This window comes from Corapipo altera, unplaced genomic scaffold, assembly GCF_003945725.1.
Source record: "Corapipo altera isolate COAL_440 unplaced genomic scaffold, ASM394572v1 2c, whole genome shotgun sequence".
In the NCBI taxonomy this organism is placed as follows: Eukaryota; Metazoa; Chordata; class Aves; order Passeriformes; family Pipridae; genus Corapipo; species Corapipo altera.
Window position 1 is genome coordinate 5,766,035 of NW_020884923.1, and position 72,089 is coordinate 5,838,123.

The 72,089-nt window shown below is 39.0% G+C and overlaps 1 protein-coding gene across 1 annotated transcript; it reads right to left on the bottom strand.

The window, feature by feature from the left end:
- Positions 1–16,270: 16,270 nt before the first annotated feature.
- ADSS (adenylosuccinate synthase) lies at positions 16,271–52,391 on the bottom strand. The gene is made up of 13 exons (XM_027657284.1): positions 51,972–52,391; positions 36,500–36,602; positions 34,165–34,233; positions 33,361–33,411; positions 31,097–31,163; positions 28,868–28,975; positions 28,485–28,566; positions 26,631–26,757; positions 23,657–23,811; positions 23,120–23,244; positions 22,374–22,471; positions 17,588–17,737; positions 16,271–16,826 (listed from the first exon to the last, which is right to left on the bottom strand). The coding sequence occupies exons 1-13, from the start codon at positions 52,131–52,133 to the stop codon at positions 16,774–16,776; spliced, it is 1,350 nt and encodes a 449-aa protein (XP_027513085.1). The 5' UTR covers positions 52,134–52,391; the 3' UTR covers positions 16,271–16,773.
- Positions 52,392–72,089: the final 19,698 nt, after the last annotated feature.

Consider the following 72,089-nt stretch of genomic DNA (forward strand, 5'->3'; position numbering starts at 1 on the left):
CATTTGCAGACAGTTCAATAAAAGAAAGGCCAGTGAGCTTTCTCTGCTGGGACAGTCCCTAATCCCATGGCTCCTGATGTAAATCGCAGGCCATCTGTGCATTAAGATGGCCCTCTCTCTTTTCCTGGGTTACAGAAATGAGATACAATAATTGGATCCTTTGAGCTGAAAGGACATAGGGCTAGTGCTTACTCCTTAATGCAATTATATGAGGCGACGGGCAGAGGTTTCAGCAGCATTTTAAAACCGCCAGATAATCAATACGAGGCCAAGTAGGATTGGTGGGGTTTCCAGCTAAACAGATAAGGTGTCACATCACGTTTGACCTATTTCCCAGCATAAGCATCACTTCTGCCCCAGTTGTCTTTTAAAAGATATCAGTGGATACTGCTACCTCTGCAGAACAAGAGGTAAACATCACAGTCATCCAACAAGGTGTTAAATGGGCTCCATCAAAGGTTAAATTAGCAACTCCCAGTGCAATTCTTTTGTAATATTTCTTTAACATTGAAAACAAAAATGAATGGCCCAATGGTTCAGGGCAGGCTTGTGGCTTTCACATACTCATAGGTACACCCAGCCAGCATCAAGTGTATTTAGGTCCTTGTCAGGCAGCCTCATCCCTGAGGTAGAATGGGGCAGCATCTCCCATTCCCACCTTCCTGCAGTCAGTCCCAAATGCCATCACATGCCACAAGACTCATGCCAGTATCCTGCGAGTGTTGTATTGGAGGTATTAGGCCACTAGGTTAACAAAGGGGTAGGCACTGAAGAACTGGTCTGGGTGTATCTGGGGAGAAGGCAAAAGCAGCCATAAGGACATTTTTCAGGCTGCCCCAGTACCTGAATGGCCGGCACTCTATGACTGCCCCCAGATTTTTTATGTTTCAGTGTACAGAAATACACGGATGATAGATGGTTCTTGTTCCCAGTGAGGGCACAGATGAAATCTGTGTGAAATCCAAGTGCATGCAAAAGCAGGACCATCCCTGACAAGGCACAATGTGCTTTTCACCACTGCAACTCCATGCACAAATAATTTCCTCCTCAGCAAGTTGATCTTACACTGTGCTTCCAAGATCCCTTGCTGCAGGGCAAAGTTAAGGCCTCAACCAAGATATTTAGAAATGAAGGCAGCAATTTGTATCCCTCCTTTAACATGCAGAGCCAGTACCTTGCATGCTAGGTAACATGAATGACTGAAACATGAATGACATGGTTTAGATCCTCATCTGTCATTTAGTGGACTCTGCTCCCTGTGCTACTGGCCAGGAACAAGGACATTTTGGATATATGCTGTTTCAGGTCTATACCAGATTCATAGCTAGCAGGGCTGGAAGTGCCTCAAGAGGACTGAAGAGTGGTGAAGATGGCAGGAGAGAGCTCCACCTGCTTTTGAGTTTGTGCACCTCTCCATCATCTTCTCCCATGCTGACTGGGCACTGCCATTCAGTAGCTCTCATTTCAGCTCAGTACATCTCTGATGTCCCCTAAACTCCTCGAGTGTGGGGGCTTGGGTTGAGTCTTGTGCTCAGGACATGCATCCCCTTGTTGATTTCAAAGTACACAAATGAGTTTCAGTCCCTGGATGGAGATGCTCATGGGAAAATCAGATTCAGTTTGAAATTAATTACAAATAGGTACTGCTGGGCAGATGAATGTCTGAAGCTTGGATCCCTGCAACCACATGTCCTGCTCCCAGATTACCTCATGTCTAATGTGCTCTCTTTAGCAATTTTTCCATTTTGTGCTGCAGAAGGCAGAGATCTGCGGCTTCAGTGCTTGCAAATCCCCTTTTCCTCATGGCACCTGGTTAACACTGCTCCTGAGCTCCCGCAGGTCTGGGTTTGTATTTTCTTCTCAGGTGCTTGTTTAGACAAAGGAACTGAACTGCAGGGGCTGAACATCTTTGAGAACATCACCTTCACCAAGCTGGACAGAAAGTTTGGGAGTCATCTGGAGGGAGCTAACAGAATGATTGCCTAGGCCTTGTTTCTACATGAAACAAGATTAAAGAAAAGCCCAACAGACCCAAATTTATAGAACCCTCTTTCAGCCTTACTAGCGTCCTTTGCCTGTAATCCCCAATACAACCAGTTGGTGTTCTCACCCTTCCTCTTTCCTCCTCACAAAAGTGTGCCAGACACCAAGACCTCACTCTCTGACCTCTGTCTCTTGGCACTGAAATAGTCTCAATATTTAGACTTCCTTCCCAGCCATCGTGTGTCCCCAAGGGGGACCATAGTCTTATTTTACAGTTATAGAATAATTTGATCTGGTTTTCAAGTTGCTTCCACCCAGCAAGGGTGCTTTCCCCTTGCTGCCACGAACAGAAAGCCAGACAAGTTTCTCTGAGGTGAGAGCTGACTTCTTGCACCCTTTGTTTGCTCCTGCTTCTGCCTCACTGATCCCCCTCCAACATGGAGGTACTATCCTAGCATCTTTCCTTTCTGTGATAAGAGCAGCATATGTCTGGATCATGTATCTGGATCAAAAATCCAAGTTGTATCTTTATGAATCGCCAAGAAAAGAATACTCCTTGATCCAACCCATGTGTTGCTTCTCCCCCCTGGTGCCAGAGCATATGATTTGAACAAGGCACCCAGCTTACCTCTTCTGGGGAGAGCTCTGCACAAAGTTACACTTGTGCACGAGAGCTTAGAGCCATGCAGTGCTGCTCCTCTTCCTCTCTTTAAATGTTAGATCCAGGCTGTCACCCTCCTTCACTTTTTTTGCTATTGCAGGTCAGCCCATCTTGCAGTGGTGGGGGCTTGTCCCTGGCGTTAGGGGAGGGGGAGGCAGCAGCATCTCCAGGTGTGCCTGGATGACAGTTGGTGCAGAGACCGGGACCATTCTGCCTCTGGGTGAGCCTCTAAGAGCAGTTTTCCCAGAGCCACTGTTTGTGTTAAACCACTTACTCTGTTATCTTCCAGAGGGAAATTATTTTATTTTTTCCACAGATGAAGAACATTAATGCCATTAAAATAATAAGAGATTTAGAGCATCCCTTTGTTTATACAGTGACATGCCACAGTGACAGGCACAATGTAAATAGCTAAACACTGAGATAACCAAACACTTAGACTGATGTAAAAACCCCAGCATTTTTCCCATTCCAAATTCTTTAGAGTAATCTGATTTGACTTCCAGCACAATGCATACTTTAATGATGCCTGAATAATGACTAGGCAAGGAATTAACTCCCACAGTGGGTTAATGCACTCACTTTCACCCAGAAGACCTAGGCTCAAATCCCAAATAAATCAAATAGATTTGGTGATCTCATTCCAATTCCTCATGGTCCTTTGTTCACACTGCAATTTGATAGAGCCGGCGGCCCCTGCCTGCCTCCTGCAGAGAGGGGCCAGCCTTTGGGGAACAGAGATGGTGTGGGCTGGGGGTGGGGGGAGCATAGCAAAAATCAGCATGTCCCTCTAATCCAGGGATCTCAGCTGCTGAAACAACGGGGGTAGGGGTGGGGAGGGCTTTCACAGATCAACAGCGTTGCCACACCACCTCCTGGGTGTTGGACATTCACTGCTGTCAAACACCTTGATGTCAAAAAAAAAGCGTTTTTACTGCATGACAGATGCTTGAATATAAACTGCCTAAGTGTGACCAACCGCAGGTTTGTCTCTCCAGGTTTATGCGCGGGAGAGCAAACATAATTCACTTGGCCTCTGGCAGGGTCGAGGGAGGTCTTCAGTAGGTGACTGTGCTGACAGCATTTATGTGTCCTATGAAGGTGGTAGTGCCAGCAGGCTGGGATGAAACCATGCACCTATCAAACAGGGAATATGGAGAAAAAAATCTTTTTTCTGCTGTCTGATGTTTTCTGCATTACTTTTGTGATCATTGCTAGGGTCACTTGGATGACAATGGGAACCTTTGAGTGGCATTTCCAAATCCTGTTACAGAAAGCTAGACTCCTGGCACCCATATTGGAGCCTGCAGATTATACTAGTGAAAGCTGAAGTTCTCCACAGCTATGAAAATTACATCGCTCCTGCCTTGGTGCTCCACTTTGGTTAAGAAAATTGAAAGGTTTCTTTGTCTTCTTTGATTGTTTTTTATTTAATTTCTTCTGCTAAGACTGTACTGAAATCACAACCAGTAACACTACAGACAAATGCCAAGGAAATAACTGAGTCAGAATATTCTATTATTTTACCTTTCCAAATGTGGGGTGCAAAACAAGAAGGTCGATGAAACAAAGTGCACGTATCCATGCAAATGTAACTGGTATTAAAAACACCATGCAGGTAGTGCTTCATCCCAAAGAAGACAGAAAGAGAAACATTAAAAGTTTTCCATGAAGACTGAGTCATCATGTAAATCTACAAGGACTAAGTGCTTTTTAAAATGTTAATATGGACAAGTTTTAAGGAGTTTAACTGTGTTTTTCTTTTCCTCAAAGTGCCATTGACTGCAACCCAGAGGCCCACAAAGTGATGTGAAGATAGCTTGTGACAGCTGAGTAGCAATGGTTGGTGAAATTCTGGTCACACCAGCATCCATGAGAGCACATGCCATCATTTAAATAGTGACAGGATGTCATCCCATCTTTTCAAATTCCTCATGCTCATATTAATAATGAAGTCTTTGTGATGATGCACATTACTGAAATACTCAGAAAATAGTTTAGGTTTAAGTTAGGAACCCAGAGGAATGTTGCTGGTACCAAGCAGGATATCCTTCCTGTGCTGACTTGACAGAAAGAAGCTTTATTTCACATGTGAAACATATGGGACAAATCAATGCAGCTGAATTATGGAGCCCACATGATGTCTACCAACTTCAGCAGGCACAGTCCTCAGCCTTTGTAGCATCAATCCTATTTATTAGCAGTGGCAGAGGGGGCTCACGGCTCTTTCCAAGCTGCAGCTCAGCAATTAGTGCCTTCTGGGCTTAGCTCAGTATTTGTGAGCTGTACCTGAGGCACAGATGCTGCTGAGGTGTGTAAGCTGAAGCACGGAGCGATAACATGGCCCCTGAGCATGATCTCTGGAAGGAGTTACTGCTGGGGAGCAGAGCTGGAAGGCAGTCCCAGCCCTCTTCCTACCCACTGAGCACCAATGCCTCTTGCCTTAGAAGAGCTGGGAAATTCACGCTGTCTCTCAAGGTATGGAAAACCACACCCACCCTGTCACAGCTCCCTACCCTAAACCAGCACAGCCAGTCACCAAGTCCTGGTTACAGGCAGGAAGCAGGAGCAGGAAACCACTGAGGTGGGCTGGAATGGTGGTGAAACCCAAGTACCCAAGTGAATCCACAAACACCCTGACCTTCTTGGTACTCACTAAGGAAAACTTAGCAACACTGCAAGTCCACAGCAGCTCCCAGGAAATGACTCCTGTAATCCAGGGAAGGCTGCAGCAGCAGAGGGAGCAGACGTTTTGAAAATATCACATAGACCTGCAGCAGCCAGACAGGGAGAGTGCAGCCAGAGAAAGGACAGAGGGGGGACAGACAGGCAGCGTGTGCTACCTCCACCCCTTCCCTCGCTTTGCTCCTGCCAGCCAAGAGTGATGAAGTCATGAAAGTGGATGGTGAAAGACCAAGCAAAATTAATCTCAGTACATTCAGCACACACAACAGGGGCTTGTGCTCTCACATAGGCCGGGAGTCAGGAGCGAGGCGCTCTTGAAAACGTTTCTCTTGTGAGGAGGGCTTTGCAGCGCTGGGCAACGCTGAGCCCTGCAGCTCGAGGTAAACCCCCTGGGCGGTAGGTTTGTGGCAGGGTCTGCTAAAGCTCTCTGCTTCCCCAAGGGATTTCCAGAGGCCACCATGGGCAGGTAGGCCGGCAGCCACTGAGCCTTTCCCTTCGCCCCGTGCCTCCTGGGACAGGCATCGCGGACCCGGGAGCCACACACGCCGCACTGTTTGTGCTCGCGCTGTTTACACACACGAATTTAAAGCATCTCCCCCGGTTTCTCCGCAAATTGCTGCATTCAGATGAAGTGGCAGCTGCTGTAATTAAGACACAGTTAATTACATATCCCCTTAATTGCAATGATAGGATTTTGCCAATTTGGTAAATAAGAATCGTTAGGTTTCTTCCGGCAAGTGCAGCCTCAGCACGGCTCAGATGCGGCTCCCTTTGTCTCCCGGCAAGTGGCGAGCTGACCGGCACTGGGCCGGGACGGCAGCTCTCAGGTGCCAGAGGTGCTCACTTTCGGCTGCCCAGCAAATTTCAGTTCTCGAGCTGCCTCTGTCTAAAAAGCCTTTGCAGAGGGCAGCATCTGAAGAGAAACGTTTAGCCTGAGTTTCAATGCAAGTGTAGTGTTGGGAAACTTAGAGGGCAGGGGGGTAAGTTGAAAGGAGAGGAAAACGTTCTCAGTCCTTTCCTTTTATTTAAGAAATGAGTTGATAATTGAAATGAGTTGGATTCCTTACAATAAGGAATGAAATCTCTAACCCCCCTGCTACTGGGCACAGACCACGGCTGTCGCAACCTTTTAAATTCCAGCTCTGCCCTCTAGAATGACTATAAACAAAACTTTGCAGGTTTCTTTATTTACTGTATCTATTTTTCTCCCTTACTCACTGTGCTGAATTTGGAAATTGCTCTTCTAAATAGCCAACCAGGCAAAGCCCATGACCAGCTCAAGCCAGTGCGCTCTGTCCCATCAGTTTCTAGCTCTCGTCTCCTATGCAGCCCCACCACTGGCAGGCTGCTCTTCCAGGGACAAGTCTCCACCCGCACCAAGATTACCAGGTTGACACAATTTTGCCTGAAGGGAGAAAAGAGAAAGACAGAAGAGTTGCAAAATGCCAGGGCTGAATCTGACCATCACTGCTTGTTTCTGAATGAGAGTGAACTGGGCTCCCACAGGGATGGCCAAAGCCTGGAGTGAGCAGAGTGGTCAATGTGAAGAAAATCCGTCTTTCCATTCTGCTCTGGAAGCAGCTTGATACTAATGAGATTATGTCCTTTTTGGAATTTCTTTTTGGTGCTTCAGTAGACAGAGCTGTCGTCCGTATTAATGAATGAATTGCAGTTGACTGAACAAGTATGTTCAGAGTACTCTCACACAAAAAAAAGTGGCACAAAAATCATCTATTTACAGCCAATTTTCTAAGATCACTCTAAACTTAATAATTAGTAAGTAACTTAATAAGTTATGATTAGCTAGGAATTAGTGAAAATACTGGGGTTTTTTGCCTCCAACTTCTTTATCCAACAGGCAGACTCAAGCTTTCTTCTCATGGGAAGCAGAAGTACCACCTCCAGGTGAGCAAGGCAAACTGGTTTGGCACAAGACTCAGCAACCACAAACTGAAGATCAGGTTATTTTCTTGACAGCATTAGCAAGCTGTTGGTATCAGCTCAAAGTGTGACATATTCAGACTTGTAGGATGTTTGCAGAAACAAAGAAAGGAATGTGGTCTAGATAAAACTGCTTTGGGGTAGGTGCAGACTTGATCAGGGGGAAAAAAAAAAATCACACCCTGGAAAACGGTTCATCATCAAACCAGCAAAATGTTTTCAGTGAACGGGCTCTGCTTTCATATAATTTAAAATTTTCATTGGTGAAGTCAGCAATGGGATAAAGAGTGTCCTCAGTAAATGTGCAGGTGATGCAAAACTGAGAGCAACTGAAACTACAACAGGAAACACACTGAGAGTTAAAAATTACTTTAACATTGGAGAAAGGGTCTGAGAAAGATAGGCTGCAATGCAGTAAGGCTGGGGACAAGTTTCTACACCTAAACAAAAAAATATCAATAAAGCAAATGGAAAATGGACCAAAATATGAATCAGCAAAGCTGTGACATTAAAAAGCTGGGAAACATCATACTAGAATCCATAATTAAGTTTCCTGAAGCAAGATACATGATGTCATCCATCCCTTTCACACAGCACAGCAAACATCAGTGAAAAAACTGTGACCATTTTCAGGTCCCAACTCCTCAGTCACAGAGAAAAATAAACCAAAGAGACAGCCTTGGAGATCTCTAAAAATTATATCCAAGCAGAGCTTCAGAGAACTGGTCAGCCTGGGGAAAAAACGGGGACACAGCAAATACCCAAAACATTGCTGCAGAAAAAGAGGGAATGATCTGTCCTCCCTATCCATAGCAAACAGACCACACCAAACAGCAAGCTTGAACTGCAGCAGGAGGGATCTTAGTGGCTGGTAGCAGAAACTTTCTAAGAGTGAAACACCAGAGCAGATCACCACAGAGGCTGTGAAGCCTCAGGTTAGGCAAGTGCCTGTCTGTATCACTGAAGGCAGAGACCATCCGCTCATACCCTCCTGGCTCCAGGAGTCTGTGTTTCAGAAGCAAAGATCTTCCTTCTTCCCTGCCCCACCTCGTTTTTCCTGGTCTCCCTATTTCAGTGCTGAGATGTAGGTCATAGCTCATGTGACAGAAGGGTGCATAAAAAAAAATCTACTCAAATTACGCCTACATTTCTAATTCCAGAAAGGTTAAAGAAAGCTTTACCTTCTGTCTACAGCAAGTAAGATGTACTGGAGAGTATGTCCAATAAGACATCAGAAAAAGATTTACCCTTTAAGACCAACCCTGGATTCCCTTCTGTGCCAGATCATATTTTTTGTTTCTTCTCCCTTTGACTTTCTTCTTTAAAATTCACCAGTTAGGAGATGTTCCTACACGCAGACCTAGGAGTAACTTGAAGAGAATGCAACCTGAGGATTAGCAGACATTACGGTCTAATTTACCAAAGTGCAGCAGCACTCCGGTTGGTGGCTCGGGTGTGCAGGGGCACAAGGTTCCAAGTGATTTGTTGATAGATTAATTTTTCCCCTCTCCTGTCCAGCTCTTAAGTCTCCCAAGACACCACTCCATTTTATTGTGTATAGTCAACTGCAACATTGCTAGTAAATTGGCTCAAACAGCACTCCAAAACGCACTCACACAAGGCTGACACTGGTGGGACTGCTCCCCTTGCCCCTTCCCAAGCCAATAAGGAAAGTAGGAACTATCGCAAGAAAAAGGCATAGAGAGGCAGAGGGACTTGCTCACACCATCTTAGCAAGGGAAAGGGAGCTCAGGCAGACAGCCCCTGTGACTGTGCCTGCAAGCCTTGCCTTTCCTGATCTTCATTCCATAATTTATCGAAGTCTGTAACCTCACTGCATGAACCATGAAAGGTAAGCTAACATTGCAGCCTCGGTCGTTGTCCAGTCTGTAAGCAGGAATACCACACAGTTAAACTTTACTGGTATGAGCTTTCTTGGTTTTCAAAAGCAGTATGGATTTCACATTGGAAAAATAATTTTTTTTCAGTGTGTTAAGTTACACAGGGTTCAAAAGCAAGATTAGGCTATTTTTAAATGGATTATTACTATTTAGCACAAGCAAGTAGATTACAGATGGTCCTGCAATTTTAACTGTATGGCTGGAGCATTTGGACATGCTGCTTCCCCTTGCCTCCCCAGGCTCCCTGCAGGTCCCTACATGAACCATTTATCCTCTGCCTTAGGCCTCTCTCCTATGGGGCTGTCTGTTAAATCCAAAGCCACATTCACTCAGAGCATGATGAGGTTTTTTAATACAGCATGTTTCAAAAGCTTCTGAAACTTGTAACTAAAGTTTTATGTGCAAAGTTAAAAGATGTAACCTAAACATTCCAATGGCAAATTTCAAAACTATTTCAGGGTGTATGTCCAGGGTGAAGGATAAATTCTGACATGAGGGCCCTTGAAGTGTACTCCAGGAGACAGACAAGCTACTCAGGGTTTGGGAGAAACCTTGTCAATTCTGTGGTAGACATGGTTGCTACTGGCACTCTCTCAGGTAGCTGGGTTGGCAACCTGAATACAGAATTCCTGCTGGAGAAAGGAAGATGCAACATCCCCCACTTCCCAAAGACGAGGGATGAAGAAAGCTTCCTGCTGAAGCCATGCCAGGGTAAAACTGGAGAAGAAGAATCACCCCCGGGGACGAGTTGGGGAGAGGAGAGGAATCTCTGTTGGTGCTGCTGACTATGATGAGGACAACAGTTGTGCAGAACTGGCTGACAGGGATATGGAAATGTTGGTAAATATAACAGTGATTCTCAACAGCTCATATTGTGTGTGAGTGTTGGAGTTGTCACTTTTGTATGTTGTATAGCTACATTTTCCAAGATTGACTGAAATTATCTAAAGCATGAAAATACATTCTTTTGTAGACTGAATTAGATAAGGAGGTTTTACATCGTGCTCTACAACTAAGTGGAAGATGTGATGGTCTTAGTTTTAGGGAAAAAAAAAAATCTAACTGTGGATGTATTCAAGGAGTTTCTAAGATGGCTGTGTCATGACACTATTCAAAATAATAGTCTGACTAAGATCTCTGGTGAGAACCAATTTTAACACCAAACTCCTGGAGCTGCAATATTAATTCACACTCCAGTGAAGTAGTTGCCATGGAGTGGCCAAAACATAAATCACCAACTTTGATGGGCAACAAAGCACAGAAAACATCTACTTTGTTTTCCAAATACTGGTGAGTCAGTATTTTATACACAGCAGCCAAATTTCATTCTTCAGGAGGTAGAATAAATTATTACTTAATTGTGACAAACAAGCAGACCATATCAGAGCACGAATATAATGAATCAGTCTGCAAAGAAATTCTGCCTTTAGTCACAGAGCAGCAAGCTGTTGTTCTGACATAAAATACTCTTTAAAAAGTTAACTGGCTCCTGCATTTGTTTCTACTCTATGACCTGCCACTGATATTGTGCAACTCATTCTAGAAACTCCCATAGCTCTGCAAAATTTAACATTTTGTAGAATCTTTACTATTACATGCAGACATTGTTTCTTTTCTTCCTGAGGGATCCCTAATAGGCATGCTATCCCACAGGGATTTTGCTACCAAAATGGAGATTAATACATTCAAGCCACGTAAGCAAGTTCTTTCAGGTCTATCAGCAGCTCCTTAAGAAAAAAACCCAACCAACCAACCAAAAACCTCCAAACATTTAACATCATTGTCTGTAGGAATTTGGCATGTCATACTCTGCAAAGAAACTAAGGGAGTTTACAGATCCTGCACCGATCTTGCCACCAGCCTCTTGAACCACAGAGCACACAGCATGTGCACAGGTCAGGCTATCAGTCAGTTGTATAAAAAAAATCTGCTCAAGACTTTCAGCATTTCAGAAGGGTACTGGCTTTTTTTTTTTTTTTGGGGGGGGGTGGGCACGGGGGAGAACAATTGCCCAGCTCTTAGTTCTTAAATTAAGAAAATAGTGCCTTCATCTGCACAAACTCATATTTCTTCAAGAGAGGCAAGATTTTGTGTTGTTATCAATGCCATCCCCTTATTCATTTGTAAGCTCTGTACTGGGACAAAAATATTTTTTTTCCATAACTGCCACACAAAATAAATTACTTTTCCACAGCTTGGGTGGGATTCCTGCTCTCTGGCCTCCTCCTTATACCTTCACTAACTTCTTTTTGTTTGATTCATCAGCTCAGCTGTTCCTCCTGGAAAGGATGTCCAATTTCTATCCCGCACAACTAGGATGGGTCCACAAGGCACCTGCATCCAGAGGAGCTCCAGGGTAAGTTTGTGCATCAAAGTAAACCCACTAGACCTGTGGAATAAGCCTTCCCCTTTTATGCCTATTGTAGGCAATGCTGCAACAACTTCTAATGACTTTTTTATGACTTTGGTCTACAAGAGGAACAAGAGAATCCAGGCAGTGTAAACCAAAACTACACCCAAAAGTTTTAAGCCATAAAAGAGTGCTGCATGACTTTATCATGTATATAAGAACTAGAATGGAAATCATTGTAAAAAAAATCTGGACTTCTTCCCATCATGAAAATTTGTTGTATTGCATATTAACTTCAAAAATGTTTAATTAAAAAAAAATAGTAGAATGTCACTGGCTATTTCTGTTGGGAAGTCAAGGCTTTGGAAATTCTAGTGATATTAAACTAATACAGTTAGTTGCTTGACTGCAAGAGGCACAACCCTTATCAAGCTAATTACAAGTCAGAGCCAATTGAACAATACTGAATTATTAAGGTCTTACTGTACATTCTCAGGCTGTTAATATCTATTAGATTACAGCTGCATTATACTGAGCGCTCATTTCAGCAGGAGATTAGAAAGTACATTTATAATGCTGGCTACTCTTTGGGTGGATCATGGTATTTACATACCATATGTCAGCATGAGATTACAGAATGATTTATGCTTTTTGCCCAGATCTTTCACTAAACTGCAACTGGTTCCAGTAAACTACAAAGCTGAAATCCCATTCCAACCTGACTCTGACAATTCAGCTCTCAGGGAAAGATCACTAGTGACTGGTACAATCAAACTTCATAAAAAGCCACATTTGATTTACCCTGTCTAAACTCAATTAAGTGATCCATGCTGGTTTTCTTGTCGAAAGGGACACACAAGATGAACTAGGGAGGTCTGCCTCACTGTAAGTGAACTAGTCCTAACTTGCATGCACAAAAAAAGTTAACAGTCATCTCACTTTTTGAAAAAAAGAGCTGCCCCCAAAGCCATACCAACTATCAACACTCAGGTACCCCAGTTCCCTCTGTAACAATGCAGAGGGCATCCAATGAACAAGGAAAATTATTTGTACTTTGCAGTTGTTATCTAAAAATAGTTACTCAAACACACTGTAGATAAGGCTAGTAGCGTGCATCAAAAGAACTAAAGACTAAGTACCTGGATGTATGCACAAATTGATAAATCACTTAAAAAATCTAACCTAGTGAAAGAAAGTATATTACTTCGATAAATTGATTTAGTGGTTCTAAAGTGACAGTGAAGATCATCAGGATTTAACTCACCTTTATCTGTTTAAAGTTGAATGGAACATATTTGAATGTGTATCTATTGCAAGGTATTTTAAAGATGATACGTCAGATAAGTTGTAACACTCAGCCCAACAAAAAATGGTGTAAAACTTTAAGTCTCTTCAAATTATGCATCACCTGTGTGTACATATGCATGCACAGCAGTCTGTACTTTACCTTCAGTAGGTAAAGCTGTCACGCACCAAAAACAAGTGTGCTTGATTACCGTAACACCAGGTTTACTAAGTTTCACTGTTTCAGAGACCAGGAACAGTATGGGCAGGAGAAAACTCACCAGACTGAGTTGTCACTTTCATTCCCAGTTACTTTGGCTTTTACTTTTTCTAAACCAGTCAAACCCTCAATTATGGTTCATTAAGGGAGCTGGCCATGACATCAAAAGCAAACTATCATCTTCTATTAGGATGTAGGCTTCCAGGATGACGATAGACAAAAGCAGCTGTCATGCAGGACATCAACATTATCTATCTCCCACTTTATCTGAAGGTTTTGTCCATTAGCTGCATGCCAAAACCCAATTACACGTGGAACACAAATGGAAAGGCTAAGCAGCAGAAGTATCCCTCGCTTTCCTTCCTATCTAGTTCGTAAAGGAGGCTCACCAAACTGTAGGGACTTAAGGGCTATTAATGCTGCAGTAAAGCACAAGCCGGGGAGAATCAACCTTGTAAATATTTCAGTGGCAGCAAGAACAGAATGAGATCAAAATACCCTGTCTGTCATCAGCCTTGTTGGGTCTAACAGGTATCCATTCCTCCTGAAAACATCCCATTAGCGGGAGGGGATGCTTGGAGGAGAATCAATTTCAACTACTATCCTATGCTGCCATCCTCTCCCCTTACATGCCAACAACAGAAGAGACTTCAGAGATGGAGCATACAGGATGGACCTAAGAAATACATGCTTGTTCAAGCATGAATGTTTTTCTTTTTATTACAGCTCACTACTAGCCTGTGACAGACAACTGAAAGCCTTTTGTCACTAAGTGTGGCATTCCTTTTGGACCAAAGGGTTCTTGACTAATGAAGGGAGGGTGGGGAGGAAAGAAAGCAAAACACTGGATTTTATCTAGAGGAAAAAACTGCATGTGTCTTCAAAGCTATTTAACTTTGCCCCTGCTGAACAGGCTGCAGGTGGCAGAGTATTAAGCTACTGGTCTCTTCTTCCTTCTTGCTTCCACAGTTGAACATGAAGCTTGAAACAATCTCTGAAACTTTTAATATTTGTTTCCACAACAGTCAAGTTGGTGATAACACATCACAGCCTTTCCCACTATGTGCAAATGAAATAAAAGGTAGAAAAGGCCCCATTGGGGGAGGGGGAAATTCTTTAACAGAAGGAAAGTGTTTGTGCACCAGGTCCAAGAATTTACTCCAGGAAAACTTGGGCAAAACTAGCATGCAGGGACAACATGATAGCTTTACAGATGCCAAGCTTAACCACCTGAAACTGGAAAAGAAAAATTCTTCGCTCCAGGTCATAAGAGTAAATATACATCAACAGATCCTGGACCACACATATCCTAGGAGGACGTTTTCAACTTTCCAGGCCTGCACCTGAGTGGAAGAACCACAGAAAAATCTCAGCTGAAATTAAAAGAAAGCAAAAGAACATAAATCACTATTGCATCCAAGACAATTCTGTTTTGTTTCTTTCAAAATACTGCACAAATACTTTGTATCATTGTACGCTGTAGCTGTATTGCTTAGAAATACTGCTGCATCTGGGAATATGAATTCCTCCACTGAAAAACAACAGTAGTGTGTACAGTGGAGTAACAACAATGGAAGAACTGAAACATGCCCTGAACTTGAAGGTCTCTGCTTTGAAGAAATGAAACAAAGCTACATAGCTGTGTTTTATTTATTACTTACTGCAGAAGGAAATGCATGCCCTCATTTATCTATTTCTTCACTTCTTGAACCAGCTAGACCCCTAGTCCTTGGACAGTAGTTTCACTGATAGCAGAAATCCCTTTGGTGCCTCCTACAGCTACAGGAAAACAAGAATACTCAGTAATTATTACCTAGTGTTCACATTCCAAGGTCGATTCTCTCTATTGCCTAGAAAATAGCAATATTTTTTTTCTTCTAAATACACTGGAATTTATGTTTCACACAGTTATATCCCTCCTTCTCTCCATCAGGAGATTAGAAAGATATTTTCAGTTCAAGATGTCCTTCAGCTAGAAAGGGATGCTATGGTTCCTTCCTGGACTGTGAGGCTGACAGCAAAACTAGACTCTCGTGCCCTCCGAGAAAAAACAAGCGTCAAGTTATTTGATTTTAACACAAAGGACAATCATCTTTACATGCAATGCTGATGCACAGGGGTGGTATCCTACTCCTTCTACACATTACTCAAGTAAAATATACACCCTGCTAACTGCTCTGTCACATGCAAGCAACTCAGTAGAAAATGTTCCTTAAATATCAGTAGTTTTATCCTTCAACCCTCCTGTCTTTCCTCTTACGATAAGCAATTTTATTTTGGGTCAATTTAGAATATAAACATTGTGCTGAACACCTCAACAGCAGATCCAGTCCAACAAATCTATTCCATTTCAGACAGTATATGGTTACTCCACACAAACCAAAAGGCCTTGTATCTTTTATTTTGTATTAGAAATTTCTTATATTCATCTGCATGGCTGAAAACTACTAAACTAAATCTAAAATAGTGCCCCACCCTGATACAAATGTGGTTTTAGGAAACAAAGTAAGTTTTATTTTAAAGTGAAAAGAAGCATACGAATACCGTAGTATAATGTGTAAAAACAGTCATTGTCAAGAAATCTGGAAAGGGAATATGCAGCTATTGGGTTGTTGCAAAAAGTAATCAGATTCTCTGGGATATGTAATAATGGTTATAAATTTAAATAGTTCTAGAACATTTTCTCATTACTCAACAATAAAAAGCCAAAATATGTCAGATATCTTGAGGTGAACACTTGTTATTTACTCTACATCTAAAGCAAATACATGGAATACTTTAAATGTTATTTCTAAAGCATCTTCAACTTATAATCACAAAGTGTCTGCACTTTGGCAATTCTCCAGACAAACATCTTCTATTGACTCTAAAGAAAGGAATTTAAAAGGCCACCAAAATGTTAGACTTCTCACCAAATATAAATATAACCTCATTTAATTAGGGAAACAGTTTAAGATCTGTGCCTTGGAAGCAGAGAAGCACAGTTAATAAAATGCCAGAAAAAAAAAGTAACATTATAAAACATTTAACTGAAAATCAGAATAGTTCTTTAATAATTGCAAATGAACTTTTTACAATATCAATTTTCTAACTTTCTGGGCACACTTCCTGGTAAACACTTGAGTATCCTCTGTGAGTTACAAAGAGTAAGTTTTCTGTGTTATACAGATAAAAAAACCTGGACATTCTTAACAACTTGGCATCACATCTTTTAAAAAACAGATCACACAATAATTTAGACAGCATTTATAGCATTATAAAATCGGACTCCCCCTCTTTAATTACTCACAAGAGCAGTCATTTAGAATACAACAGCCTTAGGAATACAAATAATGAGGATGTAAAACTATCTGTGCAAAACTGCATTATTTTTACTGTCTAAAATTTCAGGGAAGTAACACCGCCAAAAGCAGAGAGAGGATAACAAAGACAAACAGTCATGAAAGCAATGCTACCTTAGATTTTCAAACAGGAATTACATTATGAAGTATTTGGTAAAGAAAAAAAAATCTGATGGCACCTTGAACAACAACGACAAGTGTCCTGGAAATTGCAGTTGAACAAGAATTGATAAACGTTCATGTTAAAGTCTCTTTCAGGAGTAGCAATTGATTTGGGGGTATCAACTCTAGCATTTCTTTCCATGCAAAAATCTATCTTTCCAACATCTTTGCTTTGCGGGCTACTAATGCATTTAAGAATGAGCAGTCTTTTGAGGAGTGTGCTTTCTTCCATGCATCTGAAATCTTTAAAACAGCTGGATCATTGATTCCCTGGATTTCCCTACTCCAATCCATTTAACTGCAGGAGAGAAAAGCAAACTTTTATTGTAAGTAATACAAAGCAAGAGCGGATTGTATCTTAAGATGCGCACTTATCTTCTTAAGCACTTAAGATCTTAAGTACCACAGTCTGAATAAAAACACAGCATATACTATTTGCACATTAAGAAATTATAACCATGTCTGTTGTTCTCAAAGTAAGAACACACTGGTAACTTAGAAAAGCAGGTACAGTCTTGAAGCTGCCATAATAAATGAATTGCTTTTCCAGATGAAAAGACAAATAGAAACTGTTAAAAAAGTAAAGATTTGCATCATCTCCTAATTCCCAGCTTTGGTTGGAACCACAGGATCATCTTTATTAAGAAGCACTAGAGAAATTTATTAGTTTAAGAACTCTTATCACACAAAATTAATCACGTTAATTAATAACCAGTAGTCCCACTGACTTCATAAAGTAGCAAAACTAAACTCCTTTGATAACCAATCTGAAAGACACTTAAGCAAGTTATAAAACAACCAAAAAAATCTCAGTTGAACAAGAACTATAGTATAAGCCAAAGAAAGAAGCATATTAAAGCTTCTGAAAATTTTCAGTTCAACAACAAAATAGATGGATAAAAAGAAGTAAAACCATCATCACAGGTGTCACCAGGTACATCACAATTATGACAGCTACAAACTAGTTTTCAGTATTTTGCATGTTCATTAATACAAATACCAGACAGGTTTCATGGAGCAGGAATAAACCAAACCAGCAAGAAAATCTGTTTTACTTACCAGGAACACCCAACTCCATTTCTATAAAGCGAACATAATTTTGTGCATTTACAGGCAGCTCGTCAAACGCCCTTGCATTTGATATGTCCGTATCCCATCCTGGGAGTGTCTCATACTGAACCTCTACTTTATTTAAGACCTCCTGGTTGGCTGAGGAGCAAAGAGAAACAAAAATGTTATATTATACATTCTCTATTATGAAACACATAACTGTAAAGCTTTTTATTCTTTTCTTACACAAAGAGGTTTGCTCATAAGATAATACAGGCATTGAAGGTGTCTTTTTTTGTTAATATAAGCATAGGGGAAAAATCCAATAACTATCAGGACTTAGACTTCAGGAATTCCAGTGCTCAGTCACATGCATTTATTTTGCTTAAACCACAATCTTTTCAGTTCAGAAAACAACTTTTTGGGGAAAATAATTCCCAAAAATGTTGATTTTTTTTCTGAACAAATACCAAGATCCAGCTCCACCTTCATGAGGGAATTGTGAATGCAAAATTAAGCACCAGCTTGTAAGGCAGTTAAAACACATTTTAAAATGGCATAGGAGTGTACTTTTACTAAACATAGTCATAGGATGTAGTTTATACTTAACAGAATTCTGATGCCCACAGACCCTTTGCCCCAAAACTCTACAATGGATTTGTCAACCAGTGTGGAGTCCCACAGGATGTATAAACGTAACTGTTCCAGTTGCTTCTCAGAATAGAAGCAATAAGTACATTCCATTTTGTCCTTCATTTGCTACAATGTTGCCCGTTAACTCTGAACCCTGTGATGATTTCAAGTACTGAAAAAGATGCTAAGCATATTGTTCTGGAATTCAATCACTCCAGTAATTATCTGAACATTAGTCTTGGAATGACACAGGACAGCAAAAAAAAAAAAAGCCTTAAGCCTGAAAATGGTCAAAATACATTTGATTAAAAAAATGGGAGGTGGCACGCATTCATTCTTGCCTTTCTAAAAAAGACAGGGGCCTGCCAGAGGCACTGTAATTAATATTACATGGGCTCCCTGTCTTACATCAAGTTGCTCTTGCAAAGACATCTAGTCAGCCTAGGAGAGGGTTTTAGGTGCAAGAGGCACAGTAGAGGTACAAATACGAAGCCATAATTAATCCCCTCCAGTATGTGCATAGCCAACAAACTCAGACTCAGCATATTGAACAATTTGTCCTGGTGCAGACAGTAGTTCAACAACAGCAAGGTTGTAAGGACAGCCTTTATGAACCACACATTTTGAGTAAGATAGAAAGAAACTCTGCTCTACTGTCCTCAAAACAGCGAAGAACTGCGCCATTTTTGGACTGAGGTGTTCACAGGTTAAAGGCAAACGATCCTGACTCAATACTTGTGGTAATCCAAACAGACAGGCACAATAAGTATGTTGGGTTGGGGAGGCCAGGAGTAAGCACTTTCTTAACTGCCAGCAGTAACAACTGAGGTGTCTGCTGTCCAGGGGATCTGTAAAACAGAATAGATATACTCAAAGTGCAAAACCACAAACTAATCTCCAGGCAGTGCAGATGGTCGCTGACCTCTCTTTCTGAAAAGGGAAAGTGACTGAACACCTCATCTGGGATGTCCACAGGCATTTTTACTTTGAAGCCTCTCTGATGAGGTTAGAGGGAGAAAGCTGAAAGCAACTGGAATTGAATGGTCTCATTTTGACTACCATCTTCCATTAGTCTGTATTAGCTCAATTCCTTACTTCCCCATAAGAGAGAAGAAAAAGAAGGGATACATTTCTTGATGTTTCAAATGATTCTTTAATTTTGTTCCAGCAGGTGTGATAAAAGATGTGTGGTAAATATAAGTCATAAACTGAGCTCAATGTAGTAACAGTAACAGATGTAGTCACCATCTAGATTTCTCAGCTCTTCACTAAGGGGATTTGTCTTTTAGGGTTTCTAGAATATTCCTTAACAGCTTAATTAGATAACAGACAGACCAAATATATAATGATATAATTTGGAGAGTGATGTGATGTTACTTCCAACTCAGAAATAATAGCTTGAGTTTGGGACCTGGCACCACTGTAAAAGAAAGATCCTCCAGCAATTTCCAGAAACTGAACATGAAAACAGTCATATAGATCAAACAAAGGTGCATCTAGAATAGTGTCCCAGCTCTTTGATCTACAGCAGAAGCCCAGGGAAAAAGCACAAGGAAAAAAAAAGCAAGCAAGAAGCTTCTCCAAAATAATCTCCCAATTTCCTAAGGATCTGTGTTTTCAAAGTTTCCTGAGCTAGAGGTTGTGTGTCTCTCTGCTGAGATCAACTGATGTCTGAACTTGGATAGGAGGCCTTACGAAAACTAGACCACAGCTTTCACATTCCTTTTAAACTGATTAGCTCAGAGCTACCAGAGAGTTGTCTTCCATGAACTCCTATGACTGGCCAGCTCCACAGCAAAAGACTACAACCTCAATAATACCAACCCAGGTCAGCTTTAAATTTATAAGAAGACATTTAAAGTTCTTTTTCAAGAAGCCATTATGAAACGCCCACAGAAAGTTAAGCTAAAAAAAAACCCTGAGTGAGACTCGTATGATTCTCTGATCCAGGTGGAAAGAGGAACAATATATGAAATATGGCATGCTTTTCCTGAGATGGTGGGTACTGTGTGTGCTTCTAATTTAGAGACAGTCATTTCACAAGAAGGGTAAATCACGAACATCTCCAAGAGAGTGGGAGGGTAGGAAGGGGAGAGAGAAAGAAATAGTATGCCAGTGAGAGATTCCCAGACTAGATCTCTTCTAAATTAAATTCAAATGTCAGTGGCAAGTTTGAAAAAAAAAAAAAAAAAAAAAGAAGAAAAAAAAAGAAAAAAAAAGCACACAGCATGCAGAGATGCAGACATCAGAAACAGTCTAATGGTCTGCAAATCAAAGTGGGAAGAAAAGTTACCTTTTGTTTTTTTGTGCCGGGGCAGGGGTAACCTGCAGCATATGTGCTGAAAATGCTGCCAAATGTTGAGGAGTATAGCAAAGAGAGGTGTGGAACACAGAGGCAGTGTGAGAGACAGCATCTTCCAGCTTACCAGAAGTTCAGCTCAAACTCCTTCCTAACACTTTAACGAAGACAGCATGTCAACAGCTTCTACTAAATTTCTACCAGAATTCTTAATTGTTCATACAGTAAAGAAAAACACAGTTAGGCAGATGAGCCACATTATGCTGCTAAGACCAAAAGGTCAGCTACCTGGGTACATACAAAGGGGACAAAGTCTGCCTCCTCAGGAGGTGTATGTAACCAGATTCTGGTTCTGAGACACGCAATGAATAAAAAAAAAAGCACTGGACAACATGGCCACATGCTTATGTCATCTTTAATGATGGACTGCCAGAGAAGGTCCCCCTGGCTTGAGAACAAGACAGACCAAATAGCCTCAGGTTAGATGACAGGGCTACAGGAAAAGCATCTACTGAGTAGTTCTCAATTCAAATATGCAATCTCCATTATGTTCAAAGGCCATTTAAAGCATATACAAATGTCCTTAATGTTTTGATATGGGTATCAATTGGGATTATCTGAGTCTTAAAAAGGGAAAAGCATTCCCTGGTTTAGTGCAAGATGAGTACTAATTTCCTGAATAAAAGTGCATGACATGTCTTTCAGCATGCATTCAGACTAACTGGCACTTTTGTTTGAAGATACTGAAAGGCAAATCAGAGGATTCCCACAAGCACATGGAGAAACAAAAGATTTTTTTTTTTTAATTCCTTATGAATTCCTCTACCAGGTATGTGCTATTTTCAAGGACTACTGGCAGATCATCACTTACTCCTTTATAAGTAATTACGTCTTTGTACTTCATAAATCCTGCTGTGAGTTGTATCCAATTACTACAGTTGATCTCGCCCACAAAAAGTTCTCTGTTGATGACATCATATGGAAAACTGTAACCTGTAACCAGCCTCTACCCAAGTTACCAATCAGAATGAAAATGGGCATCTACGCACACATTAGAAAAATAAAAAAGCCCTGTCTTTCGTACTGTCTAATGTTCTTCCTTTTTTCTGGAGTATCTCTACTACTGCAAACTGAACAAGATGCATTATCTATAAAAACACTGGCTTGTGGTAGTTGAATATTTTAACATGCAGGTACACTGATGAAGTAAAAAAGACCACTAAAATGACCACTGTCCCCCCTCAGGAGCTACAGTTTCTATCATGCATTAGAAAATAGACTTGCTTTCACCTAAACTAATTGTTCATTTCCTCCTCCACCCCCTTTTCTCTCTTTTCCACTTCATAGGTGTAAAGGGTTTTTGGCTGCTCTGTGAACCATTTAAGGAAGTGAACTGTTATGAAAGTAACACACAGAGAGAAAAACGTGGCTTTTCAACAACACCATGTCTCTCATGTGGTTCACAACATGCTTAAATGAGACCTGGCCTGCTAAAAATGGGGAACAATACAGTAGTGGGAACAAGATAACTGGGTTTAAGAGTATGAATCAAGCTTCTAATTTAGCTTGAAGGTGATTTGGGTTGTATAAAAGAAAAGGGATAAAGTAGTAACAACATTTCTGTTTTAGAAGCTTTATATAGCACTTTGCATCTTTCTAGCAGACAAACGACAGTATTTGGTACAGGTGTCTTCAGGGTGCAGGTACAGGTGTGGTAATAGATGTCCCTGCTGCATCTGGGAAGACACTAATGGCTAGATACTGAAGTAACACACTACTGTCCTAAGTTTTACAAGTAAAATGCATTTAAAGTATCAGATTATATTTCACCAAAATCTAAAATTGTTAAACAAGAAATCTTACCAGGAAAATGAGGTATGATTTCACCATCTAGTTTGTATGCAACGCCAACTTTGATTTCTGGAAATACATCCAAGATATCCAATTTGGTAAGTGCCAATCTACAAAGAAACACTACTCCGGTTAAACAAGTTCAACAACTCATGAATCTTATCACATTGTAAACAACAACAACAAAAAAATCAAATATACCACTGATTTCTGCAAATTGCAATTAATCTCATGTGGCACTAATCTACTATCTGGTCTGACTTCAAAAAAATCTCCAAAAAACAACAACCACCCAAACAAAACAATAAAACAAAAAGCCTTAAACATCCTTTTTGTTGCATCCTTAGATCTAGTACTACAAGAAAATGGCAAAAATCAAAAAACAGGTATTCTCTAGTTGAAGTGATTGGTCTATAGCTTAAAGTGTTATAATTCTAATGATAATATATAATTTATATTTTTAATGAGCATGTTGCCAAGATACTTTATGACCATCCATTTGAGACTCTTTCATTTCATGATGCCTGTTGCTGTCTGTTCCTGTCCTCTGCCAAATATTCCTGTCCTACAGCGAAGGCAGCAAAATAATCAAACATTGGCTCTGCAAATACCTGGCTGCATCTTATTTTAAATTAACAATCAACAAATCAATACTAACAGTCTGAATGTTACTAATTAGCATATGTACAATTTACAGTAATCTGCAGCATTTCATGATTTTATGTCAGTTTGCCAGCAAAGCTGTCAAAAATACTCACGCAGTAAATCCATTAATCATGTAGGCGTATCGGAGTGACACCAGGTCCAGCCAGCCACATCTTCTCTTTCTACCAGTGGTAACACCAAACTCTTTACCTCTCAGTTGCAGCAATTCTCCAATTTCCTAACAAAGAGTAAGACTATCACATAAGTGGGTTGGTTTTTTTGCTTTGCAACACATCACGCAGGTGATTACTTAACAACATTTTATAAAATATGGTAAATTACCTTAAGAAATTTTCACAGTGCTGTCTGTTGGGATGAAAACAGAAATACAGAACGCTCTTTCTACTTCAAGAGAATGCCTTTTACGCAAACTTCTCAAAATTTGTTCCTGCTCTAGCCTTCTATTCCATAGAAAGGTTTAAGAAACTTACAGCCATATTTGGCAGCCCTGTAAGCTCAGTATAGAATCAGAAGATTGAGACATCCAACCACAGTCATCTACTTGCATTTAACCATTAACTCTGATTTAACATAAGAGAGACAAGTTATTTGATCCAGTCACAGGTCACATCTAGGGCTATAATACTCACATTATCTTGTTCTGTGGGAAAGGCACCAATTCCAACTCTTGTTGTATATGCTTTCACAACTCCATACACTTCCCCAACATTCTGTGGTGGCATGCCCAGACCAGTACACACACCTCCAACTGTGCAGTTTGATGAAGTCACAAAAGGATATGTACCTATTAAAAAATAAACTCAATGATTTTAGAAACTTATTAAAACTTGGTTTTAAGGTGTTGGGTTTTTTTTAAAGATCTAAACCGGTGATAAATAGTACTTGCATTGCACTTACCTAGGTTTTACAACACTAAAAACTAGAACACACAATAAATGTATTTTGCAGTCAAGAACACATTCAGCGAGCTCTTAGATTTGTATGTAAAGTGTCCACCTCTACTGAAAAAGGTAGAAATCTTACCACTTACTTCAACTGGTACAGAGGGGAAGGTTGACTACATAACAATTCTGAATGATCATACAAATAAAAAACTGGAGTGAGACACCAGAAAACCATGCCTTGCTATCTTATATAAGATATAGTCACCAACAGAACAATGCAAAAATTTAAGTGGAGACTTAAGAAAATAGTATTAAAAGGTTAGAGAATACAAGTTTGCCATTTTTAATATTGGGCAAAAAAATAAAATACAATCTCTACATACTGGTCAGCACACTATAAGGATAAGAAATTGCAATAAAACCCAGCGTTCTGGCAAGAACAACTTTGCTTCCATAATCAAATGAAAAAAAGTCATTTAAAACAGAAGACTCCTGGAAGGTAGTTTAGTTAATTAGTGGTAAAAGTTTGTTTCTAGTTAAATAGTTATCCCTCATTTAAAATGCAACCTGGACTGCAAAGATAAGAGTTAAACATCTCGAAATCCTTAGGTTTATACCTTTTCTTTTTTTTTTTTTTTTTAATCACAGAAAATGAAACAGAGCATGACAGTCCTTAGCTGAATTGTGAACAAACACTTCAGTCTCATAATAACGGCACATAATCAAGAAACTTCTACCTCAAGCATCAGACTTCTTTTTTGTCTTTTGATACGAGTCAGAGATGGGTAAGAGGGGAACAACCAAGATAAAAGGAACTGAAAGCAACAGAGTTCTTTCAGCACTACAGACAACTTTAAAAAGTCAAAATCCTTCAGAGGCTGTTCAGTGACATTTTGCAGATTAGCTTCAGGTATCTCTAGCTTCTTTTGCTTAACTCAAGATAGCTCAAGAGGAAAACCCAGGCTTACAGGTGATATGTAACAGCAGTTTGCAAGCATTAGTCTTTATCTTTCTTAGAACACAAAGTAGTTGAGGTTTTGTTTACTGACAGGTAAATATAGCAAGCAGAGGTCAAAAACAGAGTCAATGAGACAATTCTTACTCACTTTTATCTCCCAGCCTAATATATTTACATTGGTTTATCCTCATTCAGTGTTTAAAACAGGAGACCACATAGCCCCAGACTTGCACCCCCACCCCCAGAAAAATGCATACGTGAGCTTCATTACAGGCTCCAAAAAAGTGTGATGGACTGCAAGGCTGGGGATTTACCAGCTTCACTGACAACAGACACACATTCATAAAACTCACTTCAGGATTAAGACTTTTATGCAACCAGGCACAGAAAAAGCCTCATTCAGAATGCTTAATGATCAAATTTGGCATTGTCAAACCTTTTGACTATGGCTCATCTACCGTAAACCCAAGTGTCCAATCTACTGATGGTGTCTACCTAAGGAGAGCAGATATTCTGTTGTGGGTCTCATGGCACAGGTACAGAAAAAAAAATAAATCCAAGTGACCCAAGCAACTCTGTATATATCACAGACACACCTGACGAGTTTCAGATTATTTGCATCTCCTATTTATATGAAATCCAAAATCCTCACCACTTACAAAAAACAACCACCTAGAGTTTTCTGTAAATACCTCAGTTTTGCATCAAAGATTTCCCTGTGACAAGTATATTTGAAGAATTCTCTCCTCTTTGTTTTTTTTACTTGTTAAAAAAGGACGTGTCCTTCTAATATGCAGATAATCATCGGAAAACTTGGTGCGCTTACACTTAGAGTGACTAGTCTAAGACATATCTTTTCCTCTTAAAGGAAGAGGCTTTCAAATTCAGTATGTTTGAAAATATCCAGTGTCAGAACTCCTGTCAGTTGAAAGCAGAGTGCACGTCAGGTTTATATTTGTTTGACAGCACTCCTTACAGGCTTCAATTTCAGGCTTTAGCATCTTTCTAACAATAAAAACGTTACAGTTACAAGGCTAGTGAGATTGAAGAAAAATGTGACAAAATGCAGGAGCCAACCATAGAGGCTATGAGATATATATACATATATATACACACACAGGTATAATAAATTACCTGTTCTTACAATATAATGACAACCAAACAAAATCATGTCATAAAAAATAAGAAGCTGCTTCTATCTAGAAGTTTCTAATTTTATTAGCAAAATCACAGTTTTAAGAAAAACTGCACCATTTTTAATATCAAATTGATTGGGATAACCTTTTCACTCTTGCCTCATTAGCAATTATCGGCACCTTTCCTGACATTGTGAAACAGTGGAAAACTAAGTGTTATATAAAGACTTTAAAAAAAAGGCAAGCTGATTTTCCAAAAGTCAAGAAGTATTGTGCGTATACACTTTGCCTCTTAAAGTTCTCCATGGCTATTCTCAAGTGTTCTCCATAGATGTATACAATTGTGAGTTATTACAGACACTGAAGTAATAGGTACACTCTAAGAAAAGCCACCTGATCTTTACTGTTATCCAAATAATTACTTTTGGGAGAGTCTAAAGCTTTTTGAAATATTTTAAATAACACACCCACTCATCCATCCCTTATTATTTGCTAGTCATTGTTCTTCCAAAATACAAAACACTTCTGCCATAAAAGCAGCTAAGCGTGGGAGAGTTTATATTTAGTGTTTTTCTTTCACAACATAAGTGTACAGCAACATGTGTCTCAGAAAGGTCATACCTACCAAAATCTATGTCCAGCAGTGCTGCATTTGCACCTTCTACTAAGATCTTCTTTGGTGGTCCATGTAAAGCCTCATACATGAAATAAACACCATCCCTTACCATTGGTTTTACTTTTTCCATGTAGCCCTGAATAATACAAAAGACTATTGTATAGTATAATTTCATTATGATAAAGACAGCTAGAGTAGAATTGCTATTGTTCCCTCATAACAATGTTCATACTCCTTCTGAAAAGGAAAAGCAAACAAAGAAATCTAAATATGACACAATATGTGAACAAGGGAAGGAAGAACATGAGACTCAGATTTACACAATGGACATGTACTCTCTTCATAGGAGGAAAGAAAGAAAAAAGGTGTGGGAAGGGGAGCAGAGAAATAAAATCCAAAGTTCTGGAATATTTTAGAAATATTCAAGCATGACTATAATCACTATACTTTACTGTGTTTGGTATTTCATTTCCGAGTGTTCAGAATTCTCCCCAAAACCCAGGGAATTTCACTTCTGGTCCTCTGAAGCCAACAAATGCACACAATTGTAAATTGTAATTCATAAGTAAAAGAAAAAAGTTACATATTGGAATTAAGGGTCAAATGCTTGAATGCCACTGAGCAGCTGGAGGCAAGAAGCCAGTAATTTTCAGATTATCACTCGGTACACAGTCTTTTTCCCCATTAGAACATGTGGAAGTTCTCATTCTAACAATTTACTTCACATGAAATATAACACTTTGTCTTTCAGAACTGAATGAAGCGTATTAGCATAACACAAGTAATTTTCCTCAAGCTACAAATACATGTTGTGTTTCCACCCTAACAATGAGTTTTAGATATTCTGTAATCCTAATTTGTATTAAGTAAACTATAAAGCATTATGAAGTACTCAACTAACAGGTTTCTAGGTCTACACACTGATAAAAATACTACAACTCAACATGTGCAACAGGCACAAGTAAGAAAAACAGAAGTGCTAAGAACTCCCATATATTCTATTCTAGATCTGTAGAAATGAGTTTAGTGCCAACTAAGGGTACAAGAAGGATGATTTCTTCAGCCTGATTTTCTGAAAAAATTAAACGTGTAATAACTCCCTGTTCCACACATACCTCAATGGTTTTAAACAGTGTGTCACATTTGGTTGAAGTTTTCTAAAGGTAAAAAAAAAATCTCATATAGTTAAGTTTCTATAAAAATTAACAAAAAGGCTGAGTGTAAGGGTAAGACACTTCACAGTTTTTTCAAATAAGAACTTGGATGAGTGCAAAAAGAAGTTAACACTAGTGAGAAATCTCTCAACTGCCCCAATTGCAGGGAAAACACCAAATCAGAAACTGTAATTAACCACAAGACTAGTTTGCTGATAATCATGCTTCATTAGTTTTGCTGCTATCAACTTACATTTTTTATACTGCTAGACATAGGTTGTTTTTCTTTTCTTAAGGTTTGTTACTTAGAATAACAATTTACTTCAGTTCTTAAGTTTCTGACACAAGCAATTAATATTCTGCTTTACAATGAAACATACTTTACCCAACTACAGTCCTGGGTTTTTTTAATCCTAGACAGTATGTTTGAGCCAGGGGAATTAAGTAAAAAAATCGTTCTCCATATGCAAGCCTTTTTCTTAAAATTTACAATATTTCTCTTGAAACCGAGTATTGAAATGTTGCATAAAGTGGTGTAAAAAGTGTCCTTAAGGATAGCAGACTCTTCAAAATGGATACATAACGATTTTCCATGATATGTATTCTGTTTTAACTCCTCACACAAGCGCAAGCAGCAGTCACCAAGGGATTTAAGTATCAGTAGCTGCACACAGTGATCACATAATTCAAGAGACAGAAGCAGGCTTACCTTGAGCTTTTCCAATTCCCCTTCAATATCTATCTTTAAGGTAGGATATATTGCTTTGTACTGATTGGCTAACACTTTGAACCTGGAAGGCAAGAATGCTGCGTTACGGTTTTTGTTTGTTTGTTTTCCGCCTTAACCCTCCACAACCTTAGGTTTTACTGGTTACATATCTGCAATAATTTGGTAATTTAACAATTTAAAATAATAAATTATGCCAATAATTGACTATATTATTTAATAAAATTATAAAGTTATTTTTATATTTAAAAATCATTTTAATTTTAAAATAAAATTAGGAGGAACCAGATGTAATTGCTTACACAGGGTACTACCCAGAAACTGAAAACTAGGCTTACAACTTTGTATTAAAATACAGAAGTTACCTCTCAGAAAATTCATCAAAATCAGAAACAAGATCACACATCCTGAGTCCACTTCGAGCTGCCTTTGAAGAATATACTGGACCAATTCCTTTTTTGGTAGTTCCCAAACTTGCAAAAGATAATAACAGGAGTTATTCTTGATATAAACTAAGGTTTTTCCTGAAAGGCAATACATCCTTAGCATTAAATAAAATGCTGTTAATTGTGAGCATTTAACCTTGTTTTAAGCATTTAAAACAAGATACTTCCAGTATGCGATCTAGTTTCAGACTATCACTGTTTATACACACAAATATGTTAATCTTACACATACTTCTGGTTTTAAACCAATATCTTTTCATACTTAAGTGAATTCTTAAATATTTATTTGTACAGGATTCCCAACTTTTATACTTAAAGAACCAAATGCAAAGAAAACATCCTTCAGTACTAAAAACTGAAACTAATTTAACACCTTCTAAAACATTGTCCTGAAGACCTGAAGAAGTTTGCCATAAAGCAACAGCAAAACCAGTATGGATTTCAAGTCTGTATATAAGAAATATTTCATTTAATTATAAATACATGAGTTGGAGCCAGGAAAACAGAAAGCACTGCCAAGCATCCAAGAGTGGCAATGATACTCTAAATGCTGTATATGTTAAGGGTTTAGGAATGGACTTTCCACTGCAGCTGATTCCGAAAACCTGAATTCCTTCTCCTCCTTACCTGCCCACTCTGCCTGAAAACCCTTTTTCAGCTTAAGTCAGTGATATCATAATATATAACTTGCTTGCACTGACTTTACTGTGAGAGAAGTACAACTAGTTCAGAAAGTGTATTCTGCCAGTCTTGTAATCAAATCCACATTAAGACATAACAGCAGGCTATTTCAATTCCTCACCCCCAACAAACAGGAGACAATCTTTTGATAATCCATGATAGCCTGTTCTTAGCCAGGCTGCAGTACTACTCTCCCCACTACAGTCACATAGACAGCCTTAATATTTAGGAGGAAATAGAGAGTAGTTTTAACAAGTTTGAAAACTGTATGATTGTTGCAGAAGAACTTCACAGAAAGAAGAAATTTTTAAAAGTGACTTGAGATTTTTAGCTTTGAATGCAGCTTTTTTTTCCTGGGTTTCTTTAAAGAAAAACCTAATTAGGCTTTCCCTGACAATTAGTAACACTAACCAACAAAGTAGTGCCTTCTCTCAAGTAGCTCATTGACTGACAGTATTTTTAATTGCAAATATTGTCATACAGCAATTTTGGCTTTCACTCCATCAATATTCAAGAACAGCTGATACACACATACTGACTCATTAAAAAAAGTATATTCTTCCATATACGTATATATGTGTGTGTGTGTTCTTCCTGTTTGCTTTTTAATTCCTAAAATAACAGGTAAGGAGACAGCTGGTACAGCAAAGTCAAGTGTGAAAATGACCCAGTGTAAAAATAACTGACAATTATCACTCCATAGCAGCCCAGGTGAAGTAAGATACACTGAAACCAGACACTCTCTTAAAGGTTATCGTCGTAGAGGATACCTTTTACAGGTAAGGATGTTGGAACTACTTTTCATCCACACAATATATATCTCTTTTTGCAAGTTTGTCTAAGTTCACAGGTATCTGAGAAGTTTATAGTGCTACCGTTACCTTCCAGCTGTAGACAGGTCACTGTTAATTCTGCCAGTTTTTTCCCCAACCCCAAGAGCTTGGGAGCTACTTAGAAAGCACAATTTAAAAACATAGCAGATAGTTTCTGAAAGCTTCAAAAGCTTCAGAAAATCAGTAGCAGCCTGTAGTAGACAATGTGAACATTTACATGCACTTCTAACAATAAAGCATTATGAGATACTAAATTAGTTATACAAGAGACCTTTCAGTTATTTGGAGATGACAGAAGTGTCCTTGAATCTTCATAACAAGAAATATATTTTTACAGAAACTAATACGCCCAGTAAACAAAACATTTGGAAGTGGGAACTCTTTTTATAAAGCAAATTAAGAATTAGGAACTTTTTCGTAAGACAAAATACCAAGATAAAACTCTTTAATTAAGAATTTAATCTTTCACTAGCCCCTGGAAGAGAAAAGTGTAAGAAATGTTCCCTGCATTTTCCACACTGAAGAGTTATATGGATAATTAATATTTTTTTAACTAAAACAATAACGGATATTCAATGCATTAAGTCATGTTTGCACTAAGTCATCCCACATTTGACAAAATAAAACTACCTACTTCTTTCCTGCTTGTTCCTGCCTCTGTTGTTCTTGGATGCCATCAGCAGCTTGGTGGAAATCAAACACTAAGAAAATAAGTAAGTTGAAAATTTGTGTGAAACAAATTACTACATCATTAATGATTTCTTCAAATCAACTCCACCCTATTTTTTTATCAATGTGGAAAAATAATATACACAATGAAGAGAGGCAAATAAAATGAGAAGAGTTTTTTTCTCCTCTTTTACAAGTTATATTTTTTCACATGGAAGAGTTCTAAGGTTTTTCAGATACTTTCTTTAAAGTGTTTATTTTGTAGAATACTTGCAGACTGAGTAGACACATCCCATAGAATAAATAAGCCATTTCTGCTTTGTAGTAGCCCAAAAAATTATACGGATTAAAAAAAAGCATGCAGTAGAAAAAAATCCTGGAAACAAACTGTAGTAAAAAAAGGTCATACTGGTGAAATTTAGGTGGGAGTTTAAAGTGAACATTCTCACTTACTCTAAAGACTTCTTAAACCATTTTACTTTTATGTTTTAGACAACATCAATTAAAACACATTTGGAAATAACAAAAGCTCCCACCAACATCTGTTATGATAACAGAGGTCATCTTCATAAGGCCCGATTTTTTTTAATGCATTACATTGTTATTAATTACAAAGATTATGAAAAGTATCTCTTGCATCAAGTCTTTGTCTACCATAAAAGCCAAAAAACCCACAACCAAAATCCCAAATCTTACAAGACTCATGTCAAATACAAACATCTGTGCACAGTATACAAACAAACAGAAGCCAGCTTAGTTTTCTTAAGTGCTATCCTCCTGAAAGTTAAAAACTAATGTACACATTACACAGGAAAGACTGAAAACTTACAAGAAACAGATTCATTTAATAAGTACTCTAGTCTCTCTGCAAGAGTGGTTTTCCTGTTTGCCTTATTAATTTGTTTTTGTGTTTATTTCCACACATTCCTGTATTGTAAAGGATTATGTTATGTCCAGCAGCTTGAACCTATCTTTGGTTGATCCTTTGTTATAAACTAAATATTCACAGATCAACAACAGCCCTTTTAGAGAAGACATTTTTATCATGACAACAGATCTTCAGATTGCCATCAAAACTTTCCAAACAGAGGCATTCTGAAAGTTCATTTCTGTTAAGAGGCTGAATGATTATGAGTGACAGTCAGTTACTAATCCTTTTTACTCACAATCTGTGTAGTGATAAAAACTTTCCAGTATTGCCATTGTAATATAATCACCACAGAAAAAAGTTTTTCTAATAATCAAGCAAGTTCCAAGTAATTCACCTACAGTGATTCTACCATCAGAAAAGATATCGGTAACTTAGATACAGTTACTAACTATTCCAAACTCATTAGTTACTCCAAAGTAAAAACATTTACTGTGAAATAACATGTTCACTCACTAAGCAACACAAAAAAAACCCCAAAGAAAGCAAAACCTTTTTTCGGTGTTATAAGCTTTTATCTCGTACAGTCCTCAACAGTTTGCATCTTCAGAAAACGACTACCAGAGCAGCAATAATGTTATAATATCCAAAGAACTAATTTAAAGGATGAATCTACATAATAAAGATGTGTTAGGAGTGGTACAGGAAGAGTCTCTGAAGCTCTGCATTAGTGGATTGGACTCTAAACACTATTTTACTCCAGGCTCTGAACCGCATTGCTGTCTGGAGCATAGCCTGGAATCAGTGCTTGACTGATGAGCTCCTTGTGAGGAAGGCAGTCAGTCATTCTCTCCGTCCCTACAGAGTCCTTACCATAAAATCTCCTTTCAGAAGCATGTGGCAATTTCCTTGGTAGGGAGATCACTAGTTTGAAGTCAAACCTGGTCACGTGGTTTCCCAACAAAAAAGTTGCTGTAAGCAACACTTTATTTGCACCCGAAGGGTAAATGAATCCTTCAGTCAATTCACTTCTGAATGCTTTTTGACTGCTCTGTGCTTCTAATCTTTGACTTACAAAGTGAACCTGCTTTCCTGACTAGGTGATGCTTATGGAATAGGATTAAAGAGTCACTAGAATATAAAACTGGGAGGGTCCTGAGTGAGGAACAGTTTTTTCTAGGACCTTCAATAAACCAAAGCAGCCCACAGAGACTTAATCCAAAGAAAAGTACAGACCTACGTAAAGAGATGGCTAAAAATGGTCACACTTTTACTGCCACAGAAAGTTCAGAGAAACCAGAGATTAATTAAAAAAAAAAAAAAAAAATCAACAGAAAACCAAACCCCAAATAGGAACTTACCAATATGAGCCCTGTCTGAAATTATTAGTCTTTTCTCCCAGCCTTCTAGCCCTTAAAAGACAAAATTAAATAGTTCAAATTATGTTTTGTATAGCATTTTTGTCTTCTGATGCATAAAGTATAAATGCTTTTCATGTTTACTCTTCAGTCAATCTATTTAAAGACTGAGCAATCACATTGCAGAGTGAAAAAAAAAGTAATTTCAGTAATTAAAACTTGGCATCAACCTGTAAAGCTGAGAAAAATCAGGCTTATTCTGAAGAAGAATTCAAGCTATTCTACTAATTCCTCAATTCTAGCAAACAACTAATAGCTTTTTTGATTTTGAATAATCTAGAGCATTGCTTTACCTCACTTACAGTAGACTGCTGCCAAGCGTAGCAATAGACATAACACAAAGTATCCAAAAACTGAGTTCTGAATCAAGAAGTGATTACTACAGCACTTGTTTACATTAAAAAGGTCAAAGTGTACACCAATATTGTAAGAGGTAAAACAACTATGAACAGATTAACACACTTAAAGAAGTTGTTTCACTTCTTAAATTCACTTTTTTAAGCAAAGAAAAATGTCTGTAGATAATTTATATTTAGAATATATTCTGAAACTGTACAGAGATTTCTTTTATCTGTCTTCCCATGAGGGCCATGAAACTTCTAGCAAGACTCCTGTCAGTATGCAGCAGCTAAAGGGAGTTATGGAAAAATACATTGTATATCACCTCAACAGAGGCATCCTCCATCTAAATTTTTTGAAGAATGCCCCACAAACTATTTTAAAGGTAGTATCTTAAAATTTTCTCACCTTTTCCTTTCTTTAAGTTTTTTTCAGCTTCTTCAAAGAGTCCTGGCAAATGAATTACAACGCCATTTCCTGAAGAAAACCATTACATTACATTAATTTAATGCACTGTTGAGGATGGGAGAAAATATTTCAAACAGCTCAAAAACACTTCATGTTTTGTGTGCAGAGTATTTTACTTAAGTTTTTAAACTTTCAAGATAACACAATTTTTTTTCTTAGGAATTTGTCTAGAAGACAGATTTACTCCTTTCTACAGGCACTGAATCTTTTTAATAAACTCAACTAAACTTTCAGTTTAAAGGAGAACAGTAACAAAATCGTGGGACAGTCTGAAATGCAACTTCCTCTTCCTCTTATCTAAAATTAACTTCCTGCTTTATACTTCACTGTAATAACTCTATTGTTTTTTAAAAGCTTAGCACATTTCTATGATCACTATAAACACTAGCATCCCCTCAGGCTGTGTTCCTTCTGCAACAGAGATGAGATATTTTGTATATAGATTTGGGGTTGTTAACAGACTAGCAAAAATAACAGAGGAAAAAGATCTGTCGAAAGCAAGCTCATCTTCCTATAGCCATCACATTGCTCAGAAAAAGACTACTAGCTCATGCAATGAACCAGCATCACTGAGAGCCTAAGGAGGAGCATTCCCATATGGCAAAACTGAACCATCCTAAGATCATGGCAAACTCAGTAGATCGAAAGCTACCAGTATAACATCTAGGTAAAAAAGGGACCTGCCTTTCAAAACTATTTGCATATCACCTAATTTCACAAAGATAAAAGCATTCTAAGCATCAAAATACAAAGTATTTTAAGACTTCTTCACTATAACCTTCATGGTGTAGTCCTAATCAATGGGTATTTTATTATAATACTCTGATTATTTTGCCCTTGCCATTTTTTGAATCCATAAGCTCTTTCACTGGAATCCTAAGTTGGTTTTTTTTCCCCAAAAAGAGACATCCTTTTTTACTGTTTTCAAGTAATAATCTCCTTAAGAAACATAACACAGTAACATATCAAAAAAGAACAGAAGTACTATCTGCCTCAGCCCTCAAAACTAGAAACAGTTAACATCCCAAACTCCCCTTCATCAGCAGGAATCTATTTCCATGCCCATTGACTCAGTTTCTATAGAAGTATTAGGAAGGGCAAGTTGATCCAAAACTGTGCCATTAGCAAGTCACAATATAACAGTTGAAAAGAGGCAATTAACCACCAAATCCCATCAAGTACAGAGTTAGTGATGACAGAGTATACAGCCACTACACCTGGACTGTCTATGAATTGAGTAACTTGTGACAGAGACTCTGGAGCTACTGTTTAGCAAATTGTCAATACTGTCAATGACCACTTGCTCTTGGCACATGTACCAAGCTGAGAGGCAAGATTACAGTCTCAAAGCAACGAGGTGTAGGAAGAAGGGACAGGAAGAGCATGGCAGCAGAGTCCTATTTGGACAAGTACACTGTGTAAGGGACAGGAGTTCTGGATATCAAAAAAGCAAGATGAAAGTGTTGTGAGGTCATAGCCTTTAGTGACCCAGAGATCCACCTTCTTAGTGAAACACCACTCAAGCACACATACAATTATAATGCTGTGTACACATTTTATATTTATCTTCATTTTTAGAAGGAATTGTATGGGCCATGTAGCATTATTAAGGTTGGTCATACAAGCAATCCAAAGGGAAAAAAAAAAACAAACCACGTGTAGGATTGGAAACAGGATTCCAAGCCAAGGAGGGGGGTAAGTAGTTTTGTGGGGACAACAGACTGAACAGACTAAATCCCCTTTCATGAAGAAAAGAGATCATAGATGCTCACATCACCTAGTACTGTCACTGCCCTGAAGTTCTAATGTACTCTCCTGAGAGGACTTCTTGGTAAGAACTCTACGCTGACGAAGTCTTTTGGAGTCAACATTCACTTCACAATTCAATGGATAAAAGAGGAAAGATCTATGTTTCAAAAAGTACCAGTAGGTCCTTAGCAGGCCTAAAGATTTAAACAGAGAAGAGGTACTGGGAGAATAAAATAAGTAATTGGTAGAGAAAATAAGAGGAAGTGGGAGAATGAAGATATCCTGGGCAACTAGCTGTTTGTATCGATAGATAAGAACAAAGATGAACTATCTAAGACAATAAAGGAAGCTTCCGTAATCCAAACTTCACAAATGCGTTAGGGCAGCATTAGGATGATAGCAGAACAGTTCAAGCCTGTGAAAAACTGAAGAAAAAGAATCCTTATCCTCAACGTCCTCAGATACATTATTTTAATGTCAGAAGACTGTAACGACAGTACTCTATCTTTAAGGTATGTCCACTTACCAATGAATGCAGTGACTCTTGGATTGATGATCCCACTTGGCAGAAGGTGAAAGTCATACTCCACAGCATCCACAACAACAGTATGCCCTGCATTATTGCCTCCCTGAGTGGGAGGGAGAGAGGGGAGAAAAAAAAGTGTTAATAGTTTCTGACACTAAAGGCAAATGAACATAGTATAAAGATGGAATAAACTTGTTCCAGCTTCAATTCCACATTTTCATTTCTGTTACTGAGATCTTTCAGAGATTTCCTTTTCCCAGGAAGTCAGCCAAACTTCTTCTGTCAAACCGGACAATTTCAACATCAGTATTATCTGCCATATAGACTTGGCACAGTGTTTTGGTTCATCAAAGGTACGAAAGCTTGGAATAAGATTAAAATGTTTCTAAAAATTATTGGACAGAAGCATGAATATTCTGGAACATGCAGTCATTTCTGAAAGCCATCATCAGTTTCATTAGCTTTCTGTTACAGTTACGGAAAGTGTTGAAAGTGGAACTGCAACCTTAGCAAAGTCAAAAAAAACAAATCCCCAACTAAACTCTATGAAACCATCCAGTCATTGGGAAAGATAAGTCTAGTTGTTTGGCAACATGCGGGCTTGTTGTTCTGAATTTTGGCTTCAGTCTTTTGAGTGCTTTTATATGAACAGTAACCAGCAAAGTTAACTGGTTCATTCTACGCCTACTGTGTGATGAGAGAGGTTCTGTAACAGTACAAGTAATTGTTACCTTCAGTGTTTTGTTTATGGAGAGAATCTAGAAGCAACTATGACTTTGTGGTTTTGTAAGTTACCAGAAACCATTTACATCAAACTAACACTTAACATTTCTAGGTCTTTTCATTACCACAGAGAAAGTATTAAGAGATTTGTTAAAGTGTGAAATATGTCTAAAATACCAAAAGAAGCTTGTGACTAAGTCTTAAAGAGGGTCAAGAAAGGCTTATGAAACTAAAAAGATTACAAAACAGTTACCAAATATCCCCAGATCTTGTTTATTGTAGTTTTGAAAATAAGCTTATACTCTCTTGTGACGCTGTCATTTGTGCAAGTTAAGGTTACATACAAAATGGTTCTGTCTGTCATAACCACAGGAACATCCTTTACAGGCACCTTGCACCGGAAATAAACAAACTGCTTCAAAGAAGGGAAACCTGAAAGGAAAGACTTTTAAACTAAGCTGCTTTTCAGCACAAGACAAACTGAAGAAAAGCATTATATAATAAGAAGACAAATTATATGAAGTATTAATCCATGGAACTATAAATCTGAAATATTCCAGAATATTGTCTCTCATAAGATCTTTTCTAAGCAATGAACTCAACAGCTACTCACTACTTCTACAATGTTTACAAAGCACAAATCCAATACATAAAGCTGTATCTGACAATACAAATAGATAATAGTTGTAGATATCAAACATTTGTGCCAGTACATAAACACACATGCCATAGGTTTTTTCCATGTAGTGAACATTACCTGGAAGCAGCTGTAAAGATTTTTGGATGCAGATTTTCAATGCAAGTGATCTGACTCAAGCAGAGAATGACAAATTTTTGATTCACATGTGAAACATACTGAATGCAAACAAAAACCAGGCCTTTCAAGTTTATTCTTTTAAGAAAATAATAAATGTTCAGGAGTAATCCTCCTCCTCTTGCTTCCATTTTTTCTACTCAGTGGTAGCTCTAAGAGAGATTATTTCACAATCTACCACTCTACAAATGTATCTTTCATTTTAAAGGATTTTAGCTAGCTACATTAGCAGGTAGACCATTTACAACTATTTTTGAAATGCAGTGCTGATACTCCTCAGCTACTACAAGTTACTCCAAAACTAGATATTATTCTGAGAACTATAAGTCATATAGTAGTTTTTCTAAGTAAAAAGAGACATTGGTTTTCTACTCAGTGTTTGAGAATCTAAGCAAAACCTTTCCTGGTGAAGAACAGTTATGCACTAAAGTAGCATTTATAGTTAAGTACATCTGCTGAATGTGGTAGTTAACTTCTTCCACATCAGATTCCTTCAAATTATTCCTTTCTATTAGATCCACTGTTACTATCAGTCTAGTTAATATCAGTTTAACATGAACACCGAAGCACTTTAGACAAAAATTCAGTAGATAGGTCTAAGTACAACACTGAACTACTGAGGTACTAGTAATTTACAAATGGGAAGACAAGTCCAAAGTCTCCCACTGCAGCATAAATAAACTGGACTAACCCATAAGCAATACTAAGATTAGTAAATTCATTTGAAATTCTCTACAAGCTGAATGAGTTAATGTTTTGTTTCTCAATCTAAAAAAAAAAATGGCTCTCTAGTGTCATGAATGTCAAATAAAGAAAAAATGGTCATTGTAGAGATTAGATCATGATCAACAATAAATTCTTAGTATCAAAGTTTGCCAAGCTACTGGTGCCATTCAGACGTGGTAACTTAAAGTTCAGCAGTCACATGTGCTTGAATAAGGTGTACAGCATGCAGCCTCTGACTCTGCTAATCACGAGAACATAGCTCCTGACTTTCGGTGGTGTCAAGATTTCTTCTTTGCACTGCTGAGTGATGTAAACGTGTGTTGGTTCCATGCTCACTAAAAAATACCCCACTGTTAACAGAATAAAAATGGCATTTTACCTTTTAAACCTTGAGCTACTCACACAACAGCATTCATGATTCATCTAGAAGTAAGGTAGTTGTATTTACTTCTGCATGTTTACTGTCAGCATTCTACTTTAAGAGATTTTGCTAGAGACTAATGTAGCGAATGTGTGATGAATCACCTTCTGAACACACTCTTAGGCCATAACTAATACCTTAAGGTTTCCAAAAGCTTATTTTCAGACTAGACTCAAATTTGAATCTCAGAATTTAGTTGTTTATATTATTATGATGCCAACAACAGGAAAAGATTCAATCCCAAAAGTGCTATTGATAGCAGCTGTCTGGTAGAATATTAAGTCAGTCCACGCCCTGCTTTGGATGCCATTCTGTCAAAATGTGCCATTTTGAAAAATATTTTTAATTTTAAATGCTACTTTAGGAGACCACTAAAATAACAGCATGTCATGAACTCAATTTTCAAAATTCTTCTGCTGATTTACAAGTAAGCTCTACCCTAACCACAGAAGTGCAAGCATATGAATTGTAATAAAATAATGGTTCACACCGCACACTTTACAGTGAACTTGCAGTGAAATGTGCACATGTTGTGTGCTCAGACATTGCTCAACATGGGTTTGGTAAACAATTCTAATAACAGAAACTTGAACTCAGAGTTCTACTGGTGGTCAGGTGAAGGGGAGGGTTGTTGTTAGGTTATGAGGTTTGACTTTGTTTTGGGTTGTTTTTTCACTCCTCCAGAAAACTGATGTTAATGCAGGCTACTATCGCCTCTGAGGATAACTCCAGTTGTAAACTGATGAAGTTGCTCCCAGTTTCTTTGCTTTCCATCTGGATTCCTCACTTCTTCTCCCTCAAACTAAACCAAATGGAACCAGTTAGGTCATTCAAACTAACTTTGATTCAACTGTTTAAACATTATTAATGGAGAACTAACTGTGGAATTTATTTTCACTATTAGTTAAACAAAGTTCATGCTCAAATGATCTTCAATACCTTGCATAAAGCTTTTGCCAGAGGGAAATTAAGACATACAAGTAGTTTCTTGAGGCTGGCAATACTCCTTAGTTAACTAAATAAAATGATCAGTTTACCACATCTCAGTAACTTTATAGGTACCAAAGCAACAGAAGTTCTCTCCCATAAATGGGAGAGAAAAAACTGAAACACCTGTGTGCAAACACAGAGAGGAAAAGTGTGCAGCAAGACCAAAAGATGCTGTTGCTCAGTCTGGAATATACAACATACATGTAGCAGTGGCTCCTTCTGCCTTTTGCCCTGCACAACGACTTCCTTCAGCTGAGCCAACACCCGTGCCATGGCCAAGATACTCACTCATGAAAGCAAGGCAACTCTGCATTCAGCTTCAAATAGATGGACTGCACAAAAGGATAGAGGGCAAATGATGACACTCTAAACATTAATCACTGAAATTCTGATTTCCAACCAACAACTGTGCATATTATTCTCTTAAATACAGAATTACCAAAGAGAAGATAAATCGTTGTGTTCATTTCTAATTATAACCCCGTGCACATCATTCAAGTTCAGTTACACACAGCAGAATCCCCACACACTGCAAGCTTCTCATTTCAATCGGCACAATCTAGAATATCCCAACATTTTGTTATTTTAAATCATTTCATTCTGGAATCCATGCCAGAAGGTATTTGCTAGTTACCTGAACATTTTCTTAGCACAGCATCATCCCAGAACATACCGAGGACACAAAATCAAAGAAACACAAGAGAAAAGCAGATGCTTATTGCCCCAGAGGCTGTATCATCTAATATTCAAATTCTGTGAACTGACAGTATATTGTTGGAAAGTATTAGAAAAAATATTAGAAAAAAAATCAGTTTTTAATATTGCACCAGCGTCTAGGAACTTAATGAAGTTAATGTGCATAATGCTTAACTTTTGCTTATTTAACAATGAAATATCTCTCTAGATTAGGTTATTACTAGGCTATTTAGGTAAAAATATAAACAGACTTCTCCCTTCAAGTTCTAACACAGCTCACTTAGAAGAGAGCGACTTTAAAAAAAAAAAAAAGCCAAACCATTTCTCTTTAGGTTTTCCTTACATTAGAAAATAGCCTCCAGACTTGAGCTCATTTCATCACAGAAAAATTAGTAGGTAGGAAAAGAACAGAGAACAGAACACAAAACCAATTCTCCATCTAGCAACAAAGCAGCAACCCAAAACAAAGACCACTAAAAGCCAGTAACAACACACTATACTCCTATCTAGATGCTAACACAGCCACTACTTGTGAAGTCCCAAGTATACTTTGCTTCAATACAGCACCATTTATTTGTGCGTCTCTATCAAGGTACAGAACTGCAGTTTAAGCACACTTTGAGGTTTCCAAAATTGGATTTTCTGCTTCAGCAACCTTCTTATCACTAAAAAGTTAAAAGCATTGTTTGTGTGACCCTTCTCCTTTTCTTCTGTTATTTTTTTTCCTTGTATTTCTCAGCACAGTATTTGGAACAGTTCTTTCCTTTCCCAAAGGATTTTTTGGTGACCAAAGAATCTGCACTTTCAGCAGCCTACAGATGTACCAAATTACAATGTTAAATTGTATCTCTAATTCAATTTCTACAACTGTTCAACCGCCAGGAGCATGAACCTTTTAACAGAAAGTAATATACATACAAGCTGTCCTTCCTTAACTTTTGACTTTACCTTGGAGTCAATACCTAGGACCACTGCTGTTGCTCAAGACTTTGAAACACACCAAAGATAGGGTAGCTGGTCTCATCGCTGGACCCAGTCTCCAGTTTTTCAAGATTCCCAACTGCAGCCTACACTGCTGCCAGCAGTGCTGAAGGAAGAACTGCCACCAGGTGACACTGAACACTTGTGCTGGTAACACGGAAAACATGAGCTTGCTCAAAGTGAAAGGAAAACCAAACACCTATTTTTTTCCCCACAACAATATCAGTTCAAATAATTCATGAAATTAGGAAGTTGGGCATCTTAGAAATAGCTGCTCTAATCATAGTCTTCATGCAAAAAGAAACAAACCAAAACAGAATAGGAAAAAACACCTCAGCCATGAAAGCTTCCTAGTACTATTTAAAGAGTTGCTGGTTTGGTTTGGGGGGGGGCTGTTTGTTTGTTTTTTAAAGTTTCTGCACATATCCAGCTGAGAAGGGTGCCAGTTGGATTGGAAAGAAAATATTTCTTTCCATTTATCTGAGGACACAGCGTGAAAGTCACCATGAATAACAAGCGTGAAACTATGCCATGTGTCCCAACATGACAGGAAGATGTTGGAGCAAGTCCAGAGTAGGGCCATGAAGATGATCAGTTTTGCCAAATCTCTCCTGTGAACACAGGTTGAGAGAGCAGTGCTTGTTCAGCTTGGAGAAGAGAATGCTTTGGGGTGACCTTACTGAAGCTTCCCACTACCTGCAGAAGACCTACAAGAGAGCTGGAGAGGGACTTCTGACAAGACCACGTAGCAATAGGACAAGAGGGAATGGCTTTACACTGAAAGGGGGTAGGTTTAGATTAGGTATTAGGAAGAAACTCGTTACCGTGAGGGTGGTGAGGAACTGGAACAGGTTGCCCAGAGAACTGGTGGATGCCCCATCCCTGGAAGTGTCTAAGAACAGGCTGGGGCTCTGAGTAACCTAGTCTAGTGGAAGCTGTCCCTGACAATGGCAGGTGAGTTGGAACTAGATAGTCTTTAAGGTCCCTTCCAACTCAAACCATTCTATGTTTCTATGATTTCAGTACATGGATTTAGTTTAGGGACTTCTTAGTTTGATGCTCTAATGGATGAACAACTAAAAATCCTATTAAGAGACAGTAGCTTTTTTTCTTCTTACATAATCCTGACACTATTGAATTATAGTATTATTTTAGAGTCTTTCAAGTAGAATATTGAAAGTAAGATCAGGTGCATGAGCTTTAGCCAGTCTATAATATTTTAAGCAAAACCTGTTGTAGGATAATCAAATACATAAGCTGTTTTAAAAGGCATTATTCCAGCTTTACTGGTACAGTATCCTTAAATTGCTTTCTTGAAAAAGCATATGATCCCTAACCAGTAGCTGGTAATCTTGAAATATCCAAGCTATTCAACATGTAGAAAAGCTAAGTATACAGGACATATGACAGAAAGGTGCACACTAAGAGACAAATCATCACACTAGTACCGTTAGAGTGACAGCAATCCTTGTAACAAAATCCCGTATTTACCTGATTTTCTAGAAGCCTAATTCCATAAAACATTCCCTATGAAACACTACTTTTGAAATGTTTTACAGTGGTAAGCTGCTCAGAGATACTATTTTTTTAAGAAAAAAAAAGGTTTTTTCCTTCAGCTTGCTAAAGAATATTAAGTAGCCTAAAAATCCTTCTCGGTGTAAGCACCACACCCAAGAATCTGCATATTCAATTTAGACAGGTTGATCAGTACTACACACAAGATACTATTCTAAAACACACCTATCCTGGCAAATGTGAACAGAATCAGTGACACAAGCACAGAGGGGTTATTAGATAGCAAAGGCAGCTGCAAGTATTGCTCATCTGGGGGCTGTTTGATAAACATTCTTTGGAAACACCCTTTTTGCAATAGTTTTGAGTGTCTGAAAATAGTAATTTGGAAGGGGAAAAAGTGAGCTAGCTATCTGCTAGCTGGCATTGGACTAGACACAAGCTTGAAACATCAATAAATCAAACAAGTGACTCCCACTAGCCAAAAACCACTATCAAAGTGCTAGAAGGCAACACTTGCCACAAACACCATGCTTGTGCACCCGACACAAGTACACCAGGTAACACAACACTGTGCCATTGTCCAGATGGTACTACTGGAAAACTTACAGAAGACTAACCAATAATATCGAAGAGGACACATTTAAAACACATACTGAACAGTGTTTCTAATAGGACATCTATGGTAATTTTAAGGTCAATCATGTCAGCACTTCCCCCATCTATGCAAAATTACTCACTGCCTCTTGCCTTCTATAGCTTTTAACTATCATAACAGTCACCTAAAGTATTTTGGATAAAGAAAAGAATAGAGTTAGCAACAATATTCATGCAAGTACCTGACTACAGTTTTATGATTTTTTTTTTCCTTAGAGCTCTGAACAGTGAAACAATTTTTAAAAGTGTAACTCTTAGAAAGGTATATTTTGGACCCAGACTGGTAAACTCTAATCCTTAAAGTTCTCATACATTCAAGTCTTCTCCCTTTGAACCCTCCCACAGCACAAGAGCTCTTTAGCTTGTTATATTCTGTCCATGCACAACAGCTTTCAAATCACATATAAAGCACAGAGAAGGAGCATTGATAATAATATTTAACAGCAATTTTTCTTCTGGAATTGCATTCCTGTAATAGTGAGAAGCCCCTACGAAACATTCATGTATTGAGCTGATTCACTAGATAAGTAAGAAGTAATCTTTTTTTCTGGAGTTATGGCACAGTTTTGATAATTTAATGAAGTAATTTGGCAAAACAGTAATGACTTATGCTGGTCTTCAGAAAGTTGTATTGATGACTACTTCATCAGCCTTTTTGCAACGTGACCTCTAATGACAGGATTAAAGAGAGATGCTCTTTTTAAACAAAAAGATTATTTTCTTGCTGAATTTAAATAGCACAATAAAGTTTATCAGCTAAGACTTTAAGTTCACAGTGCGTAACCAGCAGTACCAAAACTGAGCTAAGGTAACTAGATGTTACAAACTCTGGTTTATTCTATACGCCTGCTAACTTAGAAGCTTATCTAAAGCTAAGTGAAGCCAACAATTGAGGAAACATGGAATCTACAAAAAGACTCTGAAAATGATACAAAGCCCTGTTCAAGTGCTTACACAGGGACCAGAACCTTTTTCCTCTGGTAAGTTTGATCAAAGAAGTTCCTTGCTCTTGGGTTTGCAGCCAATCTCACTGGTTTGCCTGAAAAGTATGCAAAGGACTTGACCAATCAAGGGATAAGGATCTGCAGTTCTTCCATTTTCCTGGCACATGGGACTCTTCCAAAAAAAATGTGCATACTTAATATATCCATTTTTCACTTAATTTCAAATTCATTCTAACTTAAAACTTTGGGGGTTTTCCGTTTTCTTTTAGAAAAAAAAATGCTAACAGTCTAATAGGAAACACGAATGTACCAACTTAGATTTTCAGCAAAACCAAAAAGGAAAGCAGAGTCGCTTGTTCTTAAAATGAAAGCAAAAATACAACTCCTCATTATAAGAAAGAAAAAAAAAAGACATTCCTTGCTTTTTAAAACCTTTGTGTAGAGCACAAAGAGCAAGAATAAATGTGTGCCACGTGTGCTAGCCAAGGAAGCGCACACTCCAGCGTGACGCACATGCACATACGTAAGTACAACATGCAAGTAAGAAATCACTGCACGTGAAACTAAGATGGAGGAACAATAGTGTATCTTTCTCCATTTTACATCTACTTAAGTTGACTTACGTTTTTTATTTTCAGAGCATGTCTCCATTAGTCAAGGGCAGACTAGACGTTAGTATAACAACTAGAAAGGTTAAATTCATTTTAGACACATCAAGACAGCAGTTCAAACCCCGCTGCCTCACCTACAGCCAGCAGTACTCCTGTGACCGCTAAGACTGGTTTGCTTTACTGCAACTTTACCTGGCAGTGGACGTGCATAGGGAAAAAAACATTAGAGGAAAGCAGACTGGAATTACAATTAACAGCATATTGTGAATGGCTTTCTATACTGGTACCAAATATGAAAGTATTTAAAGCAGCTCTGAAATACTGACATGTGCATTTAAGAGAACCATCTACCCAAAAAGTCTATGATGACAATCACTGCCTTTTCTTATGACACGATCATGCCAACTTGTCTATCTCAAAAATATGATGCCTCAGGGAAGAGCAAAGAAGTCTTTCAAGTTATTTCCTCTAGAATAAAAATTAGTTGTCTACTTTAAAGAGATGTTATCTCATGCAACATTTAGGAAGAAGCCATACACTCCTTTCAACTCTCCCCATCAGATGTGTGTGTGCATAATTTTTTCTACAGTTTACTTTTATTGCTACCACATTCCAGCATTCATTTTTAGCTCAGGGCAACCACTGTTGTTTCTGAGCTAGCTGTCCAAGTGACTGCCAAGTTGGACAAGAAGCAAGTCGATGCTGCTTTGGCATCATACGGTTGTAAACATTTTCTTTTAACTCTTAGATGAAAAGTCAAAAATACTTCGAGAAAGCTGGATACTACCATTACTTACAAGAAACACACGAAAGGCTGCTTCTTGTCACAATCAGATTCTGTGAATGCTGAGCACATCTTTAAAAAGTTCATCAGTCTAGGGAAGAGACACATCTGAACCCCTGTGACACACCCCAACTAGGCACAGCTTTGCAATTTCTAGGCTATTTGCTCTCATTTCAATACATAGTGTCAAAAACCTATTTTGAACTTAAGACTGCAAACAATCCCCCTTTCAAAAATGCATAAATAATTAAAAAGAACTAAAAAAATCAAGGTTTTCACAACCAATTCATTCTCTCACATCCCAGATCTTGTGATTAATTTCTTTCTCCCCCCTCCAACTCCAATTAATTAACAGCTATCGAACTCTACCCTACTCTGAATAACATATTCCTGAATTTCAGTACGAAAAACATCCAGCAGCTAGCCATTTTCTCGTTTAACAAATCCATTCGTGTTTGCAAGACCTAAACCTAGTTCAAGGAGCCATTATGTCACAGACTTTATGAAGGTGTCTGAAACTTTGGCTACACATCAGAAATTTTTGAGCATGTAGTACAAGTACTGCTGAATCAGAACAAGATCAAGGGTATAGTCTGAGGCAGCATATGACAGAATAAACACATTATTTTACAGATTCACCTGTGGTCTAACAAATAAAACATTAACTTTACTGAAGTCTATTAATCTCAAAAAACTTCATCCATTTTTCTGTAGTGACAGAATTAGCTCTGATGAACTGCTATTGAAAGACAATATTCAGAAAGACTCTTTAGAGCTAGTTTTCACTTCGCTTTATCTCACTTGCAAAACTTTATATTGTTGCAATGCCTGCATATGTTAGGAGTCATTATTCAAGTCCAGAATAAAGACCAATTTGTGCCAAGAGATAGAAGAGATCAAGTGAGGCAGGCAGATCAGGAACAAGAAAAATGTTCAAAGCACAGATATGTCCAGCGCTACATTGCTTCAGTGCACAAAACCCCACCAGTGTTTGCTACAGACACAAGAATATTCAAGAAAGGACAACAAAACCAAAAAGTGACTTTGGGAATACTTACAGAGAACACCTTCCAAATGCGTGAGGTAGTACAGTAGAAATAGAAAAAGCATTTGAAATCTTAATTAATAAGCTGCTACAGAGTACTGCATCTTAACCAACCAAACACACACATTAAGCTTTTGTAGTAACAGTAAGATTGAAAGACCAATAAGAAATCAATAGATCAAGGTGTAATTTGCTCTTTAGTGCTCTTAAGGCTGCCTTTGTTTATGGTACAAACTTTATGAACTGTAAAATCAGATTTCAACTGTTATTCTCTTTAAAATAATGCAGACTTTGTGCGATTTTTACAATAACAAGAGATCACCTGTCAGTGATGCTCTAAAGCAGGTCTGTAAAGCAGATGACTCACTGACGGAGTAGGTCAAAGAATTCATTTTAGTGACCTCTCTTTCCTCACCAGAGCACATCCCTGGCACACTGCCAACCACTACAAGGTCCAGAAGTGCATCCAGCACTGAAAAAAAGAAAGCTCTAGCTAAGCATCACTTACTGAATGCCTGAGCAGCTAAGAAAAAGCACTAATAGCTATAGCTATTGATTCTGCTATTCTTAATTCTACATGGTTCACATAGGCTTTAGACTAAAACATTTTTTAAAATGAGAATATTTAGAAAAACAGTGGGCTTGGTGAATGGAAGATAAAAAAATTCCAGTTCAAAATAAAAAGTGGCCATATACAGATTAGTAATATGGAGGTATCAGGCAGCATTGGTGTGAGGACTTCACTCAGCAGTTGTCAGCTGGTCGATGGTAACTGCTTAACCCCAAGGATCTGCACACTGAAGACTTCTCTAGATCGTGCACTGCAGTTGCCACATATCAAGTGATCAGCAGTGGTGTTGCTAAACACACTGTTGTTGGGGCAGGAGGAAGAGGAAAAGGGAATACAAAGACTTCACACACTGCAATTCCCACGCATTAGCAGTTCAGGAGTAGGAATCCTGTGACCGCACAGCAGGCAGACCACACTGAAACTGGATGAGAAGATCTGGTAAGAAGCTGCAAATCTGTTTACAAGTAGCAACAAGATGCACAACAGAACTGAAGAAGCAGGAAAATGGGATTCTTTAGCACAGGGAACACGGCATGGAAATGATGTGGAGGCTTAGAAATCTTACCTCTGTGAATTATATTTTCTGAATAAATCAGCTCCCTCCAACAGTAAGAATAGGAAGCGAGCAAAAATTTGCTGATGAAATGAATGAATGAGAACAGATTCATGCAGTGCAGACATTACATATTTTGCTGTATGGCATACATTGGTAGATTGGGTGGAGCGGTGGTGTTAATGCAAGAGAAACATAGTGTATTTTGGTGCTGTATTTGATAAAATTATTTGCTTGCATTAATTTGCCACTTCCATCATTCCCACAAACGAATGAAACTTGGTAATTAATTTCCCAATTTGGTTACATTCTGCAATGGTAGGAAGTCCCTTAATCAGAACAAGAAGCTTTTTCCTCTAACTCTCCATTACCTGGGGAATTGACAAAAATACAATGCATACTTTTCAAAACTGCCATGTTTGATGATAGCAAGGCTAGCTGCTTACTAAGAGGAAACAATGTCAACCAAAACACACAAACCTACAATTTCTCTGGCAACTATCTGTGAATCTCAAACCAGTTCTTGTTCTATTTTATTGTCTAGACTACGATTTATGTGATAGCAGATAAACGGACTTTGTTCTTTAAGTCACTGAAAACAAGATTTAAGTTTAAGGGCAAACGTCTCACCAATGCATTTGTTTTATCAACAGCATCATTTTACCAGATACCTCCTAGAGGTAAATCAAGACCAGTTCAACTTTTACAGTAGAAGAACAAGTAGGTGTTATGTGGACATGTTTGTTTAAACTGCATCTGAACCCCTGGCGCTGGCAACATTTTCACAAAACTATCATAGTTGCCAGCTTTAGCAACAACATGTGGCCCCTTGGATGTATTTTAATTTTAGCTTAGCCTCTTCAAACAATTGGATTTGAAAACATAATACTAATTCTGATAAATGCAAAGCTGTCTCCTGAAAAGAAAATACCATTCTCTTGCTCTGAGCACAAGACTCCTTTCCACAAACTCTAAATCAAAGATAAAATACTTAGGAGGGTAGCGTTTAAAGAAGTAAGTAAGTAGTCATATTGCAACTTATTTCCTGACACACTCATTCAGCTAATTGTGCCTAAGTAAGTACCTGGTTCCAAACGATGGCCAATCAAACAAGTCACTGGAATCATCAGCACACCTGCTACGTAGGAGACAAGAAGGCACGGCCATAGATCTGAGAGTACAACTTCTTGGAATGCCTTTATAGGCATTGTAAAATTAAGCGATAAGTTGTTTCTCATTTCTGGGGCAGGACATTTTTTATGTTCTGCATCTGCCCAGAACAAGGGTCAACCCTAGAGTGTTTCACTGCAAGTATAACCCAAGTTTCTAAGACATCTTAGACCTGCTATAACAACTTCTCTAGTCCTCCAACAGATGTACTAATAAATTTTCCACAAGAACAAGCTGGAAATATTTGATGTCATCCCCAGGCATTCTCGCAACTCTGGCGTGATGAACAGAAAGAACCATCGTGGAATACGTAAGAGTACAGTGCTGAAATAAGGATCAGAAGCTCCAGTTACGGAAAGCTGATATTAGCAAGGGCCAGACCAAGTGTGTTGTGACTTTTCTTTCTGGACTTGTACCACTACAAAAAGCACAAGGGTCACGCTCTAATTTACCAGCAGTAACAAAAGCATCACAAATATACTCGCATACATAACAAGATTATGTAATAATATTAAATTATTTAATAATACATTTACTTAATAGCTCAGAACCACTGAAAGAAAATATTCCTATTTTCCCCTCTCATTCTGAGAAATTGTTCTTTGTGCTTACACTGTCCTGGGCTCTCCTTTTCACCAAGGCCCTCTAAGCCAATGAAGTTCAGTTTTATTTTCTAAAACTGCAGCAAGTAAATCCAACAGAATATAGTTTCCTGCCACTCCGATGAGTTTAATCAACTTACAGAACTGTTCAAGTGCCAGAGTCAGGGCATGGGAGGAGACTTGGGGAGCACAGCCATCAACAGGAAAGGGAAGAAAGAAGGAAGAAAAACTCCTTACTTCATCAGAAGCAACAAGCTGTTAGAAATGGCACAACTGGCCAGGAAATTCAAGACTGAGATAACACCATAATTTTTCCCTTTTCTTGATCCTTTACCGAGTGGATTCCAAACAAGTAACAAATACATTAAGACATGTGCACACAGAAATTCATGGTTTGCCAAAACTTCCTAGCATTAAACATACACACTCACTTAGGTGCCCTTCAAGTTTCAAGAACAAAGTCGTAAAGGACGAACTGAGTCACTCTGTTCTATGACCCACAAAGCCAGGCAGTCATGCCACAGCACCAAATCTGATTATTTAAAAAAACACATGATCTAAGGGGGAAAAACAAATTCATTTGTGAAAACATTATTTAAAAATATGTTTGTTTACTTCAAAATTAAATTCTGTGAAGTTCAAGGTATTGATTTGTCAGCTTTGCAAGGACTTGTTTTTGAAAACACCAGTTTATGTGCAGTTCTCTTCAGCGTCTGCACTCTCCGGGGAATGGTATGCTCTTCCAAAATATGTTTATTTAAGACCAAATTTAAATTGTGCATTCAACAAAAGCACATACATAACAATACTTACAAGAAGCCCGCACATGTTGTAGGCATTTTATGCTACTGTATCTCTTAACTTCAAGAAAACACCGTGCATGGCTTTAGCTCATTGTGTTGTACTCTACAGCACTACTGAACTAGAGATGTTAAGAAAAACATCTCCTCAGATCTGTGTTGTTTTAACGTAGGCATTTAAGAGTACTGTGCTTGCAGGCTAGACTCGTCTGGTTGTTTGTTTTTCTCTTTTGCTGGAATAAGGCCTCTACACAGAGAAGAAAAATTATAAATAAATAAACAAACGGCTAAACGTAAGATTCCATTGACATAACAATCTTGTAAGCAAGGGCAGGTGAGTCCTCTAGCAGCTCGTTTTAGCCGAAGAGCCCGAGTTGTGGCGGACTACAGGGATCCCCCCACGTGCATCCTGCAACTCGCGCTCGGCTCCGCGCAGCTCCCGGCGCTGCGGCCCGGGAGCGTTCCCGCCGACACAGCCGGGAAGGGGATCCTGGCCCCGCGGCGATGCTGCGGGAGCAGCCGAGCGCGGCCCCATCGCGGCGCCCCCCCCCCCAACACGAAGAGTGGGAAGCCTGAGGGGGAGGGAGGACCCGATCCCGGGCGCGTTCCTCCTGCCAGGGGCCAGCTCTGGGCGACGAGGAGAGCGCCTTCCTCCTCCTCCCCCGGCGCCGGGACAAAGAAGGCGCGGGAGGGCAGCGGAGCCTTTCCCGGTGAGAGCCCCACAGCCCCCGCCGATTCCGGCCCTGCGCCTCCCCGGTCGCTGGGGGGAGAACCGCGGCGGGCACAAGCGCCCGGCGGGGCCGCCCGCCTCAAGGTGACACCCGCGGCCTCCTCCGAGCCCCCGGCCGCCGCCTCCTCCTCCTCCTCCTCACCTGGCACCTGCAGACGATGTCGGCGTCCTGCGCCAGTAGATCCACCACCTTGCCCTTGCCCTCGTCGCCCCACTGTGCGCCCAGCACGACGGTGACCCTGTTGCCGGGGCGGCGGGCGGCGCACTCGCCGTTGGGGATGGCGGGGCCGCCGTGCTCCGCCATGGCTCGCGCTGCCCGCTCCGGCGCCGCTCCAGGCACATGCGGCAGCGCGCGGCGGCTCCGCTCCCCCCGCCTCCGCCTCCTCCTTCCCCTCCCCGCCGGGCGGGCGGGCGGTGCCGCCGCTCCCGCGTCCAGGTGGTGCCGCCGCCTACTGGCTTGGCCTGCCCCGCAGCTCCCCGCCAGCCCGACCCCTGCCCTCAGCCGGAGCTCCCCTCGCACTCCCGTGAAAAACCGGAGCCGCCGCCGCCGCTGCCCGCGGACGCCGTTTTTCTCCTGCCACTCCCTCCGCGCCTCGCGGCCGCGACTACATTACCCAGCGTGCCGCGCGGCCTCCCCGCGGGAAGGTCCGCAGGGAGGCGAGCGCAGTGCACGCTGGGGCGCGTAGTCCCCTTTCTGCCACCTGCGGCAGGACGGCGCCCCGGCGGTTGCCCCAGGCGGCCCCGCGGCGGCAGAGGCTGAGCCGGGCGGAGGGGAGGGGTCGGGGGCGGCCATGCCAGGGCGGCCGGGACGGGATTGAGGCGGCGCCCAGCAGGGGTGGAAGGAGGGCGCCGGGGGCGCAGATGTTGTGCGTGTTCCCCAGAGGTAGCTCCCGTTACCCCTCGGGTTTCAGCTGCCGCGGGACCTGCGGCCCCTGTCGCTGGTGTCAGCCCTGCGTGTGTGTGTGTGCGCAGCGTGTCGGAGCATCGCCCGCGTGGTTAGTGTTGCTGGATTAATGATCACAGGAGTGTAAATTACAGTTTGGGGAGCCAGGGGGTGAATGTAAGAGGCCATTTTCTCCAGAGACACCGGAACATGGCCCCAAGCCTATTCATGAGACAAAAAAAAAAAAAAAAAAAAAAGGAAAAATCCATAGCAGAGAAAAGCTTTCATCATGTGTACTTAGAAGTGGAACTGACGTCTCAGTGGCTGTTTTCATTCTTTCCTGCTTCACACAACCCTGGGGGAAGACTTTTTTTTCCTTGGTAAAGTAGCTATTAAAAAGACATAAAAATCTGAATGATGTAATTATTGCTAAGACAGTTATTCAAAGACCTGAGTCACTGAACAGTCACAGTCTGCAGCTGTCTGGCGGGCTGTAGTGCTTGATTTTAGTTGCTTCTTTGCTCCTTCAGATTTACTCCAACCAAGCAGTTGGGGATCTATAAAAGACACTGGAGAAAAGTTTAACTGTGTCTTGTAAAGCTAGGGAGACATATAACAGATAATTAAATACAAAGTTGTCAGCATTTTTTTAAACAACTGAAAATATCTAAATCCTGAATGTCAGTGCCAAGAGATGCTATGACGAAGAAGTCGGTTCAGAACAAAAATGTTGAACAATTGCAAATGATGAGAGGCAATTGTGTATATACACTTCAAAGAGCGTAGTTCCTTAAAGGTACCTTAATAGTCCATATTTTGTCTGCTTATTCAATATAGACATAGTTTCTGTATCACTGCACAGAGCTTGTGGGAGTCACTAAAAGCCACAAGGAGCTGCTGAAATCAGTTTCTCCAGTCTTGTTGACACAATGGCAAACTTTGTTTTACTGCACTCACTTCTGAGGCCATCATCATCTCACCACTCCCCAAACAATGGTCAAGATTCATGTTTTAGGATAGGATTTTCCAGTATAGCTGAATCATATTAACACTTCGCTGTTGCCAATACAAATATTCCCTTGGATCTCAAAATAAATTTGAGCCTCTCATAGTGTCCTAGTAATGTGGTATTAGTGTAACGCCACTTTCCAGAGAGTCTCAGGCACAGGAATCCATTGTTCTGCTATTTTTTAGTGTAGAAGAGCTCTAAGATTATGTCTTGGTATGGTTTCTTGATAGGGAAGAAAGCTATAAATACTTCACTTCCAGAAAACCTGTAAGTGTTAATCTTAATGAAGATCAAGTTAATCAATACTGACTGTACTGTCAAGTTCAGAATTTTTCTTTAATATATGGTATTATGTGCGTCCACCATCCCCCCCCCCTTGCAAACTAAATGGAAGCTTTCATTCTAATACTAAAAGATACTAAATACTCTTTACTGACACAACTCACTAACTGTATTTATAATATAGTTCTAAAACATGGTAACTTGACCAAAGCATGAACACAACTGGTGTCTAATGCCCCTTACCAAAAACAGGCATTGCACTTGTGATTCATTCACTATAGGCAAGAAAACCATCAAGAGCATGCAGTGGTACTGTACTGGGTTTTCCCTCTAACATACATGGACTGTATTAACTTTTTTTGCTACTTGGGCAAGCTGAATCTGCTCTGTGAGAGGTCAGGTGGGTATTTAGAGGTGGCACAAAATAGCAAGAGTTTATATTCGAGGAATGAAGGAATGTGAATGCCTTTTCTGGCATTAGCAAGATGGTATATAGGATTGACTTTGTAAAACTGAACCCATGGTAGAAGCGTACACTGATAAAGTTTAGGTTGTATTGTCTTCGGGATTCTTCAATGCTATTGACTGGGTATGAAAAACTAGAGAGTTACATTTATCACAAATTCACTCTGGGTACATTCAGGCTTTTCACGTGACTGCATTTCTCGCCTCCCAGTAAATTACAAGAGACTCAGGAATTTTTTATAAATGCTGAACAGAAGCAGTATGAGACATGCATTTCATTCAGATGTGTCAAAGATACATGTAGAATTGTTACATCTATATGTTTTCAATTATACTGACAAAGTATCCCACATGTTCTGACTCTGCATTTAAAAAATTACGTACAAAGTAGTTTAGAGGAGAATTTGGGTAAGATCTCCAGTAAATCAAAAGTAAGCATGAACAAAGAGAAAATGCTGTAACAAGCAAGAAGGCCAGCTGGACTATTAGCTAATGGCTGATGGGTCGTAGTGGGCTATTTCTTTCTCCTTAATAGTACTTCTTAATTGTGTTTGATACTGTTTCTTCTACTGTAAGCAATTTCTGAATTTCAGGAAAAGTATAGATTGAAGAAATAACCGTTGGCAGTGAAAATGTCAGGGCACGTGGTCTATGGTAGGAGTTTTCTGTTAAAATTGGTTCTGCCTGTGACAGTGATGTATTACACAGATATTTTACACTGAGGTCTTATCTGCACTAGAACAGTGGTTGCAGAAAAGTAGTCTGTGGGCCATGGTTAGCTAATCTGCATATGTCCTACAGAACTGCGTTAAACAATAAAATTTTGAAGTTTTTCACTAATCTCATTAAAATATTCAATAAGATGTAAGTCAGTTTTACTTCCTGATTATTTACAGCATCTTTAGAGCGTTTTCCTCATTAATTTGATGTTAAGACGTAGAGTGACCCACAAAAAAATATTAGGTATTGATAGTGTCGTAGTCAAACGAAGTCTAAGGATCACTGTGCCAGACACGGTTGGTATCTGTAGCACTTCAAACTCTCCAGAATGCTGTCAGCTTAGCTTAGGAGGAAGAGAAATCATTCTGCAGTTAGGACATACATAATTTTATTTGGACAGTATGCTAATGTAATTGAACCTTGCTTGTTGCTTGTTATTATTGTTTTTAAATTCATTTTTCCAGTTAAAATTTCCCTTAATTATTTTTGTTACCTTTTTATTATTGTTAATATTTTTTATCATCATAAAAATAAGATTAAGAACATTATAACGTAATGGTTTTATATGTTGTCACAAATTATTGGACACACTAGCAAGTATTTTCAACCTTTTGGTTAGGTGTATCTAGAATATGAAAGAACTTCATTTATTGAATGGGAATTTCCTGATGTATGTACTGCACAAGATAATTACTGTCTTTACAGAGCAAAAATGAAATGGAGATTTCTGTATGTATGATACTGTAATTTAAATATATATGTTAAATAGCTTTTAATATGTTAAATATTAAAATGGAGAGATATGTTACAAGTTAGCTTTTATTACAGTGTTCCCCCCTGATTTTCATTGCTTTTTGTGATTTGAGCAGCAGCTTATCCTTCAGGACAGGTGTAAATAAGTTCCCTGTTCCTTGATGTTACATGTTAAGTGTGTACAGACACCGTGTTCTGTCTCTCTCTTAGTCTCTAACAGCATCAGCCACTGAAAGTTTAATAGAATGGATATGTGATAGATATTGGGTGATTTTTTTTTTTCAGGACTTTTTAGATTTATACATTTCTCAGAATATGTCTCTCTGAATCAGAGAGAATGAAGCACTATGTAAGAGAAACAAACAAACAAAAAAAATCCCTAATGAAGTTATAAATCCTTTTTGTTGTTTTTATTCACTAAAACATGATGTCAAACATCACACAATATTTAACAAAGAAAGATCTTGAATTCACCTTTTTCCTAGGTCTGGTTTTTGGTCAGAATAGGTCCCTTATCTAGGTCATTGCAAAAGTGTCAGCTCAAGGCAGGGGAGCACAGTAGCCCCAGTTTACACAGTCTTAATCTGTTTGAAAACAGCACCCTGAGTTCAGAACTGCTTGAAAGTGCAGCTAGGGCTGTGGGTGAGAGCTACTGCATCAACAAAAATTCTATTTAGTTGTTAAATACAGGTTAGAATAAAGACTTTTATCTCTGTTAACCTGTAACCCATATACCTAAGATCTGACAAAGCCTTAATTTCTTTTGCTACTAGGTTTTGGGACATTATAGTATGATACTAAACTGGTGAATGGGGTGAAGTGTGACCTTAAAGGTGGGTGATCGAGATGTGTCAGCTTTCAGAATGACCCATACCACATTCTTAGAGAGCTCAGGGGCTGGGAAATGCGCCCTGCCAGTTGTCTGTCATAGAGAGACTTGTTTATATACCTGTTGAGAGAGTCATCTTGTAGTTCCCCAGACTGTCACTGATATTGTACAGTAGTTAGGTTGTCTCACATATATGTAAAAAAAACTCGAGCCAAAAGCTTAGTGAATATTTTACGTGCATTTAGGCTCAAGTTTTCTCACATTCTTCTTTCTTTTTCCTTTTTTTTTTTTTTTTTAATTTGGTCCAGTGTGCTTGTAAATAATGCTATAATCATTCAATCTTAGAGGTGTAGATTATCCATCACTGAAATGCTGAACTGTAGATGTATGCTCTGTTTAATAAAAATGTGAGTTTTTTCTCAGAGGACTCCAAAGTCCTAAATTTTCAAGATTTAATATAAATACAATCTCTTATCTCACGTTAACTAGGGTTAAACATTTGTCGTTTGTGTGGTGTTTATTTTTTTAAATTTTAGTTCAACAAAACCAACACTGAACTGTTCATTTGCTGGGCAAAACCACAGGTAAAGTCTAAGGTAAGCTGGGTAAATACATTGTGAGAAAACTAATTGTGTTATTTTCATTGTGTACTCATGATAGTTTGGATGCAGATGTCTCTGATAGCATCCATTGCCTGTAATGAAATGGAGCTCCAGAATTGAATATGCTATTTACAAAATAACCCATCTTTATTGCTAAAGGTTGTGAAAGAAAACTGCCAAGTAAGAACAGTTTAACTAGGGTAGAGGTGGTTTATTGAATCAATGAATCTGAGATTTCTGATAGCCTCAGGTTTTTTATTGCAATATTACGTATTTTACACTTATCCCTTTAACATCCAGCTACTGTTTGCTCCACAGTCCTATCTGCATCCCATACTTTCTCCGGGGACAAAAGGCCGCTGCTTATCATGTATAGCTGCAAAATCCCTCAGCTGTCTTACAGGAGTTTTTGTAATGACCACTGAGGGGTTTCATACCTCTTTCTGTATTTTCTAGTATGACTGAAGCTTAAAAACAGTATGGGACACTGTTAACAGATTTTAATCTTACATTAAATGAGAGGTAAGAAACCACTAAGCAGACATTGTTGATATTAAGTAACAATGAATGTAAGAATGTGAGAAACCTCTCTTAATTTCATATTTTCTCTTACCAGATGTGATTGCTGAAACTTTTTCATGAACATCAAAACTAATTGTTGCCTATTTGTTTGTGTTCTCTAACTCTCTGAGTTTCCAAGCATGCTCTTGTGTTTGTAAATCGTCTCACTGAACACAGTGATTATTCATAAATCAAAGCTCTTTCTACAAGTAATAAAGCATCATATAGATGTGTGTATTGATACAAGTAAAACATAAACCAACAGCACCAGGAAGAACAGTGTATCAAAGCAAAACATACTTTCAATCAGCTTCACAAACGGGTAAGGTTTTTTCATTGTAAATACTTTTTTTGGAAATATATAATACTAACAGAGATAATATTTCATGATCTATGTGATTAATTAAAAATCTGACTGTTTGGAATTTAGGATTTTTGGATAATGTTGGATATTGTGTATCTATATACAAGTCAAATTGAGAACTCCTTTGTTTGCATATTGAATTAAAATCCATAGAAGATAAAAAGAGGAGCTTTCTGTACTCTGATAGAGGTCTAAAACTGAATGTGAATTCAGATGTAGCACTGAACAAAACCACAGCTCGCCATTGCCCAGGGTAAATCAGTGTTTCAAGACAGAATTGCAGAAGGCAGCTCATAAGCAATAGATTACAGAAAACAGACAAACTTGGGAGTCAGAGTAAAGTTGCAGCTAAAAAACATCTGCTCAAACAAATAGGAATTAAAAATAATTGAACAGAGAGTGCCACTTGTGTGGAGGGTGAGAGAATGTTCTTGAAGTGTGCTAGATAGGACAAGAAAAAATGAGTAGTGAAGTGTAAGAGCACATATTTTAGCACAGCAGGACCTGACAGGAACCCTGGTCGTTGTCAGTCTAGGAAGCCCTACCAGAGTTATGATCACCTTATACTCAGAAGCACAAGGAAGAAGGAAAGAAAAAGTCTGATAGTTGCAAGACTACTGAAAAAAGTTCTATAGATTTTCTGAATAAACGCAGTAGTTTTTAGGTGAAAACAGTAACTTGTATTCTGCTCCTATTATCCATGGAGTCTGACAGTATTTGGCTTGCTTTATTCATTGCGGAGGAAAACATTTATAATGCTAGTCAGGAGTATTTTTAATGGCATGCTTTTGCTTATGAAATATGTATACAAAGTCCTCTTTCTCTAAACATAATAGAAGTAAATAGCAGTAGCTGTATTTTTCGTGGGTTTTGAGTCCCTCTTATAACTCCTGTGAATACAAAGCATCATGTGCTTGTTCTCAAAGCCATGTAAGTGTTCAGTTTATTTGTATAGTAAGGTAGTAAGATCCTTACTTTTTTCTGTCAACCCCATGGTAACCTTCTTGCATGTCTTCTGTTTGATTAGTGTTAATATTTCCTGAGAATGTCTTCCTACATTTACCAGATATTACTGCAGAAAGGAGCACTTAATTGCCTTTTTAAATTTTGTTTTGCTGGAAGGAATGCGCCAACTACAGTTACCAAACTTAAACAAAACATGATTGACAAGAAGGCCTTGATTGACAAGAAGACAGCCTTAATAGCAGCAATCTCTCTCATCCTAGAAGAACTATAGATCAAACTTTTTCCTTCTAATTCAGTCACAGTAGTTAAAATTACTTGTGTCTTTTTTTGAAAACTGCAGATTTAGTTTTGTAGTAACATGGATTTTTTCCAGCAAATTTGAAGACAATCTGTAGTTACAGAATCACAGAATCACAGAATAGTTAGAGTTGGAAGAGACCTCTGGAGATCATCCAGTCCAATCACCCTGCCAAGGTAGGGTCACCTAGAGTAGGTTACACAGGAATCCAGGTGGGTTTTGAGTGTTTCCAAAGATGGAGATTCCACAACCTCCCTGGGCAGCCTGTTCCAGTGCTTTGCCACCCTCAATGTAAAGACATTATTCCTTGTTTTGAGGTAAAATTTCTTGTGTTTTAGTTTATGGCCATTGCTCCTTGTCCTGTCACTGAGCATCACTGAAAAGGGTCTGGCAGCATCCTCTTAGTACCTGCCTTTGAGATATTTATAAATAGTGATGAGGTTTCCTCTCAGTCTGCTCTTCTCTAGACTAAACAGGAGCAGCTCCCACAGTCTCTCCTCACAAGAGAGATGCTCCAGACCTCTAATCATCTTTGTGGCCCTCCAGTGGACCCTCTCCAGTTAGTCCTTGTCTTTCTTGTACTGAGGAGCCCAGAACTGGACCCAGTACTCCAGATGTGGCCTCATTAGGGCCGAGTAGAGGGGCAGGATCACCTCCCTCAACCTTCTGGTCACACTCTTCCTGATGCACCCCAGGATACCATTGGCCCTCTTGGCTGCAGGGGCACACTACTGGCTCATAGTCAACTTGTCATACACCAGGACTCCAAGGTTCTTCTCCATAGAGCTGCTCCCTAGTAGGTCAGCCCCCATCCTGTACTGGTACTTGAGGTTATTCCCCCCCCACCCCCACCCCCAGCTGCAGGACCCTGCACTTGCCTTGTTGAACCTCATGAGGTTTCTCTCTGCCCAACTCTCCAGCCTATCATGGTCCCGCTGAGTGGCAGCACAGCCTGCAGGTGTATCAGTGACTACCCTGAGTTTCATATCATCAGCAAACTGGCTGAGGGTGCAGGTCATTGATAAACAAGGGTTTCAGAGTTTATAAGACTGTAAGAGTTATAAGACTTATAAGTTTATCAAACTGGAGCCAGTATTGATCCCTGGGGAATGCCACTGACTACAAGCCTCTATCTGGATTCTACTCCACTGACCATGACCCTCTGAACTCTGCCACAGCTCTTTAACATTCTGCTTTAATGGTGATTAAAACACGCTTCATATTCTAAACTCTGATCGCTGTCTACAGCTTCTTTTTCCTGCTTTAACTGATGAATCAATTCTTGACCTCCTTGCAATGCAGTGGATGTTTTAGTGTTGACTTATCAGATTTAACATTTCATCCAGGATGTTTAATGGGGTTTGATTTCATGCAAACCTAATTCTATTGTATTTCTGACATCCAAGATACAAGTCTCCCTGCCTTTCCCTCAACCGTGGACATTGCCCACTCCAGCTGCAGCAAGATTGCAGAAGACTTGGAGGCCCTAATTTTAACACAAGAAGCACTTTGCTCTCTGTCATGTCATTACAGAGAGGGATGTGTCTCCTTTATTGGAGAAGGGAGTCTTTTCTTCATATAGGGCACAACACAGGGTCTCCATTGTGCACTCTGATACAACAGATGTACTTCCTTGCAAGCTGATCTTTTTAATCTGATAACTTTAAAGAAGTAGTCATGCTTTCTTTAAGTAGTACATATTTTTGGTCAGAGAGAAATTATTAAAAAAGCCTATGATAGATGCTTAGAGTATGTTTTAAAATGAGAAACATCAGCAAATATGGACCTCTCTTTAAATATTAAAATATTTATGCAGTGGAACAACCAAAGCCAGTATGTTAAAAACATTGTTTTAGACAGTGTATACATATCTCATACAAGCAGATTGATTTAAATTGTGTCAAATACTTTTATTCAATAGCAAGCTTTTTAATGATAATTTAAAGTCATACATAATTTAGTATTTTTCTAGAACAGATCCACTCTCCATCAGTGAAAGCAAGGTAAATTTAAATCTGAATGTGTTCTTTGGCCTTATATCTTAATTTAGCTCCTCCATTTTTTTTTATTTTTATGGAAAACAATTTTGACACAAACTCAGGCTGATTATGGGAGACTTTGGCAGACAAACCTATTATTAATTTCTTTGAATTTCTGTACTTGTTTGAAATTTTTAAAATGTGTGTGGCATACAATGATTTTGATTAAACATTCCATTGGTACAGTAAACTAATACCGTTTTGCTTATAAAATTCCTTATTTTATAGCATCTGCCAAATTTAATATAAAGAGATGATAACATACATTCTTTCCTACCTCACCCCCTCTTTGAGAGAGTGTGATCATGTGGGGAAATATGAAAGCTTTAAATAATTTTAAAAAGTGCCCTTGCTAACAAACTGAATTCATAAGTAGTTTGCAGTCTGCTAAAAATGATTGAACTTCACAGCTGTGGAGGCAAGCCTTATATTCTCCCTGTGCAAGTTCTTCTACTCAGCCACCTCTGAGCAAGCAGCTGTATGATTACTCAGCTTGCCCTATTCTAAGGATGGATTGCAAGTCTTGGCATTTTGATTTGAGTAGATGAATAGGAAACTGCAGGGTGCAAACTGTAGGATGTAAACTTGCAGCATGTCAGCTGTTTTATGATAATTGCCTCTGTGCACATCCTTACACTGCTATACTTTGTGGTAAATGTGGTGAGTCTATCTCACTGAATGTTTATTCCTCTTGCACGTACCCTGAGATGGAAATATCAGGTATTTGTCTTCTTCCTGACTGAAACAGCACTATGTCAGTGATGTGCCAGTCATGGAAGCATACATGATGCATGTTGAAATAACAGCTTTGTAACATTTCCTTGACAAAAAATTCAACAGTGACTAACCTCTCCTCCCCTGCTGCAGCAGAACAAGCTGTATATAGCTGCATGGCCCACAAGAATGGAGAAAGACTGAGGAAGGACTTCTGAGAGAAGTGTGATGTCATCAGAGGATAAAAAATTCTTCTGCATAAATTCTTACTCTTTCCCCTTTTATTTCTGAGACAGAAGGTGCTGCTTCCTTCAGAGAATCACAGAATCTCAGAATGGGTCAGGCTGGAAGGGACCACAGGGGGCCATATGGTTCCAACCTCCCTGCTCAAGCAGGGTCATCCTAGAGCACATGGAACAGGATTGTTTTCAGAAGGTATCTCTAGTCAGGGAGACTCCACAACCTCTCTGGACAATCTGTTCCAGTGCACGGTCACCTGCACAGTAAAAAAGTTCTTCCTCATGTTCAGGTGGAACTTCCCATGCATCAGTTTCTGCCCATTGCCTCTTGTCCTGTTGCTTGGCACCACTGAGCAGAGCTTGGCTCCATCCTCTTGGCACCCTCCCACCAGATACTTACAGACATTGAGGTTCCCCCTCAGTCATCTCTTCTGAAGACTGAACAGGTCCAGCTTCCTCAGCCTTTTCTCATAAGAGAGATAATCCAGTCCCTTAATCATCTTTGTTACCCTCTGCTGGACCCACTCCAGGAGCAACATGTCTCTCTTGTACTGGGAAGCACAGAACTGGACACAGTACTCCAGGTGCAGCCTCACGAGGGCTGAGTTAGAGGGGCCAGATCACCTCCCTCAACCTGCTGGTAATGCTCTTCCTAATGCACCCCAGGATAACATTGGCCTTGTTGGCCACCAGGGCACACTGCTGGCTCAGGGACAGCTTGTTGTCCACCAGGATCCTCAGGTCCTTCTCTGCAGAGCTGCTTTCCATCAGGTCAGCACCCAGCCTGTACTGGTGCATGGGGTTATTCTTCCCCAGGTTATTCTTCCCCAGGTGCAGGACCCTGCATTTGCCTTTGTTGAATTTCAGAAGGTTCCTCTCTGCCCATCTTTCCAACCTGTCAGGGTCCTTCTGGAGGGCTGCACAGCACTCTGGGGTATCAGCCACTGCTACCAGCTCTGTCAGCAAACTCACAGAGGAGACACTTTGTCTCTTCGTCCAAGACACTGATGAATAAGGTATACAATACTGAGCCCAGTACTGAACCTTGGGAGACACCACTAGTGACAGGCCTCCAACTAGACCCTTTGCCACTGATTTTGATCCTCTGGGATCTGCCATTCAGCCAGTTCTCAATCCACCTCACTGTCCACTCATTCAGTCCACACTTCCTGAGTTTGCCCATGAGGATGTTGTGAGAGACTGTGTTTAAAGCCTTGATGAAGCTGAGGAGACTAATATCCTCTTCTTTCCCCTCATCCATCCAGGTAGTTGTTTCATTGTAGAAGGTAATAAGGTTGCTCAAGCATTTAGTGAATCCTTTAGTGAATCCATGCTGACTACTCCCGGTCACCTTCTTGTCATCCCTATGGATAGAAGTTGCCTCTAGAATGGGGTGCTCCATCAGCTTTCCAGGGATGAGGTGACTGAGTCAGTTGTTGTTGCCTGTTCAAATAAAAAAGAAATAAAGAGTACAAGAGTAGCTTGCAGCACTTGCATTACCTAATTCAATATTGTTACACTATCTTATGTGTACACTATCTTGTCACAAGAGGAAATACTATCACAGAGATAAATTAGTATTTCTTTAAAAACCATCAATTTGTGTCTCTTTTTTACTTGTTAGAAGTTAATTTTGTGGCTATATGATCCTGAAAGTGCATATGCTTCCAAACCGATCACACTGCAATTATTCCATCACAAGTATGTTGAAATGATGCCGCTTAAGAAATAAATGCATGTCTTGTGAAAATTTACCAGTTGAAAGTGAAAATGTCTTATTGAAATACACTGCCTGTGTACATCTTTACTTATTTTTCTTTTACTGTGTTAGGAAAAATAAATTTGCAGGGGTTTCTTTTCTGTTAATACTGCAGTAATAACACAGGTATAATGAGTGAGGTGAAGCTTATTATCTATTTCATAGGGATAGAATAATCAGTAAGTTTTAGTGATTCAGTGTGACAGTCAAACAGAAGTCTCTCCTCAGATTTACTCATGCACCTGCATGGCAAACTGTTGGAAAAATGCTTAAGCAAAAGCATTCTGGAAGTCATGATATGTGATAAACAGGGATGTCAATTTGATTGTTTAATTTAGACCTAAAATGTGACAACCTGTTGTACAAACTGATCTATAGAGATTGATCTCTGGACTGAATGGATTGAAGAGATTATCCCCCATGGATTAGTTGTAGGGATTAATATATACAATAAATTTTGTTAGGAATGGGTTTCTGACCTAAACAGTTGGCAGAAAGTAACTAGTCTTCGGCACAGTATCTGTCACAAGGTATGCATTCATGCCATGACAATTTATTTTAATTTTTTCTTTATTCTTAAGCTGCCATAATTTTATATTTTTGGGGGAAGTTTTTTGGTTTTTTTTTAACCTTTGTTACTATCTGAAAAAAAATATTAATAGTATTTCGAAGTCGTTTTTGTTGCCTTTACTAGATGTTAGGAAAGTGCTTTTGTTTTCTGTCTGCTGCTATGTAAAGAATGCAGTGAAAACTGAACTTGTCTGTGAGTGTTGGGTATTCTGAAATTATTAGATTGAGTAAATATGATTTCAATAGTATGTCATTGTTTGAAAATTTATTTTATAATATCAAAGCTGATTCCAACTTAAGAATTTCAAAAAAGAAATGTAATATACTGCCTTAAGATAGCTAGACAAAAATATAATTAATGATAACCTTTATTTTAATATATTAAACAGAGTTCTGAGATACTCTGCAGGCTGTTTTGGAACTTGAGAGAGGAAACTGTTGTTCATACCTATTTGACAAAACAAAAAGTACAATACTCATGAGCCATTTTTCCTTTTCTTTGAAGACAGGTTCAAGACAGCAGATGACAAGCTGTCATCTACACGTTTTAGCTGCCCTTTCACCACAGTACTTAAACTAAAGTTGGCCTTTCTGTCAGTCCTAAAAAAACTCATTGCATGTAATTGCTCCACTTCCTTTATACAGAAGCTCATGGAGTAGAAAGCAAGATAAAAAATCACCAAATCACCACATTTTTTTACTGTAATGAATGATCTTTAAATCTTAATTGACAAGTTCTAGGTATCAGCTGAACATTCAATATATCCTCCCATTCAGGTGTGCCATTCCTAGTGTTCAGGACCAGTGTGAGATATTATGTCAAACACCTCATCCTCATTTAGAAAAACATCTTGGATATCCACTTTTCTTCACCCCTCCCTAGACTTCTAAGTGAGAGTTGCACAGTTTCAATTTAAGTGCTGATACTTCAGGCACAATTTCAAAAAAGAAGTAAGGTATCTCAGGCAGAACATCATTCAGGTTCATTTAAACTGATCCCAGTGTCTCTGCTAGCTTGTTTTGTGTAAAGTTCAGGTATTTGTGCAAAGTATCACATCTTAAACAATTTCTTTTGTCTATTGCTGAAGGCTTCAGTATTTTCTGTGAATCTACAGTTAATTATACCCTTGATGAACAGTAGAAGGGCAATGGCAGTAGTAATATGGTTCTAAACATATGTCATAAAATAATACCCAAAGTGTTAATCCTTTAAATGCTCTCCTATATTGCAATCGTGTTTTGACTGGGAGTTTGCATATTCTCTATAGGACGTGGGATAGCAAGGAAGTGGTTGGTAGGTGAGGGAAAAGCAAAAGGGACCTTGCAGTCTTCTCATACTACAGCCTCCACCATGAGGTGATGTTCACAGGAGCTTTTTTCTTAAGAGCAGCATAGGATTCCAAAGGATAAATGAGTTTCTTTTCACAAGCAACTATGGCTAATAAATACTAGAACTAATATAAGAACTCTTATACTGTTAGTTGCTCTACTTTTATCACTGCTTACAGTATTTTAGTGCAATTACTTCCTTTCCAAGAGTACGTACTATTCACCATATTTTGCAGCATGCCATGAAAACACAACAGGTCAGCAGTGACAAAAATTCAGTTTTTATTTGATTGTGATTTTATGAGAAAATAGAAGAAACCAATAACCAACAGTGATGTGAACATACCAGGAGTTACGTGTAGCAAAGGTATTTGTTACAAATTATGCTATCTGTAAAATTTTATCCTACATAGGTCTCCAGTGAAGCTAATCTAAATCCATCAGAGTTAATTTTTGTCATAGGGTAGTGACAGTGACTCTGGTTTTACATTATACAAGGGGTTCTCAACTGCAGATGTCTCCTGCAGCATATTTGCCATCTGACCCTTACCCATTTTATACAGTCTCTTAATGGCAATTATAAAAACTTCACTACTATTTTGTGACGTCACCTTCTTTTTAATAAAGAGTTTAGCCTCAGCATGCGATTAGTACTATGTATTATACTGCAAGAAATGGGTATGGCTTTTAATGGAGTAAATAGTGCCGTTTATGTAGGTTTGGTTTCCTCTCCATCGGCCACTATCTATTGTACCTTTCTATTTTATCACTAGATGGCAACATAGCAACACTCCATATCAAAAGTTACTCTAACCAGAGATGGGCTTTTTCTACCCCATTTTTTACAGCAGAGCTTAAATAATTCACCCCACCCCTTGAAATGGGAACATATGCATTCTGGCAATTTCAATAAATTGCTTCTTAATGGTGTGAGTTCTAGTATTACTTACTAACTGATGCTCTTTTAGACAACCGAAGTGAAGAATAATCAAGTAAAGAGAAAATAAAATTGCTTTATTTACAAAGTCTTTTTTTTCTACCAAATGAGGAAGAGAGTCCATTGATTCATCTAAATCACCTCACATATGCTTGATTATTTTGTGGAAACACCTTTTATTGAAGCTAGTGGCACTGAGGCTCACATCTACAATAGCAGAATTTGCATAATTTTTGACTTTCCAAATATTTCATTTATTAAGATAAGTCTGGAAGTTAATATATCTGTTAACAGAAACGGCAGAAGTGAGTTTGGGGTGAAACAACTTGTATTCAATAATCATATGTAAGAAACACCTTACCATCCCTCTTGAGAGAACTGAGCCCATAGACTAATTCAAATTCTAGTCAGACTGGACAGGATTATTATCACTAGAAAAGGTATGAAAACTGAAATTTCAAGCTCAATTTCTCTGGAAATATATTTTCCAGTGAAATGAGAGAAAAAGAAACAAAACCAATCAACTGAGCTACCAGCTTATTTTGCTTTTGGAACCTTAAACAGACTAAACAGTTTTGCTTCGATACATCAAAATACAGAAGGGCTGACAGAAACTTAAAAATCAAACAATTCAGCTCAATATCAAGCTTTCTAGTTCTGGCCTGTAGAGTAAACGTGATGCAGGATAGAACCTAGTCCTACTCTGACAAACTTTTTTGAGTTTTGAGTTCTCTGAGAAAGCTGAGTTTCAGAGAAGACTAAAGAAGCTGAAGAGCCTCTCACTGTTTACCAAGCCAGCAACATCCAAGAACAAGATACCTTCTTCTGTGTCATGTTCTCCCTTTCTATCCCGAGCCAAAGCTTAATCTAATTTTTGTTACTGGTATAAAGTGGTTTGCTTAATATAGTCTTATGCAGCTGTAACTGAGAATAAAATTAGATCTTGGTGTGCTAACTGGGGCCCTGACCCAGAGAAGCTGTTAAGCATACACTTATGTTTTACAACAGCACGTTTGGTTATAAAATTTTGGAACTTCCTATACATATGATATATTCAAAACTTAGACAGAAATAAAAGTACCCCCAGATGCTTTGACCCAAGGGCTAAATAACAATGTAACTGTTGTGACCTAAGAAAAAATGGAATCATATTTTTAATAAATGGTACTTTTTATAAGTCATAAGCTAATAGTTTTTTTCAACTTGGAGTAGAACACAAGCTTCCTGAAAGTGAAATAACTGGAATACAATCAGGATACTGGTGTTCATCTGTCTATCCAGTGCAGGTAGGCCATCTGTAGTTCTCATTTGACACTTTAAGATGTGGATGGTCTTCACTGAATATCTGGATAAACCTATTTTAGATCTACTTTTCATTGATGTAATGCTGGTTTTGGAATTAAAAATGACCAGACAGCAACAAGTTTATTTAAAGAACATTTTGACATAAGGTCATCGTGCTGTCGGTTGTTCTCACTGCATGAGCTCATGCAGCCATATGAAATCATTTTTAGGATCACAGCTTAAATTTGTAAATGCATTTCAGTGAAGCGCTTCTAATTACATTAGCTGCAAATGTATCCCAAACCATCTTGATTTCTTAATGTACATCCTTGATATAAACTTTAAGAGAAGTTACTATTCACCTAATCATTGTGTCATTTTTTTAACAGAGTGGAAAAAAAGTATTTGGTAGCATGGACATCTTCTTGGATATTTTGAAACATTTAATAAAATAAGAGATACAGCAAACCTAGTGAAGTTCTTCAATTTTCCATGCTGCTTCTTTATCTATAGAGGCTGCTATCTATGACTCAGTTCCATCTGAATTTATGTTGCTGCTGATCTGCAGAGGCTGCAGCTCCTCCAGATTTTTTTTTCTGCCTGTTTATAATGAAGACAGACAATTTTGGGGCTTAAGAAATTTTTACTTACCTGTTCCTCGCAGATCTGTTTTGGGTATGACATGCATAAATACAGAATTATCATCTGGGCTGCTGTGGGATGATGTGATCATTTTCTACACTTACAAAAACAACACAGCTAATGGATATTTTCAAGTATTTAGATCAAAACTTTCTCCATCAGAAATGTTTCATGGGATCACTATTCATCAGATTAAGTATATAATATTTTAAGTACTTATTACTTTTTTCTTAAGTGATAAAGTAATAGAAATTTCAGGTAGGAGATCACTGAAACTAGCTTTTTACAAATGACAGCAGCAGAATAACACTTATTTCATTGGTGTGTTAAGACTGAAAATTCTTACTTTTGGATGAACAGATACCATGAAGAGAGTTAGCAAACTAGAGTTATGTATTCTTCAGATATTGTAAACTTGCATTTGTATAAGTATGATTCTAATAAGAAAATTATGGTTTTCAGAGTCAGCACTTGTTACAGGAAGATAATTTTTTTCTCAAATTCCATTTGACTAGAAATTTAATGGCATGATAGCTTTGATTTTTCTCAAGTGGAGGTGACTAAAATGGAATGACAACTTTTTCAGTACATCAAAGAGAGATTATTTTGCAACTTTCTTTAAGGCACACATTTTCAGATTAAAATCACAGCATCATATTGAAAATACCTGGAATTCCCAAGTAGAACACAACTGTTATTAAGGAAAGTCCTTTTGTTCATTATTCCAGCTTCAGAAAACCCCATAAAGTCTTTTCCCAATGTAGTTGCTCCACTTTAGTTGACTGTTAAAGGAGAATTCAACAGGTGCCATTCACTCAACAGAATGTCTTTTTGGCTGCTTGAGCCACCTGGTAACTGTACAAAAGACCAATCTGAGTCCATCCCTGTGAAGTTCAGAGTTCAGTGGAGCGGTTCCGAACATTACCACAGCCATGTCCTACAAAATTGTTCATGAAACTTGAGAGATCTTACTCTACGGTTTTGAGCTGCTGTTCTATTAAAAAATCCTTCAGACAGCACAGGATCATATGGAAAAAAACTCTCAGACAAAACCAGCCAGTTCCAAAGGCCACAATAAATGTCCATTATGACAAGGCTTGCAAGATAAAGCTATCAGGCTTACTGGACACTCAGTTTTACCTACTGATGCATCTTATGTGACAAAGAGGATCGATCCTAACAAGGTAGCCTGGTGATGGCTTGAGAGACAAGCTTGTCCTTGCACATACAGCAGCAGCTGAGGCACTACATATAAAGGGCAAGAAGCATCCAGGCAGAGTATGGCAGAACCACCAGCCCAACCATTCCACGGTGCAGGCAGCCAAGCCAAGGGTATTGGCAAGAAAATTTTCAAAAAGGACTTGATAAATATTTCTGCTGAGAATAACCTCTGATACCATAGAAATGCATACTGACAGTGCCATGAGAGGAGGTCAAGTACTGAAGCCATTTTCTTCTTAGTCCTTTTTAAACAGAAATCAGGCTTGAAGGCTCACAAAAGACTACCTGAGTACCATTTCCATACTGATTCAGTAAGGAGAAGCATGAGAAGGAAACCGCTTAACCAATCTTCCAGTGCTCTTTGTTGAGAGAGTTTCTGCCACATGGCCACTGCAGCTTCCCTAGCCTGACTAGAGCTGACCCACAGAAGTCTTGTGTTACTACCCCTGGCATAGGCAAGAGAATTCTCTGTCCAAATGGAAAAACAGCCTGAGCCTTTGACCTTTTTTCTCGATCGACTGTGGGATGTTTAAAAATAGAAGTGCACTTTAATATACTCTAGCTATAAACAGATCTGCATGACTCAAAATCAGGTCCAGCACCGTACCCTACATGAGATAATGATTGAGCTCAAATGCAAAACCAAAATGTACAGTAGATGGAAGGAGGGCAAGCTACCAAGGACATGCAGGGACAGAATTGGGAAAATCTAAGCTTGGCTGTAATTTAAACGAGCAAGGAATATGAAGGAATAACAAAAAGTGCTTTTGTAGGTGCATCAATAGCATAATGGAAAAGGTGACCCCACTGCTAGGTCAGGCTTGAGATCTACTGACTAAGGATAAAGAAAAGGCTGGAGTAGTTATTGCCTTCCTCCTTCCATCAGTCCCTATTGACAAATGCTGTTTGCAGTCTTTCCAGGTCTCCATTCACATTAGTAAATTTAGTGGGAGAGTTACTACACATAGTATCAATGGATCTAAGTAGGGACTCCTTAGATAAGCTGGACATGCACAGTTCACAGGATCAGACTGGATACCTTTATGAATGCTGAAAGAACTGACAGTTGTCATTGCAAGGCCACTCTTTGTTGTCTTTGAATAGTAGTGACAATCAGGGGAAAAAGGCAAACATCTCAGCCATCTGAAGAAGGAGAAAAGGAAGACAAGGGAGAACTATGGGCCAATCAGCCTAACCTCAGTTCTTAGGAGCATTATTGATCAAATCATCCTGGAAGGCACTTCCAGTCACAGAAAGAAGGAGAAAGTGATTGTAAACAGTCAGCACCATTTTACCAGGAACAAATCATGCTTGACAAACCTGCTCACTTTCAGCAAGAGGATGACTGACTTGGACAAGGGTGTAACACAGACGTCATTTACCTTAGCAAAGCATTCAGTATAGAGTGAATAACTGGTGCACAATATTGGTGGAAAACTGGTTGACCACATAGGGTCATCACTTCAAAATCCAGCCAGCAGAGGTGGTCTGATAAGTTCCACATCTCCATCAGTGGGATGAAATGCACCCTCAGCAAAGTAATGAATAATACAAAATTGGAGGCAGCAGCTGACAACCTGGAGATACCTCCTCATAACTTTAGAACTAGTTAGTGTATTTTTACCACCCCTTTCAGATTATACTAGATTAAGAGAGCCACAGCTAGTTTTCAGAAGGTAATAGGCCATAACAAGTACCCAATACAGGGCCTGGAAAATGCATATACATCTGTGCCAGAAACACAGTCAATGAAAATAAATACACCATTACTGGATTTGAGTAGTGTTTGAGCCA

What these genes read in the sequence shown, in the direction of transcription:
- ADSS (XM_027657284.1), bottom strand. Translation starts at nt 52,133, where the DNA reads ATGGCGGAGCACGGCGGCCCCGCCATCCCCAACGGCGAGTGCGCCGCC. An exon ending in TTTGATGAATTTTCTGAGAG is followed by an intron (nt 28,567 to 28,867) that starts GTAACTTCTGTA and finishes CTTGCCTTCCAG; the next exon opens with GTTCAAAGTGTTAGCCAATC. An exon ending in AATGGAGTTGGGTGTTCCTG is followed by an intron (nt 16,827 to 17,587) that starts GTAAGTAAAACA and finishes TCTCTCCTGCAG; the next exon opens with TTAAATGGATTGGAGTAGGG.